At 39.3% G+C, this 71098-nt stretch overlaps 5 protein-coding genes, 1 long non-coding RNA gene and 1 pseudogene across 10 annotated transcripts; 4 read left to right on the top strand and 3 right to left on the bottom strand.

Annotated features, from left to right (window-relative positions):
* Positions 1–649, top strand: part of LOC131303463 (WEB family protein At5g55860-like) — a 6714-nt pseudogene extending 6065 nt beyond the window's left edge.
* Positions 650–4910: 4261 nt separating this feature from the next.
* On the top strand, positions 4911–7173 carry LOC131303464 (cellulose synthase A catalytic subunit 5 [UDP-forming]-like). Of its 3 annotated transcripts, XR_009192065.1 has the most exons (5): positions 4911–5073; positions 5178–5252; positions 5369–5539; positions 6662–6786; positions 6886–7173. XR_009192065.1 is itself a non-coding variant. In XM_058330340.1 (2 exons), exons 1-2 carry the CDS (start codon positions 5385–5387, stop codon positions 6735–6737), a joined length of 231 nt encoding a protein of 76 aa, XP_058186323.1. In that variant the 5' UTR covers positions 5263–5384; the 3' UTR covers positions 6738–7173. The 3 variants fall into 3 exon arrangements, 2 of the variants coding, with proteins under 2 accessions (XP_058186323.1, XP_058186322.1); XM_058330340.1 differs by lacking the exons at positions 4911–5073; positions 5178–5252 and having other exon boundaries at positions 5263–5539; positions 6662–7173; XM_058330339.1 differs by lacking the exons at positions 4911–5073; positions 5178–5252; positions 6662–6786; positions 6886–7173 and adding an exon at positions 5694–6653 and having other exon boundaries at positions 5263–5539.
* An 11690-nt stretch (positions 7174–18863) lies between these two features.
* Positions 18864–28826, top strand: LOC131303462 (uncharacterized). 2 transcript variants are annotated; one of them, XR_009192064.1, is made up of 2 exons: positions 18864–19143; positions 28556–28826. It is a non-coding gene; the product is annotated as an uncharacterized LOC131303462 (long non-coding RNA). The 2 variants fall into 2 exon arrangements; XR_009192063.1 differs by lacking the exon at positions 28556–28826 and adding an exon at positions 21592–22151 and having other exon boundaries at positions 18870–19143.
* Positions 21332–52559, bottom strand: LOC131303461 (putative inactive disease susceptibility protein LOV1). Its single transcript, XM_058330338.1, has 3 exons — positions 52422–52559; positions 23152–26018; positions 21332–21670 (listed from the first exon to the last, which is right to left on the bottom strand). The coding sequence occupies exon 2, from the start codon at positions 25933–25935 to the stop codon at positions 23182–23184; it is 2754 nt and encodes a 917-aa protein (XP_058186321.1). The 5' UTR covers positions 25936–26018; positions 52422–52559; the 3' UTR covers positions 21332–21670; positions 23152–23181.
* Positions 42237–42707, bottom strand: LOC131303100 (uncharacterized). Its single transcript, XM_058329891.1, has one exon. It carries the CDS (start codon positions 42705–42707, stop codon positions 42237–42239), a length of 471 nt encoding a protein of 156 aa, XP_058185874.1.
* LOC131303099 (uncharacterized) lies at positions 42780–44218 on the bottom strand. Its single transcript, XM_058329890.1, has 3 exons — positions 43930–44218; positions 43333–43809; positions 42780–43186 (listed from the first exon to the last, which is right to left on the bottom strand). The coding sequence occupies exons 1-3, from the start codon at positions 44216–44218 to the stop codon at positions 42780–42782; spliced, it is 1173 nt and encodes a 390-aa protein (XP_058185873.1).
* A 7723-nt stretch (positions 52560–60282) lies between the features above and the next one.
* On the top strand, positions 60283–66995 carry LOC131303452 (lectin-like). 2 transcript variants are annotated; one of them, XM_058330324.1, is made up of 4 exons: positions 60283–60408; positions 60553–60748; positions 63496–63614; positions 66528–66995. In XM_058330324.1, exons 1-4 carry the CDS (start codon positions 60401–60403, stop codon positions 66901–66903), a joined length of 699 nt encoding a protein of 232 aa, XP_058186307.1. In that variant the 5' UTR covers positions 60283–60400; the 3' UTR covers positions 66904–66995. The 2 variants fall into 2 exon arrangements, with proteins under 2 accessions (XP_058186307.1, XP_058186308.1); XM_058330325.1 differs by having other exon boundaries at positions 60296–60415.
* The last annotated feature ends 4103 nt before the right edge of the window (positions 66996–71098 follow it).

The following is a 71098-nucleotide window of genomic DNA, read 5'->3' as shown; positions in this document are numbered from 1 at the left end:
GAGATATCTAAGGAAATTACTGCTGTAAATGAGGCAATTGGGCAGGTGAAGGAAGCAACGATTTCAGTCCAGAAGGAACAAGAAAACATATTTGCTGAGAAGGATGTTTAGAAACATTTGTATAAAGCTACCCTTGAAGAATCGGCAAACAAGTTTCTTGCTTTGAAGAATGAGGTCGATCCTAGCTCCCGTAGAACCACGGTTGAGTCCCGTAAGTTGGACATGGAGAATGTTTCACTGCATTTGGAACTAAAGGAAAAGGAAGAGGAAACAGAATCCATTGTCGGAAATCTGCACGTGAAAACCAAGTTTGAGCTTGAAGCAGCCATCTTAGAAGAATCTAAAGTGAGAGGAGCTTCCAAAGAGATGATATCAACACTCCACCAGTTCTCTTCAGAAAATGAAACCGCGAGATGCGAAGCGAAATAGATGAAGAAAGGTGAAGAATTAAAGAAGGAAACAAAAGCCACAAGAATCGTGCGGGAGAAAGTAGAGGAGGTGCTAATGGTTGCACTAGAGGAAGTTGAGGAAGCAAAAGCGGCTCAGGCAAGTGCCCTTGATGATCAGATCAAAATCTTGTCTGAGAGAACTATTTGCTTCTTCATCATAGGCAACTTTCCATTGTTCTATAGTTAAAAATTTGGTGAGTTAGGCAGTTATTCCACAACTACTCCCGAATTCTTGAAGTCTTTACCCCTATTCTTTCTTCATGAAGAATACTTCTAAGTTGCTCAGGCATAGCGTCAGGGGTGAAATACTGAAGTCCTGGATCCATTGACATTGTTGCTAAAAAGTCTGCCGCCCGGTTCATTTCACGAAATATGAACACAAAGGTCACCTTACCAAGCTCTCTGGCTATCTCGTGAATGCAAGCAGGCACTTAAGAAGACCCATTCTTTTTTTGTAATACGGAGACCACATTCTTTGAATCGGATTGAACACATATCTCCCGAGGTCCCAATTTCATATCTCTCACCATTTCCATCTCAAGGGATAAGTTCGACGCATGGAGCTGTAAAGGAGAGGATTTGGACAAACTATCGAAAAAGAAGGTAGTGGCTACTGTAGCTCAGGTGGAAGTTGTGAAATAGCAGTGAACATGAGGCAAAAATGAGGTTGGAGACGACTCGGAAGCTTATTGAGGGTATAATGGCTGAGGATAAGCCAGTGGGGGGAGAGCTTCGAAGGGTCAGGTTTCCTATCCAGAAAAAGAAATCAAATAAGAGTTTTGTTGATGTCCCGTTGGATGCAAAGGACTTTGCTTTATTGAGAGCAAGAAGAAGGGTATACCATCAACACCATCAGTTTTGCCAAAATTTTGGCTTCAATAACATGGAAAATTTGTTTGGCGGGGACTATTTTTTGAAAAACTTTCACAAGGCTGAGGCGACATACCTTTGCTGTACTGCTCCACCAGAAGGGGTCTTGAGTTTATGCTGTGATGGTTCGTACCGATACGGTGACGGTGTCGGGGGCTGTGGGTTTGTACTTCGAACCCACACCGGTGATTCCATGAGAGGAGGCGCCTTCAAGGGCAAGGGGCGACATACCTTTGCTGGACTACTTCGCCAGAAGGGGTCTTAAGTTTATGCTGTGATGGTTCGTACCGATACGGTGACGATGTTAGGGGCTGTGGGTTCGTACTTCGAACCCACACTGGTGATTTCATGAGAGGAGGCGCCTTCAAGGGCAAGGGAATGCCTTGTGCAAGTTTTCAAAATTAGTCCCGCCAAACAAATTTTCCATGTTATTAAAGCGAAAATTTTGGCAAAACTGTTGGTGTTGATGGTGTACCCTTCTTCTTGCTCTCAATAAAGCAAAGTCCTCTGCATCCAACGGGACATCAACAAAACTCTTATTTGATTTCTTTTTCTGGATAGGAAACTTGACCCTCCGAAGCTCTTCCCCTACTGGCTTATCCTCAGTCATTATACCCTCAATAAGCTTCCGAGTCGTCTCCAACCTCATTTTTGCTTCATGTTCACTAGCTTTCACAACTTTCACCTGAGTTACAGTAGCCACTACCTTCTTTTTCGATAGTTTGTCCAAATCCTCTCATTTACAGCTCTATGCGTCGAACTTATCCCTTGAGATGGAAATGGTGAGAGATAAGAAATTGGGATCTCGGGAGATATGTGTTCAATCCGTTTCAAAGAATGTGGTCTCCGTTTTACAAAAAAAGAACAGGTTTTCTAAAGTGGCTGCTTGCATTCACGAGATAGCCAGAGAGCTTGGTAAGGTGACCTTTGTGTTCATATTTCTTGAAATGAACCGGGCGGCAGACTTTTTAGCAACAATGTCAATGGATCCGGGACTTCAGTATTTCACCCCTGAGCAACTTAGAAGTATTCTTCATGAAGAAAGAATAGGGGTAAAGACTCCAAGAATTCGGGAGCAGTTGTGGAATCATTGCCTAACTCACCAAATTTTTAACTATGGAACAATGGAACGTTGCCTATAATGAAGAAGCAAATAGTTGGTGGGAAAAGATGAACTTGTCATATGCAAGAGGTGAAAATAGTGCGATTAGTCTAACTCACTATCCTTGTTTCTATTTCTAGCTAGCTAAATCGCTATACAAGTCATGGTACAATACCAATCTAATAGGAAGATTTTGATTTCTTGTATGTGTTCAAGTGTATAAATTTAGTTTAAGCTTGTTTAAAACTTAGGTTTTTCAACCTCGAGGTATAACTTGGGCATTTACTATTTCCCACAACCTACTATATGTAGCTAGAGATTGTGTTGGTGAAAAAATACATATTTACTATATGTAGCTGCAGATTACATCCCGAATTGGAGGCTTACATGCATTATTTGGACTTATTTTATTACATTTGTCTCAATGTACTTGAGCTGGCATAATTAATACGTGACAAATTAGTTTAACGTGACATTGTAAACACCTATAGTAATAGTTTTTTTTAACTAGGTTGCTTCTAATGGACCTCCAGTTCACTCCCAAAGTGATCTCTTCCTTGCCTCACTTTATGAGGTACATACAAGTTTTTAGCTTTTTCACTTTATTATTCGATATTTGAGAGAGAGAAATAAGTGCTCCAAATTCTCTTTGTTCCTATTTAAATCTATTGAACGGTGAGGGGGTTTGATTTTGGTGATGCAGGAAATACCAAAAAGTTACATACATGTTCTTGTATTTCTAGGTATCTTGCTAAATTATATGGGGTTCACCAATGTTAACTACGAATAGGATGTAATTTGCATTTTATTTGGGTTTTATGACGATAGAATTAGGGTGAGATCCATAGGAGTTAGGAAGACAAGTACCATTTTAATTTTGCTATTGAAGACGTAGCAGAGCTTCTAGTGTTGGTAATGGCTGTACAAACGGGATCTAATCTTGTGTGGTTGATCTTATGGTATAATTTCAACTAGCCTTAAGTTCGAATGCTGAAATTGTGTAATTGGAAGCTAAAACTGCATTGTTGACTACTGAAACTGACCTTTAATTGTTGGGAACAATGTGTGGGGCCAGGAACAGTGTGTGTGCATGAAATGGTCTTATTTTGCAGAACGTGTGACCCTAAGTGCTTGAATATGAGTTCGTAGTTGCTGAAAATAAAAGATGGATGCTGAATTTGACTAAATTAGCTGTTTTAGTATTGAAATTTTGTTAAGGAAGGAATAGAGTTTATTTTTTTATTTTGCTAAGTGGAAGGAATATAGCAACAACATCCTGGGGATAACCCGTGTAAAGTTATTGTCCATCTTGATTTTTCCTGCTGCGGTGGTAGCTAAATTATGTGACATATGGACGAGGTTCCTCGCCCTTTTCATAATTTATTTAAGTGTTTACTTTGCTTGTTGCAGGGGATGCATACAATTTATTTGCTTCTACTTGAGTGCTACTTCTCAAGTTCGAGATTTAGCCTCCACTTGGTCGATACTGTCAAGGATGATACTGACAGTTTTGGAAGGCTCTCCATATTGCAAGCCTTTACGCAACTTGTTCTTACACTTGATAGTTCATTTTCTTCACCAGACTCTAACCGTTGACTTGTTTTAAACTCGATGTATTGTCATTAGAATGATGTATCGTGGAATTCCTTTTGTTAAAAAGGTTGCATTTCCAGCCTCAGAATTATCTGGAGAATTATCTGGATATTTTTTCAATGAATACCAACTCTGCTTTCATGAGAACAAATATTATGAATTTTCTAAGGCGCTGGTAGTTTGCACAGATACTACATGCCATGGATTGAACTCTGGTCTTGAATCACAATTTTGACCTGCCAATGCCAATATTGCACGGATGATAATTCTCGTTCAATAACTTAGCTCTATGCTGACACATGCCCTCTATTTACTGACCAGAAATATGTATGGCATATTTTTCCATTGCAAAGCTCATTCCTTGAGAAATATGTAAGAGAGAGAGAAGGTGAGAGACGAAGAGAGAGACAGAGTACCATATTCACAAGCATTCTTACGCTTTTGTAGTGTAGATGATGGTTCTATTGAATCTTGTAAAACAGATGTTTAACCTGATGGGTCTCGTTACCACCTAAGCTTTGTCATTTATTTCATCATACACATGTTTACAAATATAAACCCACATGTTTGCTGAAGTCATTAGAAAAGGGTCTCTAGCTATGTTTATGATATTTGTCTCTAATAGTGGATCTTCTAATTTCAAAGTTCAAGTGGGCAGATTCATTCATGTTAGGTACCAATATGAAGTGAAGACCTGCTTTGCTGTGTTTGTTCTGTTTATTTGCCTACTTGTCACTTGGAATGATGAGGAAGTGTTTCCTGTCTAAGGAGAGGCATCAAGAACTCTCAACAACCAACGGGATGAGCTGGGGGAAGCTTTAGGAGTTATTGATATTGAAGCAATCTTTGAAGGTAATTTAGGGATTCCCTATGCCATTCTTTTGATTCTGCTTATTATTAGAGAAATACTAGCTACGTGTTAAATGATGAAACCAAGTCTTATTAAAGCGGATGAGGAGCAACAAAATGAATCAAGGTTTTCAATCACTTTCATCAATCTACGAAGTAATCTAGAATTCCAGATGTCCGACTCCTCACCTATGACCAAGACTCCAAGAGGTGAATTGGTTTGGCGTTGGTTTAACTATGTTGTTTTTCTACAAAAGCATTATTTGTCTGTTGTGAATTCTAATGATCTAATCTAATTAAATATATTCATGAAGGATGCTAGAATTTCCTTGGATAAGCATGCGCTGATCATTCCTCAATTTACGGGTCGTGGAACGCAGGTCCATCTGGTGCAGTTTTCTGATTCTATGTCTTGTCAGTTTTTCTGCTCCGATTGCGGGTAGTTATGAATGAAAATGATCTTATGATTAGTATGGTTGTATGTATTTGTTGATGTTAATTTTAGAATACCACCCCGGCCGATGGATCCTAAGAAAGACTTGGCAGTATGTGGGTGCAGTACAGTTGCATGGAAAGACCGAATGGAGGAGTGGAAGAAAAGGCAGAATGAGAGACGTCAGGTGGTTAAGCATGAAGGACATGGTGGAGATGATTCTGATGGTCTTGATTTACCCAAGTAGGTGTATTTTACTTGTAATTCTTTCTTGAAAGTGATTGAAATTAAATATTGAGTTCCATTTTTATTTTACTATTAAGTACCTTTTGTTTTCCTCTTCTTTAGAACAAATTTTGTTCTTTGCTTGATTACTTGTATATATTTATATTGGTAGTTATTGTTTAGGACCCGGGCGGACTAAACTATGTTGGTTAGGGGTGTTTTGGCTAAGAGGAATAAGCCGGCAAGCAAAGCAACAGCAGAAGAAGAACTTGAACAACCAGGCAACAAAACGGAATAGTCATCTGGAACCATGCCAATCGGATGGCCAAGATTTTGGGTCCTGCAACCAGCAACCTAATTGCAATAGCTCTAAGAAACTTGCACAAACTTAGCTATAGCTGCAAGTATTTTGAATTTGTACATTAAAATGGATGGCAAATCTCTGGACTCACAGATTTCCTATCCAATAATTATAACCATGGTTGCCTTGCTATCTAAAACAGGTCTGCTTTTGGACAGTCTAATAGATCTGTGCCAATGCAACGGATCAGTTCATCTCAAAATTTGTAATCACGTCTTCCACCATAAAACTACTTAAAAACAACCCCAAACCCATTCCAATAACGAGCAACGAGCATGAGATTCATGCAGTGCATGATACCATTCAATCCCTTGCATTGTTACACAACTGACAAGTACTTTGCAGATCAATCCCCCAGCTTACCATTCTGTCTATACTCTATAGTACTCGGGCTTTGCAGCATAGCTAGCCAGGATAAAGGCCCATCTAGAAATGTACACCTTTGCCTCCCCACACCACCTTATTCCAGCTCTAATTAGGGTAATTGTGCCTCATGGCATTCCATGCAGACTTGACAGTGAACGTACCAGGTACCACTAGCATGTGGCAGCCACTGAAGTGAATCCTCCTTATTTTATCTGGCAGTAAGTCAGGAGGAGAATGGTCTACTATATTCCTGGTGACCCTGTTCACAGGTCTTGCCAACTTCCATTGGCCATTGCAATTAAATGATTGAATCAACTTTAGCAATGGATAGATCTCCCCATATTGTATACCACTCTCTCTAATTGTCCCCATCCAAAGGGAAGTGATTGTATGGTAGTACTTATTGACTGCAGGTATATTCCACTCTCTCCCATTCTTGAAGGCTATATCATTCTAAAAGAGATTCTGGACTACTGTGACGATAAGTAGGACGCCAATACAGAGGAATCCAACAAGGCACAGATGTGGAGATTTGCAAGTTAAGTATTTCTGTATTTCTATTTAGGTTTTTGGCTTCTGATTGATAATTTTTTCCCTGTTCAAAATTTTCGACTTTTGGAAAATTAATTTTAATTAGGGAAAAAGTTGGAGAAACAAATTTAGCAGCGAACTCGTAGATCAAGATCAATGGCCAGTTCCTCCTGTATGTGCAGATAATAGTAGCCCAAATCCAAGACAATCGAAATGAAAATTAAGGAAGCATGTGCTCCTTGAGGTTGCCTTTTGTTGTTACAGACATCCCTCCATGTAGTTCGTACTTATATCGAGACTAAATGACATGTTTATGGTGACTTTGACATGCCAAGAGGTAGTTCATGTCTTCGTGATGTTTGAAATATGAATAATGTATTCTTAAAAACATTCAAGGGTGTCTGATCTGTACACAAGTATGACATGTGAGAATTTTAGGGGATGTCTTGTTATGTTTGAAATATATATGAGAAGCAGTTTGTATCTTTGATTGTTGTGTGATTTTTGCCTAAAGCAGATCGAACAAACTTTGTGCCCAAACTTACTCTGGCTTGAGAGAAATCATAGGGTTTTAGGCAATAAGGCCATCCACAATGGTATAATCAAAAAAGGATAACCAAAAGTTGACACATCAGCTTTTGATTATTCACTTAAGAGGTTGTTAAGCTTAACAATGTTAAGCTTCACTATGGTCACTTCTAGTCCATAATCAAAATATGAGGTTTACTACAATTTCATTTTCTCTCCTCCCTGTTTCCCGTCATTCACTTCCCTCCATTTACGTTTTTTATGAGTTAAAATATATCAATTCCCTTTCTTAATTTTGAAAAAAAAATCGGCGACTTCCTTGCCTCCTATTATGATTTTTTCCTTTTTTTTTTTTCGGGGGTGGGTAGTAGAAACAGGAAAGAATAGTGAAACACCTTAATCCGGCGACGATGGATTGAATTATAGATGATCGAGAGATATGAGTTTCACTTTTGGAGGAAAAGAAAGAGAAATAGTTTGTTGGTGAAGTGAAAAAGATATAGAGTAGGAAAAAAGCTTGGCTACATAAAATTTTTATTCTTCAATTTTATTTTTTTAACCAAAAAAAAAAAAGAGTGGGCGAATAAGGGAAGAAGAAAATACTAGTTGAAACACGTGTGTATATAAATTTTGGAACTAGTTAACTTATGTGGCGTAGGATCCACAAATTTTGTTTATTGAAAAAGGTTGTTAGTTTTGGTTATCCAAAGCCCAAAATTTGATTATTTCTAAGGATGTTGCTAAGTTTGATTATACCATTGTGAGTAATCTTTTGCACCAACATTGTTAACTTTAAAAACAATTGACATTTGATTATACCACTGTGGATGGTCTAAGGTTATGCCTAACGAGCAGGCAGTTGGGAGTTGGGAAAATTGTTGATGATATCTCGGAAACCCCCCATTAACAAATTGATTATATACTACAGATTTTTAGTTGCTTTACAAAATAGCTGGGAAGGGTACTTGTGAAGTTAGATTAGAAGGTTGTGCATACCCATTTCCACCAATGGCTATATAACCACCGGATTAACCAAATTTTTGTCACCATGCCATAAGGACTGATACACTAGCTTATCGAGTTCCAATCCATGTTTCATCACTTCAAAATTAACAACGTAAATCAATCTCTCAAGCTAGCATGTTGATCGCTAAGCGTTAACATCATACATGGATCAAAAAATAACCAAGCATTTCAACTACAAGCCAGAATTATTAGTTCTACAAGAGAAAGCATAAGAAAAGTAGGGAAAAGATGGAGGGAGGGTTGGAAACAAGAAATCCAGACTTGGTAGAAACAACTAAGGGCGTGTTTGGTTGGATGGAGTGAACTTCGGAATGGAATATCTATTCCTGTGTTTGGTTCACAAATAAACGAAGGAATGACTATTCTACTATTCCAAGGAGAATAACTATTCCCCCAAATGAGAGAATAGGGATTCCATTCAAAAAAGAGAGGAATTGTTATTCCATTCCTATTCTTATTTTGTCGTTTTGTCGGGAAAAGGACTCTGCCTCATCTCTCTCTCTTGCTTCTCACTCCTCCAACAAAAAAGACGATCTCAGCTTTCCTCTCTCGTCTGATAGATCGATCTTCGGTGAGTATTCTTCTCTCTCTCTCTCTCTCTCTCTCTCTCTCTCTCTCTCTCTCAAGTTGCTATTTGATTTTCTAGAGTTTGGTAGTTGACTTGATCCATAGTTTGATAACGGATCTGAACTTCTTTGAATCAAACGATTTGTATCTTGTGTTTAGCGATTCAACCAACTGATTCGTATCTTGTGTTTCATCTGCATATATGGCTCCGTGAATATGATTTTCTAGGGTTTAGGATTTGATGATTGCTCCATAGTTTGATAGAAAGGTAAATTGGATATTTTGTGTTGTTGATTCCTTGTAAATTTTGTGTTTCAGCTTGGATTTCTTTGGTGGTATTCTAATAGCCAGTTTGGGAAGGATAGCATAGTGTATGAAAAGCATGCCTGGTTGCAGGATTGGTTTGGTAGGGATGGGATTCTTCCAATCCCAGGACAAAATTTGGCTCAAAATTAATTCCAACCCCCATTTTAGAATGGGCATTGGGGTATGTGCGTATAATTGAAATGATGATATTCTCATTTGCCATGTAGCCGCCCCGCCCCCCCTCCATTATGTTTGTGCTAGATTTGTGCATACAAGCAGCTAAACCAGTACGATGTGTATGGTTTATTTCAGAACTATTGTACTATGTGTGATGCCGAACAATTCGTATCGTTGGCCAGTTGCTAGTAGTCAGCATTGATTGATAGGTTTTAACCTGTTTTCATGCACAACGGTCAATAGATTTTTTTCCTCATCTGTCATTAATTGATTATGTTGCTTTATATTTTGATAGGTTTTAAGCTGTTTTCATGCACTGATTGATATAGGTTTTAACTGCATGAGTGCATGTTGTAGGCTGGTTGCATGTATTAGGCTCTGAATCCTGTGTGCTTGAACCCGTAAATGAAAGATTGTGGTTCAGTTTCTGTACTTGTAGACAGGTATTGGTTTAGATCACCATTTGCTAACTGTGAAATTGATTTTAGTCTTGTACCTATCTGAGGAAGGCTTTCATAGACTATTGATATTGCAGACCGCAAGAGAGAAATGAGGTGAAATCCCAAAGATAACAAAGTGCCTTATAATCTAGTTCTTGAACTGGACAGATTTGGTAACACATTTACACATTCCTACTTTCTAAATTGATGCCCTTTCTGCAGGAGCAGTTCTGTTCTTTATGCCATTGGTTTCTAAATTGATGCCCTTTCTGCAGTGGCAGATTGCATTTGTGTTTTACAAGAACAATAGTAGGCTTGCCGTGCTTTTAATTTGCTGTTTGTTAGTTGCAACTTCATCCGGTTGCTAGTTCTGGTTCCATGCATTCAGATTTTAGCTAGTAGGTTTGTATTGGACTCGCCAATTCGACTAGGAGCTGTAATACAGGAGTTGGGGTCATCCTATACGTTAGTTATGTTCGTGTGCAGCATCACAAATGTTGTAGGTGTGCCTCTTGACATTATGTTTGCTGTTTCTTAGTTGCAATTTTATTCGTATGCTAGTTTCACAAGTTTGTCCCTTACATTCATATTCTTAGGAAGTAAAAAACCAGTAGTTCAACCCATCCCTACTAGATTTTTACGTAGCACTGAAGAGTTTCTATCTTATTTCATGTTGATTCAGAGCCATCAGGATGCAGCTAATTGGAGGAATAGGAGTTTTCCACACTTTGACATGCTGAAAATTGAAGAAGCAACTAATAAGTTCAGTCAAGCTCTTGGTGTCGATCTTGATATTGCTCAAAAGAGGGACCAAATAAATGACGGGCTTCTGAAGCTTTCAAAGATATCTGTGCTTCAACGCCATAAAGCCTTGCTTGCTATAGCTCATGATCAGGCGATGACTGCTTGTTTCTTTACCTTGAAAGATGAGGAGAAAGAAGTTTTTGTGAAGACTTTGCTTATGGGAGATTTGGAGTGAACTACTTGGTGTATTTATTTTAATTTGATTTTTTTTTTCTAGAAGATACATTGGATTTTAAAATTGAAGTGTTGGGAATTCTCATATTTTAGCACCTTCTAGTAGATTTGAATTAGTAACACCTTCTATGTGATATTTTATTGTTGGGAGATGTGCATAATTTAGCTTAATATGGGTATTTATCAATTTTCATTCCATTGAGATCTGATTCTAGCATACCAAACATCCAGCCCCAATTCCTATCCATAACCAAACATGAGAATGGGAATCCTCATTCCAGTTCCAATTCTATTTCATTCTTAATTTCATTCCAATTTGCATTCTATTCAATCCAACCAAACGCATCCTAAGAGTTAAAAACATTGGAATGACTATACATATAGCATCAAACTGGGTTGAAAATCCAAAATTTTAATCTGGCCCTAGATTAGATTGGTCCAGAACGGAATACAACTACCTGAAAAAGGCATTATTTTGCTAAGAATAAGCTAGTATTAGTTGTTTACCTCCCTCATATAAGCCTAGCTGGCTAGCATCAAATAACTAGCAGTACAGCAAACCAACTTACCCAACCATTGGACCTAACCAAAGAGCTTCCTCACTTTCTTTTCTCGTCGCTCATCCGGAGTAAGCTTCCGTGCAATGTTCCTGTCTATGTGGGCTTGTTCGTGCTCGACAGCTGCACTCCTGATTTCCATTTCGAGCCTTGTGGGTTCTTGAGTCGCCTCAGAGCCAAAAACCTTCATAAGATTGCTCATTTTGACTTTTGGTTTTGGGGGTTCTACCAGGCCTTGGCTAATCATTCCTGCCTCTGCTTTGGCCTAAGCTGACGCCACTGCTTACGGAGTTTCTTCTTCTCCTTCTTGGTTAGATAGATAGTCATGATCTTCTCAGTCTTCGGTTTGTCTTCGGCTATGATACCCTCAGTGATGTCACAATAAGCACTGGCATGCTGAAGAGGCTGATCGGACACTACCTTCAATTTTTTTGCATCTCTTTTAGCCATGTACTCGGTAACGTCCTCGTCCGTTATATTCCTTTTCTTCGTATAAGGCCTACTCTTCTTCATCCTTAACACCTCGTTTGGATGAGGCGACTTCGGGAGAAGGGAAAGGAGATCGAGAGAGAGCAGAATCCCTCTGGCGTTCGGATGGTCTACCAGGCGAGAGAGGGTGAGAAACGGAGGGAGGGAGACGAGAACCCCAACCCCCGTTTTGGTTTCTCGCCAATTTGGTGCGATTCTGTGAGAAAAGAGAGCGTGTGCGGGCTACCGGAAGTGCTGTGCAGTCGCTGCACGGAGATGAGAGACAGAGAGAGTTAGGTCACCGGAGATAGGGGAGAGTATTTAGTCGCAGGAGACGAGACATCTTCGTCGGAGCTTCGCCGGAGACCGTTCCAGTCGCCAGAAATCTGCCCATGAGAATCTAATTTCTAAGGTGTGTTTGGTTGGGGTGGTCACATACAGGTGGAGCCCCGTTTCAGTGGGTCCCACCTGTATGTGGGGGGGGGGGGGGGGGGGGGGGTGTGGCTAAGGTGTGCCGAATTCGACGTGTCTCTAGCATTTTTGATATAATATATAGGATATAGGATGTTGATGAAGTGAAAAACCGTCATAGAGAGATTTCCGTGTCCTATAAGGAATCCCAATTCCAACAGATCAAAGGATTTCCGCTTCCTAATTGGTTTCTTTTCTCAGTTGTTTTGAACAAGTTAATAAGACACCCTTGTTTTATTTCTTGACAGTTTTTTTTATAAATAAATACACTATAATATATATTTCTCCTTATTCATTGCTACAAAAATTTGTTTATTGTTAACCATGACTCTCACCTATACTTATAGATAACTGGCAAAAACATCATACACAACAATTAATTCTTAACTTAAAAGTCTACTAACTATTATACATGCACGCTCTGAAGGCATTCTCAATATCTCATGAATGTTAAGAAGTGACGCTTTCACGCAGGGACGGATCCAGGAAATCTCAAGGGTGGGGGCACCAATTTCTACTAACTATAAACAAAAATTTATCCTACTTGGTTTCTTTTCTCAGTTGTTTTGAATTTGCGTTTCTTATAAGGAATCCCAATTCCAACAGATCAAAGGATTTCCGTTTCTTAATTGGTTTCTTTTCTCAGTTGTTTTGAATTTCAGAACGCTCTCAATAATCAATGATGTGGTAATCTAAAATAGATAATTTCTTTGAGTTTAAATTCTCTCCGTATGCTCCGTTAAGGGACTGTCCGGACATCCATTGGCCTCTTCACGCATTTTTTTAGAAAATCAAAACCATGCTTCTTGTAGGACCTGTAATATAATGTATGTATACAAAAAATCAGTTTGTTTAGACATCGATAAGTATGTCAAAAGTTGAGTATTAGACGAAAAAATGGATAGCCTGGATCTGTCAACTGTTTTTAAGTTACACTGTTCATGGCTGTCAATTTTTTGTTCTTCTAAAACTCAACTTGTGACATATGTGTCGATATCCGGACAAGCTAATTTTTTTGTATATATACATTATTTTGCGGGCCGTGCAAGATACACGGTTTAAATTTTTAAAAAAAAACACGCGAGGGGGCCCATAGGTGCTGTCCCGACAGCCCCCTTTACCGGATCATCCGGAAGAATTTAAACTCCTCAGAAATTGGGAAGAAATTCTTTCTGGAGGGGGGGGTTGGTTTTGGCTCGTTTTTTTGACAATCCGAACCGTGCATCTTGCAGGACCCGCAAAATAGTTAATCTATGCAAAAAATTAGCTTGTTCAAACATCGATAGGTATGTCAAAAATTGAGTTTTAGACGAAAAATGGACAGCCACGAACAATTTAACTTAAAAAACAGTTGACAGATCAAGGTCATCCATTTTTTCGTCTAAAATTCAACTTTTGACATACCTATCGATGTCCGGAAAAATTGATTTTTTGCGAAGATACATTTTTTGTGAGTCCTACAAGATGCACAGATCGCATTTAAAAAAAATATGCGAAGAGGGCCCATAGGGGAGCTGTCTGGACAGCCCCCTTTACTGGCTGGTCCGGACAAAATTTAAACTCATTTCTAAAATATTTCTTAAACTAGAGCAACTTTAATTCCTACCCATTTTCCTACTCAAACTCAAAAGTTGAATACAAAACTTAAAATTTCATCTCAAATAATGCCATACCAATTTTCTTTGCGGACCAGTGTTTTGTGCACTGTTCTTTAAGCCTTTGTAAGTCGGTCTTCGCCTGTCGTCGGCGCCTTCTATCCCTCGAGGATAGCCCTTTTGGAGACAACACATTGTACTCCTTTTTTTTTTTTTTTATCATTATCAATGCATTTCTAACACTTCCACACAAAAAAAAATTCTTACCCATTTTGAGTTCTACTACTTTTCTCACCCAAATTTGGACTCAAATCTATATCCTTTTTTTCAACACCTTTTTTAACTCTTCAATATTTACTAATGTACCATTTTGGTCCAAATTTTGGAGGAAAAGACTAAACCACTAGATTTGAGTGAAAAACTAGTGGCAAAGCTACGTACTACGCACGATTAGCATGCTCATTGATTTTCATACGATATTTTGTTAGTTGTGTTTGTTTATTGGCTAAAAATGAAACATATTTGAATATTGATTGAGGTATGATAGATATTAATGCCCTTACTAAATTAGGAAATTTGTGGCGAAATAGGCGAACAGATTTCTGAATTTCAGGTCCCTTTTATGCCGCGTTTGAAAAAATGGGTATAGTATTGGAGATGACAAATCCAAATAGAGCTTTTGACAAAAAATTTCATTCAAATTTGAGTTGATGTATGAATAAGAGCATCCCAATGGCCTAACCAAAATACAAGAATAAGCAAAATTAGCAATGTTTGCCCAAAAAATGTCCGACAATGGAATAACCAAAGTTATCAACCTCTTAACCAATAACTAAATTTTGGCCTTTGGATAATCAAAATTAACAACCTTTTGTTAATAATCAAATCTAGTAGACCCCACTCATGTGCCTTCTCTCTCTTTCCATCAACACATTCTCTCTCTATTTTTCAAATAATAACTTCAAGATTCAAAAGTTTTTCACTTTCCCTCCAAAATTTGGATTATTAATTTTTTAAATTTTAATAAAACATATTCATTATGGATCTCATTTTAAAGGTATTGTGAAGATCTTTTAAATGATACTAATTTTTTGGAAAATAAATGTACATATTTAAAGTTACATTCATTGTAAGAATAAAAATAAAGTGAATAGTACTCTATATGTTTGATTAGGCCAAAAGTGAACCATTGTGAGACTACATTGCTAAGTTTGATTAGCTACTAAATGGATAACCAAAAGATGATTTGACAAGTTTTGGTTACCCAATTTTGATTAGATCATTGGGGGATGCTCTAAGGGATGGTAAATATTTTGCCTCATCTTTCCATGTTTTTCCCCTCCAAGTACCATCTTAAGAATTACCCTAAATTTCTGTATATGAAAACCTATTCCTATTCCATATGGTTCCGTTTAGTTGCCAGGAAAGTACATGAAAGAATGGGAAAATCAACTTTCCCATAAATTTTGTAGTGTTCAGTTGGCAGAAAAGTAGTGGGAAACTCGTTTTTAAGTTTTCTTGCAAGATTTACTTTCTTGCAAAATTGATCTGGCTAAAAGTATAGGATTTTGCGTCATGGGAAAAGTTCTCTATTGTGGGGCCAAAATAATTGGCGGGTAAGAATAAAAGTGAATGACGCAAATACCAAAAAATACGAATTAGGTTCTTAGAAAAACACTTTGAGATTTACGTAAGCAACAACAATTTCGACTACTACCGTGCTTTCTGAGATAATTTAGAAAAAAATTGGTAGTTTATTTTTTTTGGAAGTATTTATTTATCTTGTCATTGGTCTTCAATTTTGTTTTGTATTAACTAATTTTCAGTGAGTTTTTGCATCGGCAACTAATCAAGCACGATTGTTTAATATTTATTTATTTAGTTTTTTTTGGATAAACCAGCTTGAAATAGAAAAAAAAAGGCTAAGCGAATATACAGCCTACAAGGGACACGGTTGTTTAGTGTTTATTTATTTATTTAGTTATCATCTACTTATTTTTTAAACTTCATATGTACGGTTGATTATCAAAGAATGTCAATTTAAATGGGAGATTTGCATGACCATTCAGAATATGGCAAATTGAATATGGAATTGCAAGTTGATTTTTTTATTTCATGCTAAGGCTTTGCATTAGATAAAATACATTTTCCGTATGCGTTAATTTTTGAAATATAATAGCCTATTATTTAGCTCTCAAAGTTACTTTTATTTAAAATTAGCCATGAGAATAAAAATAAAGAAGTTTCTCATAAGTGTCTTTTCCCGGCAAATGAACCACTAAACTTTAGTTTTCCTGCAAAAAAAATTGTCAAATGAACACTCACAGGAAAATAGATTTCTTTACCCTTTATTTCACTTTACTTAACTTTTCCTGAGAATAACTATCCGGTACAACATTCCTGACAACTGAACGGAGCATATAGGATTTCTATTTATGAAAGTACTAGCGAAAGCTCGTGCCTGAAGGCACGGCGCGAACAATCAGCACAAGTAAACAATAACTGAATTGCGAACAATCAGCCACTGCAAATAAATGCTGAACTAGCTCGTGTGCCACATATCATCCCCAAATAAATGCTGAACTCGCGTGCAATATTTCGATCTCAAATAAACACTGAACTCGTGTGCAATAGATCAACTCCTGTCATAAATTTAACTGTGCGAAAAATAATAAATCAGCATATCTATTGACATGGTTAATTTAATAGACAAATAAAGAATAAATAATTTTTCAATCCCCAATTTTTCATGTAGCTTGAAGCCTTTTCCACCTCTTGTGAAGACCTGTTTTTTGTTACAAAACTGTAGTATCTATTAAAACGGTTTTGCTATTGTCAGCCCATTGGGCTGACAATAAGTACACTAGAAAACAAAGAAAACACGTAATTTTGTGTACTTTTTGCACCTTTTAATATACATTCACATACTTATTATTGTCAGCCCATTAAGTTGATTTTAAAATTTTCCCTATTAAAATAGAACATGAAAACTTGGTTACCGTTTTCCTCAAATCCTTGTCCACCTGTTGAGTAACTAATCTGTGTTATTGGGAAATCATATGAAAAAAAAAATTTAATTACAAAATTAATAGAACATCTTACTTGGCAAAAAATAGTCGCGTTATCCATGTCGACAAGTCGTTGCATAAGAGCTGCATTTGCAAATGCTACAAATTAATAAACCAAGCCAATCAGATTATATTGCAACTCTTGATCAGTACATGGTAACTAAGAAAAATTTCAAAATGACACTTGAACTTTTGCTCCAATGTCACAAAAACACCTAAATTTCATTTTATATCAATTAAATACCTAGACTTTCAAAATCCCCAAATTAAGACACCTGGCGTTAGCCTCCATCCATTTCCTTCACAAATCTGTTGATGTAGCACATTTTCAGGTGTTAAATGGGCCCACTAGACATGTTATGAAGTAAACTCATTGCAGACAATCCCCTCTTCTCTCTCTCTCTCTTTTGGTAAACCCCTATTCTCTCTTTTTTGGTAAACCCTTATTCTCTCTCTCTCTCTCTCTCTCTCTCTTTCTCTCTCTCTCTCTCTCTCTCTCTCTCTCCACGCCTCCTGCCCTCTTTCAGCCACCCCTCTCTGATCCTCCCTCCTCCCCTCCACTTCTACTCCTCCTCTGAGGCTCCTGTAGCAGCGGTTAACTCCATTGCCTCTCTCACTCTCTCTTTCTCTGTACATCACCACCAAATGCCAGTCACTGTACAACAGCGCACCATGTGCGTCGTCTACCACGAGCCTTCGGCATACTACCTGACCGAAGGATCCATCGGGAACTTCTCTGATTGCACCGTGTACCCGTCGATTTACACTGCTGCCTTCGCCAACCGGTTTGACCCTGCTAGTCACGGTACGGCTCAGTGTTTCTTCAGTTTCAATTTGTCCAATTCCTCCAGTTCTAGTAATAACCAGAGAAAAATTTTGATTTGGATAGTTGTGATACTTTTTGTGGTTTTTCTGTTCCTGGGTTTTGGTGGATTTTGTTTTTTGTGGAACAAATTGGGAAAAAAGAAGAGGAAAATAATTTGTGGAAGAGAAACAAGTTTGGCTGTTGAAATGGAATTGATTAACCAGAGTGAGGGAGGCGTGTAGAAAAATGAGTTCTGGTGAAAGAGGGACGGGGGCGTGGAGAGAGAGAAAAAAGGGGATTTTGATCGTGTGCTTTGCAATGATTGAGTGTTGTGTGCCAATGGGGCAATTAACGGGAGAAAAATGCCACGTCATCACGTTTGTTGACAAATTGGACGGAAAATAAAGGCAGGTGTCTTAATTTGGGGATTTTGGAAGTCTATGTATTTAATTGATATAAAGTGAAGTTTAGGTGTTTTTGTGACATTGGAACGAAAGTTCAGGTGCCATTTTGAAATTTTCCGAGGTATCTAATATGAAAGGATAAGTTCTGAAAAACTATAAAAAAAACTTAATACTACACTAACGTTAAAAAAAAAACTTAATAAGTTCCATAAACGAATTCCTATCGCAAGATTGTATAATATGGAAAAAAATATGCAAGATTGACTAATATGAAAGAATAAGTTCTGGTAAAAAAAAATAAAAATTAACTTGTGTCTGACATGTGTTAATTAATCGAGATTAATCAAAAAAATAGTGGCAATAGTTTTCAAAATTGAGAAATCAAAAAAATTCTGCCATATTTTTTTTTGCGAAAACCACTGCATGAATATAATTGAATAATAGTATTGTACTAAAAAACTATTGCATTAATATACTTCTTTCTATTGAACAAAGTTTGAGACATTACAAAAGTCATGGAAAAGAAAGAAAAATTAAAAAAATTTCCTTCTATTGTATGATTGAAAGAGAAAGAGAAAATAAAATAAAAATTTCATGAATAGTACAAAATTTTCCTCACATTTTTTCTCTCATTTTCCACCCATTTTCTTTTATTATTTTTCTTTCTTTCCTTTTCCTTAGTTGCAAACAGAACCTAAAACATTTTTTTAAAGTTGGATTCTGAGCCCTCTCTCGATCATTTTTAAGTTTGACATGTCTCTCTCTCTCTCTCCCGATCGTCCACGCCGCCAGCCCCGGCGAGGACACCAAGCCGCTCCTCGGCTCGGCTCCCGCTGCGCGACGTCGTCAACTACGGGGGAGGTGGGCCCACGCCTCCTCAAAGCCATCAAATCCGTTGTCCGTCGCTCTGATTCTGAGCTCCGCCTCGCCGCCCAAACCCTTTTGAACCGATCATGAAGCGAGACCACTCCCAGGTATTAGCATGCTAGCTAGTCCCGTTCCATGTCGTTCTCTTTTTCCATTACAGGTTTACATTAACATTCATGGTAAAATTAACGAAACAATATGACTCAATCAAAGGTTCTCTTTTCCGTGCATAATATTTGTTTAGATGGTCTATTTTAATTACTAGTATTTTCTCATCACCGCCTTGATTTTTTCACAAAGCTGGCTTTGAAAGGTTTGATCTTTAATTGGGGAATGGAGAATATAGGCTCTGTTTGGATGAATTGATATCGGAATGAAGGGTTTTGAGGTTGTGTTCTCTTCTGATGATCTTAATTCGTAAGTGTTGAAGCTTGGATTTCCTTGTCGGTTATTTTGTTTTAGGAGATTATTAATGCTCGGCTTTTAGATTCTTGGATATGTGCCGAAAACAGCTTAAAAGAGCTGGAAAAAAATTTAACTTTTGGGAAGCTCCATTTGAAAAGGGGAGAAAAGGAAGGAAATCAGGTTGGGGTTGGGTAGGACTTGACCCACATTAGACCCGATCCATTTCAACCCGCTTATTATTGAATCGTATTCAACCCGCCACGTTTAACCCAAAACCCATTTCAACCCGCCCCATCCAACCTATTTGACACCTCTACTACAAGTCGAGTAAATCTCAACTAGGTTTACTTGGAACTATGCCTCACAACCATTTGTTTACCCCATCTCAAAAACTTAATGCATTTGCAACAAAAATAAATAAATTTTACTGATCAATTGTCAAAGTGTCCAAGTAACCATTGGACTGTTGGCATATTTTGTTGAATCGGAAAAAGGTTCTCAGTGTTCTTTTATACACGACTTGCAATAAGCACCAAAAGTAAAAAATTAAAAAGATGGAAGAAAAACTGCAATCGGGCATGAGCTAGGCTTTTTTTGGGCTAAATTCTTCGGGCTGAGGGCCGGGCTAATTAGGTAGCCCAACGGACTGGTCATCGGGTAGGGTTGAGCTTTGAAACCTCTAGCCCAAGTCCTATCTATAGGGATAGGGTGGGGCCTAGGGCCGGGCCAACATCAGCCTAGGGCTAAGTGTCAACGGGCAGGCTTCAGGTTGAGCTCTGCGTCGGAACCTTGTGGGTCAGGACTAAAACATCCCAAGGTTGGTGCATCTCGTTGGGCGTGGAGATGCATTTGCAATTTCTTTCTTCGGAGCAATTTCTTTTCCTGTCCACCCGCCCCACCGTAACCTTTGCTTCCGGTACTTCGGAAGAATCAACTGACTTCTTCCTTCTTCATTGATCTTGGGGAAAAGAAACAATCGACCCGTTGGAAAGCTAGACATTAAGTAAGTGGCTTGATGAGGATAACTAAGTTGACATGCCGGAGTTGGCTTCTGGCACAACAGTGTGGTGGCTTACTGCACTGCAGGCAGCCATGTTCGTGGCGGTGGACCAATGCCTCACGTCACTTTTCTCGATAATCCATTTTCCAAGCAACATGTTTTTTTTTTGCTAAGCCACGCAACATTTTTGGACGACTGAATGGAGCCTAATTGAATCGAATTAGCTGTGAGTCTGGATCATGCCTGTTCAACTGTGGTTGTTAGATTAGATTCTACAATGCACCATCCGACAACGGAATGGAGCCTAATTGAATCAAATCAACTACGAGTTTAGATTGTACCCATTCATCTGTGGTCCTTAGATTAGATCCTACATTGCAAATCACCATCCTGGACTATCCGAGCATGTGATCAACGACTGCGATCGTATGTATCCTAACAGGCGCGTACCTTAGAAGCACCACATAGGCACCTCGTGATGTGCTCAGAGCACCGCACAGCTAGCAATAAGAATGCTGACAAAGTGCTCGCTGTGAGCAGTGCACTCAAAACTATTCACATCTAAGCAATGCGAGACTAAGCCTCAACTCTCTAAAAAGAAGCTTTCTAAGGAACAAGGAAGGTTTTGAAAATCACCCAAAACAAAACCCATTTATGTTGGATATTTCCCAACATTCAATTTGAAAGAGAGTACATAGCACAGAGGTCCTAAGGTATACGTCGCTGCTGTTAAAAAACAAGGAAAAGAAAAGAAATAAGTAGACACATGGAACTATGGTGTTTTGTGACCAAATCAACCCAACTATACCTTTACTTCCAAGCTGATATACTTCTGGAAATAAGCAATTGACTCTAATGATCATCCAATTAAATGGGTAAACTTACAAGTTACAATGGTCAAATTTCTAATAAAAGTACTCGCTTATGATAAAAGTACTGTTCAAGTTTTTATTCAAAGTACATACCAAATGCAAAGAAAAAGAAGTTGTACATACAGAACCATCAGACACTAGTTCACAAATAGGGAAGTACATCATTTTTCAATCCTGCGACACGTTACCGTGCAGCTCAAACTTATTCAACCATAACTAGAAACAAGCTGAAAATTAAGTTACATTCTTATATACTAAGTATACGCTATAAACAACAGGCCGCGACACAGCAAGCTTGAAAATTCTGGGGCAAATATTTCTCTTTGTACCAGATTCGGGCCTCCATGACCATCATTCCTGCATCAGCAAAGTTAATACACTTAGAAATTAGAATACCTTTTGTGTATTTGAAAGTCTTTAAGATTCCATGACAAGGATGACAGCAATATCTCATTTTTTCTTCTTCTGGATTTTAGTTTCCTAAAACTAATTCCTCTCGAACATGTTTGATATTACTGTTCTTATATTTTTACCCACTTGCAAGGGCATCCTATACAGTATACATCAGCTGGATATACATGTATCCATGTAATTCTACGTTACACTTGTTCTAAATCTAACAAGTGCCTGCATCAGATAACTGATACACGGATATGCATATGGTATCCGTGTCCAACAGGCAACATGTTTGCTTTGAGATTCACCTAGAACGCAGATTCCATAATTTGAATGTAACATGAACTATGTATAGCTAGAGGTCCTATAAATTGCCCCAAGACATCTTCTAAATGCCCACTTATTCCAGAGAATAAACGAAATATACAAAAAAAAAAAAAAACAGGAATATTTGTCTTTGTGGTACGGAGGACTGGAGGAGTACAAAATAAAAATTGAAAGAGACCTTTGGAGTGCATCTACTCTAAGTGACTCTTTGATTTGGCACGTCACCATGTACATATTTAACAAAGTAAACAATTGCTTACTCCCGTGAGATTACTGATGCGGTGAGTATAGAGGAGGAATACCATTTAAAGCATCGAGTGGCATAATCGTAAATAAGTGGCGGCGCGACGGTCGAATTAGGAGTCAGGCCTATCTAGGTTCGAACCAAAACGGCCCAATGGTCAGGACACATGGCCTTTGGCCATGTGCCGTGTGTTTTTTAGTCGTTTTCGGCCGTTTAGGGTTCCGAAAGGCCAAATTTGCCGTTTTAGGAAATAATCTTTTTGCTTATAACTTTTGGTAGGAAAGTCCAATAAAGTCCGTTCTTGTTGTAGAAGTCTTGTTTTTTCTTATATTTTCAAAATATGTAATAATTTCGGAACTTTCCGAAATTGGTATTTTTTCCTTTTCCTAGTAGGGTTAGGGTTTGCTTCATATTTTAAGGAGTTGTAAGCCTTGGGGCTGGACAGTTTTTTTATTATTATTGATTGACAAAGTGTCTAGAGAGAGTTTCTCTATATCTATCCTGTTTGTGATTGTCCTTGTTGCACGTTTGTTCTTCGATTCATAGTTACGCCCTGCATCAATTACTCTAAGAGAGGGATTAAATTTGCCAAGAAGCGTGTGGCCCAATGGCATGAGGAGTGCATTTAGGTACTAGGAGATGAGGACTTCAACTATTCTTAAAGGTGCTAATTTAACAATTCTAACAATATTGACTTTCGCCGATAAAAAAAAGAGGGGATTAAATTTGCTCGTTTATATGGGTAAAACCAGCGACTCTTTCTAGTACCGTAGTACATGACAATAGAAATGAGGAAAAAGAAAAGACCAGTGACTGTTATTCCACCTCCGATGCAAAGAACAAATAGAAACATAAGAGAACTACTACTTACAAACAACTGAGGAGGAAACCGCTCGTTCATTCAACTTCTCATTGAGGAGGAAGCCAATCGTTCATTCACTTTCTCATCAACTCGCCACTCATTCGTGACTAACTTTTCTTTGATGGAGTTTTTCCCAACAGCTTTTGCAAAATCCTTTGGCATGTTTGTCAAAACCAATTCCTTTAGGGCATGCAAATGCTCTGATCCTTCAAACTTTTTCAGTTTTTCACAACCTCTAATTTCCATTTCTTCAAGTTTGGGCAAGCCACCTTCCTTCACCCCCCACTCCTCTAGATTTTCTAGCTTCCACAACTTCAAGACACGCAATTCCGGAAATGTCTCCCGACAATATTCCATTTTCTTGCCCGAATAAGAGCGAGCCAAAAGGCTAAGGATGTTCAGCTGCGGCAATTGTCCTAGCTGCTGCATATCAGCTTCTTCGAGTTGCGACATTGACAATGTAAGGGTTTTGAGGTTTTGCGGAAGGTTAGCACTGTCGTCTTTTATCACTCCAAACAAATATAAGCTTAAAAGAGATGAATGGTCCTTGAATTCATTGTCTAAGTCGATCTTTAAAGCTTGGCCGAATGAATCTCTTGAGCTCAACTTCAAGTTTTGAAGGTTACCAAATCCAGATATGCATTTGACTGTCTCCTTCACCGATCGTGAATGGCACGTCAGCCGCAGTTTCCTAAGGCTTGTCAACCTGGTCAACCCGTATTGATTGGGGTCGTTGGAACCGACTTGTAGCCCGACCAAGGTCTGAAGATGGGCCGAAGGCTCTTTTGATGGCTTTTCAATTGGCACCTCATTCATATAGAGATGTCGAAGTTTCTTTGCCTTCCAAATTGAACTCGGCAAAGTGGTAATGTTTGTATACTTCAAATCTAAAGTCTCCAAACATGGTAGATCCCCAATGGACGCTGGACATGAATATAGGCAGGTCCATCGCAAGCCTATGTACGTTAGGTTTTGCAACTCACCCAGTTTGTCAGGCAGCACAGGTCTGTAGATACTCTCTAGATCAATCACCTTCAACAATGCAACATTCCTCCCATACATTATTCGTTTAAGTAACGCCTCGACTTCTTTGTTGGATGTGTTACGCTTTTGAATTTCAAACATAAGGTATGAACAAAGGTGGTTGGTATGAGATTCTGAAGTAGACTTGAAGCCGCCATAATATTGATCTGCTAATCTGTGGATAAAGAAATTATTAATGGGTGAATCTGGATATGTACAATCTGTCTTGCAATGGTGAACGTGAAGAAATCCTACGTCCTCCGCTTTTGACAAAAAGACGTCGTGAAGAAAACACGGCAAACGACATGTTTTTGGGCTTCCGTCTGGGTTCCTCCTTGATATCTCAATCATGTTTCTGCACACTAGTTCTTTCAAATAAATCTGGGCCACATCTTCAGGGACCTCACTCCTTGCCTCGGTTGAAGTTTGAACGAACCCCTCGGCAAGCCACAAGTGCAACAACCTTCGTATTGGGATCTCATACATTTTCGGAAAGAGAGCCAAATAGAGGAAACAAGGCCTCAATACAAATGGTAGTTTACGGTAGCTTAAAGATAAAATACTTGAGAGAGGTACTGGATGATCATCTTCACCATGGAGATGGGGCAAATGATCAATTACACTTGACCACTGACTCACTCCCATGGTTGACAGCACTCCTCCCAACAGTACAATCGCAGGAGGCAAACCGCGACATATCCTCAAGATTTTTTCCTTGAGATTATGATCAGAAAGGTCGTCTTCTTGTGGCCCCTTTGCAGGATCACTTTCTTCGGGTGTTCCTACCTTTACTTTGTTCCAGAACAATACCCAACTGTCCTTCTCATTTAAACTCTCCAGACGCACTGGACGACTCCATGGGTCTGCTTGCGATGCCACATCGGCGTTGTGTGTAGTGATCATGACCCTACTTCCGTTCGCTGAGTCTGCAAAGGGACGGACAAGCTTGTGCCATAAATCAACCCCAGGTACGTTATCCAAGACCATCAGAAACTTGACCTCCATGAAATATTGGAACAGCATGTCAGATAGTTGGTCTTCGTTCATGAGCTCGACGTCCTTCACTACGCCTATGGGAAGTTGTGCAATTATGATAAGCAATAGATCCGTATATGTGAAGTCTTCCGGATCATGGACCCACACACGGCATGGGAAATGCTGCCGAACGTCTAGTCTGTTGTAAACCTTCTTAGCCAGAGCAGTCTTCCCAAGTGATTCTTTGCTGACTAGTGAAAGGACTCTGAGGTTTTGCTCTTCATTGTCGATAAGTCGACCCGCCAATTGATTTTCGGTGTCTCCACGTCCAACAAGTAGATCCGGCGTTTCATCATAATGGTGCCGGACAAAGTTGCTGTGCCTTTTATCAAGTCCCAAATCTTGAGGAATCGAATCGACTGTTGTGTCCACTTTTCTAAATTCAATGGATACAGCTCTGATTTTCTTTTCGATTTCCTTCAGTTTGCAGCTCAACTGCACTTGGCTCCATGGTGCGTACACCATTAAGGGCATTTTGGTGTGCCTCCTGCGTGTTGTCTTTAGGAGGAAACTCTCAATGATAGATTCTGCAGAGTTAAGAATGGGAAGAAGGTGATCCATCAAAGTTTTGGTATCAGCATTGTCTTGTTCAAGGAAGGTCGAAATCTGTTGTAGCTCATTTGCGATTTTATCCATCTTATTTCTCAGTGGTGCAAACAAAAATCTGTCATCTGCAAGCAGTTGCAGCTTCTGTAATTTCTCTATAAATATGAAAATGGGCACGTCATATGCCATGGTTTCTCCTGATCTCTTAGTCCAGCAATTTATCACAAACCAACAATTACCAACTCCGGTCCAATCTCTTATTCCTTCATCTCCTGCAATATATGCTGTCAGGATTCTTTAGGTACAAAAAAACTAACATTTATGTTATCAAAGTTAGAAACTAAGTAAAACCATCTTCAGATTCTAAATTTTGAAACTACATAAAACCATTTTTGGTGTCCCCAATCATATACATCTTCTAATTTCCTTGCAAGGTTAGTCAAGAATAAATTCTAGGCAAACAATTCTGCAGCACGACTTCTTTTAAAGGGCATAGATGAAATGAAACTTTGCTATGATTCTCTTTTGAGTTCAACGAACGGATACCCAAGAAGAGAGAACTTGCACAGATACCCAAGAATAAATTTCAGCAAGCAAATTTATGAGAATAACTTGCACGACTAGCTAAAATGAATTTCAGTGGCTATATGAATGTCATTTGTCGTTTCTTTGAGTACTTTTTTCTATTAGGAGGGAAGGAGGGGAATAGAGAAAGGAGAAGGTGCAATTTCCAGCGGCAAGATTCAAATCCTACGCATCACGGTTGGTAATAGAATGCCCAAGTGCGAGGTGTAGGATTTGTTGACTTAGCAAAAAAGAAAAAAGAATGCTTCACCTAGGCAAACCCTTAGTTATGTAGCACCAAGAACACAGGAAATAACACGAGCAAGCTGACATGCAAATTTTACTAAAATAGAGGGCATGACACACTGGGGGACATGTTTGCCCTAGCGTGACATGCAAATTTTACTAAAACAAACATGTCCCCAGCGTGTCGTGCCCTCTATTTTAGTAAAATTTGCATGTCAGCTTGTTCGTGTTATTTCATGTGTTCTTGGTGCTACATAACTAAGGGTTTGCCTAGGTGAGGCATTCTTTTTTCTTTTTTGCTAAGTCAACAAATCCTACACCTCACGCTTGGGCTTCTATTACCAACCGTGATGCGTAGGATTTGAGTCTTGCCGTTGGAAATTGCACCTTCTCCTCTCTCTCTCTCTCTCTCTCTCTCTCTCTCTAAATATATATATATATATATATATATATATATATATATTGATGTTTCAATAAGACTAATGACAAGAACACCCAAAATAAAGAATCATTCAAAGATGACATAAGTTTAATTTTCTTATCACATACATACATTACAAATTCACATCATCATTCCACTCTTCACATTTAACACATATATTTTCTACAATTGTAAAAATATTCTTGCTGAAATAAGAGAATGGAGAGAGTTGAAGATAGAAAAGAGGAGAGAGAGATGGACCTACGATTTATATATAGAGTATCATAATGATTATAGTTCTGCTGAATTTAAAACTTCTGCTTCTTATAACGACATTTTTGTCCTTAAGTATCCGAAAAGTGTCCTAAGCGTGTCCCAATATGCTGGGAGAGTGTCCAACCGAAAATAACAACCAAAATATTTTTGGACACTCTGGAGTAGAGTGTCAGACAGGTGTATGGAATGCCTCCGAGCATGTTGGGAGAATTTCCAACTTAAATTAAGGCAAAAACTATGTCCAATTTGAAATACAGTGTCGGACATGTGTCCGGAGAGTTTCCTACACGGCAACACCAGTCCGTTACCTTCGACAAAGTATCATTGTTAGACCTTAAGTGTTACAGCCTAGTTTTTATTTATTTAATTAATTATAGTTCCATTTATTATTTGGGTGTTATGGTTGGGTCTCAATTAATTAATTATTTTGCGCGTACTATGGGTATTGTCGACACAATTGTAATCTTTAGAGTATGAGATCGATTTTGGATAAAATAGTGGTACTGGATGGTAATTCATTAAATTTTGTGTTAGGTTGGATTGGATTATAAGTAAATTTTTTTTTTCTATTTATCTGTCTGAATTCTAATTAACTAGATAGCTAAAGTTTAGGGTGCAACGTTATTAGTGGGTAGTTATAGGGTGCAACGTTATTAGTGGGTAGTTATAAGAGTTTGTACTTGGATATTCATAAGGTAAATAAGGTTTTTATTTTGGGGGGGGGCGGGGCGGGGGCGGGTTTGAGGTGTGGCCGTTGAAATCTTATTTTCGATCTTGTTCTTGGCTTTGTTACGGTACATAATATTGTTCTTATTGTTTCCATTACTTTGAATCACTGCCGTTTGGAGGAGAGAAGCAGTTTGTTGGGTTGCATATGCTTTTTTGTGATATTAGATTTAATTGGGTTTGATGTTGATGGAGTGAGTTGGTGGAGAGAGAGTGTGTGTCGTGTGTGCGGCAATGGGTTAATATTAATAATTCATGGTGACAGTAGACTTGGATAGTTTTGGATTGTGTTTTGGTGATACATTTAATTGATGCTTCACTTATTATATTAGTAATCTAGGGTGTGAGGATTGAAGTGGAATTTGTTATGGGAAAATTGGAGGAAAACAATAGTGGCGTCACTGGCGTGGTATTGCAGTGTAGTGTAGTGTGATATGGGTTTAGGGTTACTACTGATGAGTTATAGTAATTTATGATTAGGTTAGGTTGGGTAGTTTATGGGTAAATTGAATTCCTACTTATTTAATCGGCGTGATATTCATAGTTATTTATTTTGTATGTTCTATTTTTGTACAGGTTAAGTCTCTTTTTGCGTGTTCGAATTGTATTATCTTTGGAGACTCAGGTGAGTACTTAAGCATGTTACATACTTTCGAACTTCCTTGTGTCCTTTAAATTAATTCTCGTAGAAATTTTATGATTGGAATTGGAAATACATAATTGTTTATATTTGTTTATAATAAATTGGCATGTGCCATTGTTGAAACCATTTATTGCTCGAATAATCTTTTGGTGAGAACTTTGTGGATATTGTTGGGAATATATTTTGGAAGTCCAAGAAAATTAATTCTCTGTGTGCGGGTGACCCTGGCCATTAGGAAAAGACCCGGATTAGGCCGGTGATCCTAATGCTCAATGGTTGTTATTGATCGGATCGTTCTTTAGTAAAAGTTTCACGGGCTATCTACTCGTCGTGACTCTAAGATTCGATATTAGATCCAATTTGGAGATATTTATTCACTGGCACTTGGTACTTGGTATTGGTTGTAATTCCTCATTGTTGGATATCATGTGGTAATCACCATTGAGGTCGTTATTGGTTGAATTGTTTGTTGGATTGATTTATTACTTTGTTATACACCGCATATGCCAAATTATATTGACATGGTACATTATTTTGATACCTGTTTTAGAACTTTATCTAATATACATGTCATTCATTGAGTTTGTCAGTTGACGGATTTTTATTCAATTTCTTTTTTAAGCAAGTTGGAGAGTTGGGCAAGGACTCTGATGGCATCTCGAAGATTTTTTTTGTTTGACCTTCTTAGGGTGTTTCATCCTAGTTTAATGTTTTATTCATCGCTTTCACATTTTGAAATAATTTGTCAGATATTTGGATCCTTTTTATTATTGTTGATTCATTGATATTGTTGGGTTCATGGAATGTTTGTGCCCCATGCTTTTGACTAGATCTCTGCCACTAGTTCTAGATCTGGAAAAGAGGCCATGGAGGATAACACCTCCATTCTTTTGGATGAAGTTGTTGCAGTGTATAGACACTCTAATATGGCTTAGCAAGTATTTAAGCCCCACCTTGGGCAATTCACGATGATGAACAGGTTTTCATGACATATTTGACTAAGAGTACGAAGTCTTGCTTGAATGGTTATGAACTTAAGTTTTTGGAATATCTTTCAAAATCTCCTTCCTAATCATTTTCACACCCTTGTGATCACTTTCTGAACTGAGTGACGATCGCCACTCGTAGTGTCCACTTTCTTCTTGTCCAGGACTACAAACCGCCTTTACCATTTCTATCTACCATCACTCTTTCTGGCGAGCGCACATTCAGTTTAATATCTAAATCTAGGATGTTACTGAGAACGTTTGAATGAACATGTTGTCAAGCTGCTTGTGTTTCCTGTTATAACAAGACTAGGAGAGAAAGGAGACTTTATTCAAGCATAATTTATTTAAAAGAATTTGCTTAAAGACGTTGAAACAAAATATTATTGAGAAAAACAATAACTAAAATTTTACTGATCATACTTCTTGAGGTGCTCTATGTTCCTATGGTTGGGGAGTTCTCTTCTTGTGAGTGTTGCGAGCCTGTAGGCCGCTGCTTTTATATCGCGTAAAACTTTATATGACCTTTCCCAATTACGGCCTAACTTGCCCCCTTCTTGCTTGTTGGGTCAACCTTTTTGAGGACTAAGACCCCTCCTTGGAAGCTTGTTGGTTTGACCAAGGCGTTGTGGTACCTTGCCATTCTTTGTTGACAAACTATAGTTCTAATTGCTGCCACTTCTCTTCTTTCTTTTAGGTGGTCCAATTCCCCTCGCAGATCTTCTTCATTATCATGATTGTCAAAATTGGCTGTTCAATAGTTGGGTAGTTCAACCTCAATTGGGATTACTGCTTCTGCTCCAAAGGCTAAGATGAATAGAGTTTCCCATGTGGCGGACCTGGGGTTGTTCTGTATGCTCACATTACATTAGGAAGCTCTTCAAGCCAATTTCCTTTGGCTGCTTGGAGGCGCATTTTGAGACCTTTACATTAGGAAGATCTTCGAGCCAATTTCCTTTGGTTGTTTAGAGGCGCTTTTTGAGACCTTTCTTTATAGTTCGATTGGTGACCTCTCCTTGCCCATTGGCCTTGGGATAAGCTTTAGATGCATAGTGCACATGTATCCCTTCAGAATCACAATTGTCTCTGAACTCATTGCAATCAAATTGTGAGCCTATATCCATAATGATTACGCAGGGTAATCCGAATCGGCACACAAAGTTATCTGGAACGAAGTTAATGATGGCTTTTGCATTTGTGATGGCCAGTGGCTGGGCCTCTACCCACTTTGTGAAGTAGCCAGTTGCGACCATGGCATGCTTTACTTGTCCCTTTCAGCAAGAAGTGGGCCAATCAAGTCGAGTCCCTATTGAACGAAGGGCCATGGTTTCCTCATTGGGGTCATTGTTGCAGGTGAGGTATGCGAGATGTTGGGAGAACTTTTGGCTCTTGTTGCATTTTTGCACCATGGCTTGTGTCACGGGGTTGTTTTTCGCCTAGAAATCTGCTCGTGATGGCACCAAGTTTGCCAACAACTTGGTCTCAGTCAACTAGTGTTTACTCACACACCCGATATGTTTGAACGTCTAGGAACACACTCAAGAGTTACAGGAACCGTCCCAACCTTTATTAAGCACCAACTTACAAAGGAATACACTCAAGAACCTAGATAGAACATCCCTCTGCCTTAGGCTACGAAAATGCTTGCCTAAATAGGCTTACAATCATAAAAACGTGGCCACTAAGTACATGAGATCATGGGGCCAACCCATGATCTTGCAGTTGACACCCCTAATTGCCCTAGGGCTGTGCTGGCACTGCCAGAATCTGCCAGCACATTGAAACATGAAACTGCCTGGAGATAACTGCCGATAACTGCCTGTTTCTGCCTTGGACACCTTTCCCATGCTGCCAGCAACATATTCAGCCCGTTTCTGCCTTGGACACCTGTCCCATGCTCCCAGCAACATGTGCAGAATGCTGTTAACTGTCAATAACCGTTTTGTCTGAGCCAACTCAAGTCTGCCTCCGTTTTGCCCGAGCCAACTCAAGGCTGCCTGGCCAATTTCGTGATCCACCACAGCTCCCAATACTTAGCCGTTTTTCTCGATTGCCTTGTCCCACAAGCTTGCTTCCCGTTTAGCATCCCTGCCTCGATATCATCGGGCCGTCACGTGCATCACGACTGCCACTTGCCTTAGGGACCAGTGCCAACACCAACTGACACCGTCGGATCACCTTGTAAAGACATGCCTGCCTCATGCCTTTGTTTCCACCGGTTGGCTAGGGTGCAAGGTGTCACAGCTAGCCAAGCTTAGCAAGCCTTGGAAATCAAGGTGCTAACAGCTTGTTCATCCTTTCTCATTGTGACACCCCGCTTTCCGGTGGCCAGCGGTACAACATGATAGTAGGCTCCGTCCGAACGAGAGGGGGCAAGTTATGGTTTATAAGAAAAGATCCGTCCTACTTGTACAAGGCCTTTTAAAGTTGTAGGGCGGGCCAAAACGCATAAGAACTTTACAGTTAAGCGTTCTCATTCTGGAGTAGTTCAGGGATGGGTGACCTACTGGGAAGTCTATGGGCTTTGGGCGTCCAAAACAGACAATATTGTACAAAGATGGAGCGGGTCGTTACACTCATAGTTGGCCAGTAGTTACCATAGCGTAGCAGTATGAATGCTAGCATTTTTCCATCTTGGTGATCCCCACCTACACCCTCGTGAACTTCCCAGAGGCCCTGTTTAGTTGCACAGAAAGAATGGAAAAACCAACTTTCCTGTAATTTTCTATGTGGTCGGTCACTAGGAAAGTTATAGGACCCGTAGCTTTAACTTTTCCACTGGAAAACACTTTCCTGCAAAATAGGTCTTGCCAAAAGGAAGGAATTTTTATTTTTTTGCAAAATTTCTTGTCAACAGAACACATATAGGAAAATAAATTTCATTTTCCTTTAATTCACCTCACTTCACTTTTCCTAGGAATCAATTTTCCACACAACTTTCTCGACAACTGAACGGAGCCTTATGGTATAAACTAATTCTGCTTTGACCAGGCACCTCAAATAGGGAAGTGTGAATCCCCTTCTATAGAGGGTGTCCTCTCTCTTCAAGTATCTTGATGCGCGTATTTGTAGCTTTCTAGCCTGGTCCTTGTCTGTTGGGAGCGTCCCATCCCAGATGTAACGAACTATGGGTTCTACCCTAGAGTTCGTGTAATCCAAGCGTGAATGAAAGCAGTTGGTCGTTGAATGCTGGGTTCTTCTTAGTATCCAATTAGGGTATTTCAGGGAATTATGTCCTCTCTGGCTGTTTCTAGTCTGGCTAGCTGGTAAGCTTCAGTGTTTTCTTCCTTTGGGACTTGGAGAATGGCGGAAGTCTTGAATTTGCTCGGAGACTTTGAACTTTACTCAAGTAATCTTTCATCTTTTCTTCTTTAGCTTCATACTCCCCAAGGACCTGTCCAACTACAAGTTGAGAGTCACTGATTATATTCAAGTGTTCAGCTCTCATGTTGTGCTACTTGCCAATTAGGGCCTCGTATTCTGCCTCATTATTGGTAGCTTTAAACTTGAAGCGTAGGGGGTATGTATGTTTGTACGTCTTCCTCTGGCAAGACAAGAACTATTCGTGCTCCTACTCCACTGGCATTCTTCATTGTGGACCCATCCACATGTAATATCCATGGCTCAGGTGTTTTATCTGGGGATAAAGCAGGCTCTGGATTTGTGTATTCTGCCACAAAGTTTGTTAGGATTTGTCCTTTCATTGCTGATCTGGATTGATATTGAATGCCAAATTCTCCCAACTTTACTGACCATTTTTATGACACGCCCAGAGGTGTCTGGATTGTGGAGTGCTCTGAGCAATGGTTGGTTGGTTAGTATTTTAAAGGGGTGTGCTTGAAAGTAAGGCATGAGCCTTCTTACTACTATGACGACCGTAAAGGCAACCTTTTTTTATTCGGGGAAATTTGATTTCTGGGCCTCTTAGAGCCCTACTTGTGCAATACATTTGGTGTTGTGTTTTGTCTTCTTCTCAAATTAGCACGGAGCTAATTGAGTAAGCAGACACTGCCAAGTACACATACAGATCTTCTCCTACAGTTGTTCTGCTTAGAAGAGGAGAGGTGAGGTAGGACTTGAGCTGACTAAAAGCCTCTTCCTTGACGGCTATCCAGAGTAATGCTTTCTTTAAGACCTTGAAGAAGACTTGGCATTTGTCTGTTGCTCGTGATATGAAGCGACTGACGGCCGCCACACGTCTTGTCAACTTTTGGACTTCTTTGGTAGTTCGTGGGGATTGCATGTCCAAAATGGTCTTGATCTTCTCGGGATTGGCTTCTATTCTCCTTTGTGATACCATAAGCACGAAAGGTCTTCAATATGCCCTGTTTTCTTCATGCTCTTAACAAGCATGTTGTCGACATATACTTCAACATTTCTTCCTATTTGATCTTAAAAAAATTTGATTGACCATCATTTAATAGTTTGCTCCCGCGTTCTTTAAGCCAAAAGGCATTGCCTTCTCCTGCCCTAGCTCCCACTTCATTCAATTAATTGTTCAGGCATTTAACATATGATTTGTTTTGGTCCAACATACGAGATTTTGTGGTCTAACCTATGAGTTTTGTGGTCGAAAAAAATATGCGTAGAACTTAAAAGTCGGCACGAGAAAATGAATTTTCATAGTCCAACATATGTTTTGTGGTGTTGGTTGTGATTTTTGTTGATCAATATACAAATTTTGTGGTCCAAGATACAAATTTTGTAGTGTTTGATTATGAGATTTTGTGGTGAGATATAATTTTTTTAAGATCGATTGGAAGGGGTGTCTGGGCCAAGTTACATGCACCTCAACCAATCCCCTTCTTGGTTTGGTCAAAGACAGACTATCCATGCCGGGACTATGAGATTGACAAGCAAATACTTTCTTACAGTTTGACCCCAAAATCAAAAGCAACCAACTAGATTAACCCTTGAGGATATAAACTTTGTGATTCGAGATACAAAAGTGCATATACCTTACACTCCTTTATTGAGTGTGTCCTATAACCGCACCCTAATTACTTACTTTTAGTCATGTCTCGACTTTTTAATATGTATTCTTAACTATGCCACTACGCATAAAACCATAGACATCGAACTTTTTTTATTGCTAAGCAGAAAGGGTTTAGAGGTGGCGACTGGGCATAACAACCCTCCCTTGGATGTGATCATAGGGATTCTAGACCTGCGGCGAGCTTTAGAAGGGACCAAAGAACCATAGCAACTACCGTCCACCAAAGGCTAGTGGACCTAGGGGCGGAGGTATGTTTGGGCCCCCTAGGGGCCCAGTCCCTGGCCCCGGCTCCTTGAACGTCCAAGTTTTAAAATTTTTATTTTATATATACCTGAATTTGAATATTATTGATAATTTTTCATATATAACTACTTATAATCCTAATAATTTTTGTTCGACTTGATAAAAATCTGTTATTTTGTATTCTCATTTATCAATTTCTTTTATATATAAAAAATAAGCACGTGACAGTTGAAATAGCCTAAAGAAAAAAATGAAATGATTAATATACTATAACTGCATCAGGCTTGATAACCATAACGGACCTGATAAGGTCAGCACCGCTGGAATCAAGGACCTGAGGTGTAAAGATTAGCCTAGTCTAGAAAATAGACCTGTAGATATCTTATTCTAGACTGTCCAGATTAGTTTACTTACAGTCTTTCATTCCCCAATGATGAATAAGGTCAAGAACATTCCGAGATCGTTGGAGTGTTTGAGCCTTGAACGTTCTAAATTTCATTCGAACCCTTTCGAGCTCCATTTCAAACCCTTCAAGCCAGAACCAAATGGCCTCAGCAAAACCCTACTGGCTTACGCTGGTATTGTGCTAGTGTGCGCTGGTAAACTGCTACGTGTCAGTTATCGACCGTTGACCCAGTTTCCACTAGCGCACGCAGGTACAAGACGGCCGTACGCCGGTTAAAGCCAGTCAAATCACCTTTATTCAACCACTTGCACGAGACTTTTGAGCCACTCCCAGTATGCTGAATAATCCTCCGATGATTGCAAACGTGCAGGGCTGCTCCCTCCTCTCTCCTACAACTTCTATCAACTTGTCCCATGCATTTAATGCATGGGAGACTCTCTTTCAAGGCTAACCAGCCCTTAACCCAGCTGGTTACACTCCCCCTTCAGCCATTCCTTGCCTATAAATACCCCTTTGCATTTATATGCAAGGGGTTACACTCATAAAGAGCTCTCAAGTCTTTCTCTCTCATTTTTCTTAGTTCTTTGCTTCCTTTTTCTTTCATCCATTGAAAGAGTAAGTAATGACCTCTCTTTCACATACCACAACACCATTACACTCATCATCCATCTCTCATACCTCAAGTTCAAAGCTCCAGCATTCCATCAACCTCAAAATCAAAGGTATACCACCTTTTGTAGCCTTTCCGTTCTGACCTCTGAGGGGGGTCGGCAGGGTTATGGCAAGGATTCAAGGATCGAGCGTGGCTGTCACTGGCGCACGCAAGTCATCTTAAGCCGCAGTACATGCAATACTGGCGTGGGGATCATTGATCAGCTGTGTTCTTCTTTTCTTTGTATTTTATCACCTTTAAGCATGCTAAAACAACCGGTTTACAGCTTTCTGTATTTTAGAACTGCGTAGTTTGTCTTCAATATTTACTTTTATCTACTTTGGAATGCCTCTGGGATCCTTTTGGTCATGTTCTAGAGCCCAGAAGATGCAAAGCCAAGCACGGGACAGAAGGTGTCACTGGCGTGCGGCCTTCTTTGACTGGCGTACGACAGTGAGATCAAGCCCAGTGGCTGGCCCTTGTATGGCAGTTAGGCCTTGGCCTCTATTTACTTTCCCACACTATTTATGCGGTGTTCTGTTTATTTTATGTCTCTAAGTCTATTTCTACTGTCTATAACTGCTTAATATCTGCCTTATAAACTGTATGGTTTGTCCTGAGTGTGCACTGGTCCTTTCCAAAGTCCAGAGGGTTGAAAACAAGAGTTGTGAGTTTAGGCATACGTGCACGCCAGTTCTATTGTGGTGTACGCTGGTCATTTCTGCATGCAGTGGATCGGCCAATGCATGCAGGTTTCTCCCTACGTACGACACTCCGGACCAATGTGTTTTATTCTGTTTAAGGCGCTCACAGGTGTTTGTTCTCAATCTATATTGACTGTTTCAATAAGTCATTCATCACATTTTGTCACATAATGCAACTTGTTACAATTTTAATCCCCCTTAATTGTTCCCCCGCCCTAATTGGCTAAAAATGATTAATGAGAGAAAAATGCAAATGTTTTAAAAAATGCCTGAGTAGAGACTGATCTCCGAATTGAGCAAGAGGGGTGCCATAAAACCCTTCCTTTCTCGTAACCTGGCTCTCGAACCTCAGATATCGAAGGTGATGACGGTCCAGTCTACAAAGCCTTTTTCAAATGTAGCAAGCGTTTCAAGTTCGGTTCCTTGGGTGTATTCCGCAAAACCTGAGTGGCGACTCTGAATTGAAGCGTTCTCCGTGCTTTTCAAAAAGGGCGCACCCAAATCCCAGGGGCGTGTGCCTACAAGGCCCCATGTTATGGAGGTTCAGCCTAGGAAAACAGACAGACCACTCAAGGCTAGCTCAATAGGAGCAATTGCCATGTAGACCAGAACACCAGCTCCGATTCTGGCCAACAGCTGGCTAGATAACGAATATCCCAAAAGCTCCGGGGAACATTCGATACTTCTGGGATATCCCCTATCTCGATAACTCTAAAGTCCTAAGAGGAAGAGGACGCCGTCAGTGGGATAACTATGTGTTTTGGCTCCGAAGTAACTCAAGGACTAAGCGGGCGTGCCAGGACTTGTCGCGTCCAACGTAAAGGACTGAGTGCCCCTTTTCTGACTTCGAATCTGTGCGGGCGATAGTGCTACAACCTAAGGGCTGGATTGCAGTGAAGGTCCGTGATTTTGCCTCTACAAGCGAGGACTTAATAATTTCCTAACCGTGTAGGAAAAGAAGTAACAACATAAGAATAACTTTATTATATCGTAATAATAAAGTAGGGGATACGAGAGAGATATGAATAACTTTGTTATGTCGTAATAACAAAATTGGGGTACAAGAGAGATAGAAATGAGGGGGAAATGAGATAGTTGCTTTGCTGGGAAGGCTTTGGTTTTAAGCGTTGAGCTTGATTGGTGTGTAACCCTTTTTTCTTCTTTGCTTCTAGTATTTATAAGCCACAGCATTGCATGCAAAAGGGTTTGCTGGCCTTCTTCTCGTGATGACACGTGTCCCATGTAACTCCTCCATTTCATGGGATCATGGGTATTTGAGAGGAGTTGTAAGTATATTGCCCATGTGTTTTTTCCATCGTGAGAGATTACTGGGAGTGAAAAAGTAATTACCCACAAATTCCTCCTGATCATGGGCGGTTGAACACTTAGTGGGTCATCTCCATTTCTTGTTTTCGTGGAACTGAAAGAACATGGGCTATTTGACTAGGTCAAATAGCCATGTGGCAGAATTCCTCTTCTAACAGCCTCCTATTTTTACTCATGCAATCCCAACATGGGCCTCCACTTTTTAAGGCCAAACTTTAATACTTGTTGGGCTCCCATTTAAATAACGCAACCCGAAGCCCAAAACTTTAGAAATTCAATTGGAACAGAATAAAATTAATTGGGCCTAATCAAAACTGTCTTGGCCCATTAATTTTAGTCCAATACATCTCTACTTTTTGGCCCAATTTAATTAAAAGATAATCAAATGGCCCTCTAATGCTTGCCTTGGACTGGGTGCCAAAAACGGGTGTAAACAATGCCCCCTAGGCCTTGACCTTGTTCAAGATCTAGGCCTGTCGATTAGGACGGAGTGTAGTTTTTGGCAAACCAAACGGGTCCTTATCAATGGATTTGAAAAAATAAATAGATAATTAGGGTTAGATTAGCCTAAAACCCTTCTCAAATTCTCAAATTCCTGAATTTTGAAAAGATGATCAGGCTTTAATTAAGCCTAACAACTTTTTAAATCTCCAAATGTCTTCTAATCGGGTTGTGACTCCTCACATTTAAATTGAAACAAATCCCAATAACTTTGGGATAGAAACCCTACTGAAGAGTTCTATCGACTGAGATCATTACCACCTCTTTGGGCCTAGGGGACACGTGTCATCTGCCCAGGCCTTGCATTGGTTTGCATGCAGACTTTTGAAGCCGCCAAGACCTCTTCGGGTCAATCAAGAGTCTTATCTCTTCAATTGCCATTTTAATTTTCGAACCCCAAGTGAGATATGTGCAACGATACCCCTTGAATCTTCTATCTTCATCATCAAACTCCATTCTTGCTTCCTCATCCTCTCCATATCTCTATTCATCCGAATTTAACAGAGCTCAAAGACCCTGATTCATTATCGTTCCTTGGATCTTGTTTCCAAACCCTTGAAGCAATGGCAACCCATAAAGCCCATACGCCTCCTCCAAACCTTAATAGCTTAGCTATACAGATCCGAAAGATCTTGGCAGAGGAACGCATAACAGTCACCAACGACGTTATGGTGATTGCTAACGCTGATCGGGTTGGGCTTGGACTTGCTTTCCAGTTAGGGTTCCCTTTTCAACTTGCCCCAATGTACCCACTGGCAGAGGAGGTCCTTCCCTTCGAGTCTCTAAACCTTGATTGGAGTCGATTTACTACAGACATTCCCAACCGGCTTTGGCATAGGCCTGATGCAAAATACGTGGAATGGCTCGATCAGATGTTGGAAGCCAAAGGGGATTTGTGGAGGCAAATAGGGATCTGAGACGCTATCTTGCTTAGTCGGTCTCTAATCGATATGGACAATAACTTATTCCTTGCTGCATCTCAATTCTGGTCGGTGGCAACGAACTCCTTTCACTTCAAGGTAGGCCTTATGAGTCCTACTCTTCACGATATTGCTTTCTTGACAGGCCTCCGTCCCCACGGGATTGAGGCCAATTACTTTCTATCTCAGAAAACCCCTACTTCGAGTACAAAAAGCCTCTGTCTTTCTTTCCCTTCATAAATCACTATGCCAAAAAAGGTCCTGTAGAAGACCGTGAACACGTAGCTTTTCTCCTTTACTGGCTGAACAAGTTTATTTTCTGTGTTTTTGCAAATAGAGTTACCAAAGACTTCATAGACTTGGCCTGTGCCCTTGCTTCAGGGCAAAAATTATCACTAGGCCCTTTAGTCTTGGCTCACCTTTATCGTGGGATGAAAGAATTTATAAGCAGCAAGTTCATATTTGCCCCTGGTCCACTATGGATCATTACTTTATGGCTCTGGTCCTACTTCCCTAAGTTCGCTCCGCCTATGGCCAAAAATCCAGACCATACCTGCTATGGCCTTCATTATATTGATGCCCGTGGTCCAAAATATGCGTTTGGTACTTACTTCAAGTTTTTCTACCACGAACTCACGGGAATGGGAAAGAACTGGATGCCATTTACTAGGGATACAGTACCCTGGTGGTTGAAGCAAGGGGCATCAGATCCGGGTGATGATTATGATGATCATATGGAGATTTGGACCAGCTTTTTGATCTCACGAGATCTCATGTATGGGATGGCCTTTACTCCCACAAACTACAAATGTGGAGTTGAGTACTACAATGTAGCTCTATTCGCCAGGCAGTTTGGCCTTTGTCAGCTTACCCCAGTGCCTCCATATTAGTCCTTGAATGAGGACTTTACTGACAGGCCTGTGATCCAACCAAGAGACCTAGAACGAGTTAGGAACCTTCTCCCTGAGATGAGGAAGAACTTTGCCTTTCATACTTATGTTGAGCGTACTAATAAGGGCGCTAAATTTGATAGCTGGTGGGGAGCCTATACCAGAATGCACTTCTTCAATTCATATTTGGAGGTTTTGACCACGCTTCTACCCAATCCTGCTGGAGTACCCGAACCTGGCATTCATATGCCTCTACAACAAATCAGTCCTTCACCAACCTTGAGTACAAAAAGAACAGGTAATTCAGAGCCTCCTTATTGGCTTATTCCTTTTTTAAGCCTCTGAAGTTTGGACTAAACTTCCTCTATACTGGCAGGTCTGGGAGATGCTCCTAAAGACGTTCCTGCGGCCCCCTCAGCCCCTCACAGATCAAAGAGGTTGAAATCAACTGCCAAAAGGCAATGGCCAAAGGTTTGAACGCTTTAGTCCTTTGTTTCATCCTCCAAAATAAGGTAATTATGCCTTCATCTTTTTTGTAGGCCTTTGAGAAGGTAGTTGCTGGTAGGACCAGAAGCAGTGCCAAGACTAGCTCTCCTGAAACTGATCCTTTGGAAAATGTTTGTGCCTTTTATGGTTCTACCCCCCCCATGCTTTATTTGAATGTTTTACTAATCTTCCTTCTTACAGGCTGACTCTAAGGCCAAAGAAGAGTAAGCTGAATCTGTTCCATCCAAGAAGAAAAGGCTGAGAAAAATAACCTCCACGCCAGCTGATTCTGAAAATACCGTGTCTGCTACGGAACATTATCCTATTGTAAGGATGTATTGTGACAGGAGTTTCTAAGCGTTTTTGGTTCCCTATTATCATCAACTTTCTCTTGTTTTCAATCCTCAGGAACTCGACGACTATTTTGAAGAAGAGGCGGAAGCAGCAGATGAAGAACTAAACGTGCCTGAACAGGAACCCAAGCATGAAGCTTCCTCGAGGACTCCAGAGAAACCTAGGTCTCCGATCATTCAGTCCACACCGCTAGCCGATTCTATCGTCGAGCTTGAGTCTGTCAATGTGCTAGAAGAAGAGGAGGAGGAGGACCTGGTTGTTCAAATCTGCCCAAGACTTGTTGAAGGCAGCCACTTCTTGCACCTCAGGTAGCGGTCTTGGCTCAACTTCTTAGTCTGAGTTCACCCCAGAAGAGGTCTCCGAGGCAAAAACAGCCCTTAGAATGGCTCTCCTTCAAAATTTCAAGGCAGCCATTCATCCCGCCAGAGCCTCAAACATCAAAAAAGCCATAGATGTGCTGGTGAAGGCTAAGGCCTTGGAAATAGAGGAGACCTCCCTCCAGTATTTTCAAAAGGAATTCCCCAACATGATCAAATCCCATGACTCTTCTACACATGAGCTCAGCAAGATAAACGCTAAGTTGGCCGAACTGGACGTGGTTGATATGGAGCTAACTAGGTTCAGCAGTGAATGGAACCAACTGAAAGAAGACGTCAAGACCAATGAGGCTAACATCACTGCAACTTCCAATGAAATTCAGGACCTTAAGACTAAACTGGCAGAAAAGCTGAAGGTTGATTGAACGAACTTTAGATTGAATCCAAGAAGCTGGCCAAGTATTATGATGAACTGAAGGCTGGATCAAAAAGTCAAAAGATGAAGTTGAATCTCCTAGTCGAAGAAGTTCCAAGTCTTCGTGGGCAGCGGGAACACTTGAAGTCCAGCTTGCTAGCTTTGAGACCTCTTGGGAGAAGCTCAAGAACAGCCTCGAGGGCCTCCTATAGGTCTTGTCCTCTAAAACTTACTCCTTCCTTCGATTTGGGCCTGTAATAACTTTAACTTTGTTCCTTTTGTGCCTGGCCTGGAACTTTCCCTTAACTGGCCTAGGGTACTGGTTTGATTTGATGATATGTGGTCTGAACTTAAGGCCTTTATGAATTTTGCATGACAGGTACTATGGCCTCAGTTCAGGCCTTGTTGGCAGACCTTTCTATGGTTTATTAACAATATTTTCCCCAAAATCTTTCATTTCCCACATAGTAGGATAATAATGCTTTAGATACTTTCCATTTGTTAAATGCTTAAACAGACCACCACTTAAGTCCATAAGAAGATAAATGTTACCTCTAAGGACTTGAGCAATCTGATAAGGTCCTTCCCAGGTCGGGGACCACTTGCCATATCTTGAATTCTTTTCCTCTAAAGGAAATACAGCCTTCCAAACCAAGTCACCTTCAGAAAAGCTCTTCTTTCTCACACGTTTGTCATAAGATCTAGCAACTCTTCTTTTTTGAACCAACATGTGGTCAAGGGTTGCGAGCTTAACTTCATCCAAGTCTTCAAGTTCCACCAACATAGCCTGAGTATAATCTGCAGGAGTGAGACCATGTTGATATGCTATCCTTGCTGATTTCACCGCCACTTCCATTGGTAGGACTGGATCATGTCCATATACCAACATATAAGGGGTTATATTGGTAGCTTCCTTCTTTGAAGTTCTGTAGACCCACAAGGCCTCAGAGAGTAACTCGTGCTAAGCCCTTGGATTATTTTCTACCATTTTCTCTATAATATTGACCAAAGTCCTATTGGTGGACTCGGCTTGGCCATTCCCTTGTGCATAATAAGGAGTAGAGTTGGACATGATAATGCTTTGCTGATCAGCAAAGTTGACTACTTGTTGTCCCATAAATATTGTACCCCTATCTGCAACCAAGTGTTCAGGTAGTCCAAACCTATGGATGGTTCTTTCCTTGATCATCTTGATTACTTCTTGTTGATCCACAGACTTTAATGGCACTGCTTCTGCCGACTTAGTAAAATAGTCCGTGGCTACCAAGCTGTAAGTATGATTTTCCGAAGAGGGCGGATGAATTTTTCCAATTACGTTAAGGGCCCAACCTCTAAATGACCAAGGTTTGACCACATCATGATAATCAACTGCAGAAAAAACTGGATTGGGCCATGAGCTTGACAAGGTTGACATCCTTTTGAAAAATGAATACAATCATCTAAGATGGTTGGCCAATAGTATCCATACCTTCTGATTAGCCATCTCATCTTTATCCCTGATTGATGAGCTCCACAAATTCTTTCATGGACTTCACTCATGACCTTCATGGCCTCGGGGTGCCATAAACACTTTAAAAGTAAGTCGTCCTCAAAGCTTTTCTTGTATAATTCATTACCCACAAGGACATAAGCCCTTCTCCTTACCTTCCTAGAGGCTCTATGATAGGGCCTCTTGAGGAAAGAAATAATAGGTGTACGCCAATCGTTCTCGGGTTCGTCGTCTGACTCTTCTCCTGTGAAATCAGAAATAAATACCTCCAGTCCTAGACCTCTTCTCCTTACAGAAGGTAACAATCTCTTTTGGATTGTGATAATCTTGTGAATAGTTTCTGGAGCTAACCTCAGGCCTGTGAAGGCCTGAGCCAAGCTGTTGGCTTCAGTGTTCATACTCTTTGAGACGTGTTTGACCGTGACATTATCAAAATCTTGGATTAATTGCATGGCTGCCATATAATAAGGGGCTAAGTCCTCACTATAGCATTTGAATATCCCTGCCAAGTGATTGATAACAAGGTTTGAATCCCTAATAACTTGCACTTCTCTGGCCTCTAGATCCCTAAGAATTTCAAGGCCTATAATAACCGCTTCATATTCGGCTTGATTGTTTGTACATGGGAAATCAAATTGAAAAGACAATTCGGTCCTCAGGCCTTGGGGAGAGATGATAATTACTCCACAGCCTGAGACTTCTTGAGTCCTTGATCCATCAAAAAGCAGCGTCCAAGGAGTGAGTGATATTTCAAGAGCGTTCAGTCCTTGTTCAGGTTCATCATCGATATCCATGCATGGATGATCAGCGAGAAAATCCGCTAAGGCTTGACCCTTCACGGCTTTTTGAGGGATATATTGAAAACTGAATTCCATTAAAGCTAAAGACCACTTGCCAATTCGGCCTCTCATAATTGGCCGAGAAAGCAATTACTTGACTAGGTCTATTTTACTCATAATGTAAACCAAAATATAGGAAGCATATAGTGCCTCAACTTTATTGCTGAAATGTACAAGGCAAGACAGATCTTTTCAATAGGGGTGTATCTCCTTTCACAAGGAGTCAACAACCTACTTAAATAATAAACCGCCTGTTCCTTTCTTTGAGCATTGTCTTGAGCTAAAAGGCCTCCAATAGAGCCCTTAACTGCTGAGATGTAGAGCTTTAACGGCTTGTTCTTGATGGGAGGCATAAGGATTGGAGCTTGGGCTAAATAGCTTTTGATTTCTTCAAAGGCCTTCTGATGGTTTGCCTCCCATACAAAGATGTTTTGGTCCTTCAGCTTCAAGAATAGAGAGAAGACCTGAACCCTTCTTGCTAGGTTTGAGATAAAAATTCTCAAGAAGTTGAAAGAACCCAAAAGCTTCTGTAGCTCTTTCTTGGTGGTAGGAGGCTTTGCTTCCATGATTGCTTTAGCCTTGTTCTTGTCAACCTCAATCCCCTTGTTGTGAACCAAAAATCCAAGGAATTTGCATGCGGACACTCCGAAGGCACACTTTAAGGGGTTTACTTTCAAATCAAACTGTTGCATCCTCAAAAATGACTTTCTCAAGTGTTCCAAGTGTTCATCATAAGACTGAGACTTGCCCACAATATCATCGATATAGATTTCCATAAAACGGCCAATGAAATCATGAAATATGGCGTTCATTGCACGTTGAAACTAAGCACCTGCATTTTTCAGGCCGAAGGGCATTACGACCCACTCAAAGGTTTCTAGGGCTCCAGGACACCTAAAAGCAGTTTTAACGGTATCGGCCTCGTCGATGAAGATTTGATTGTAACCAGAATGTCCATCCATGAAGGACAAGACCTTGTGACCAGAAGCTCCATCCACTAACTGATCTACCACTGGCATTGGGTACTCGTCCTTAAGAGATGCCAAATTCAAATTTCTGAAGTCCACACATACTCTGACCTTGCCGTTCTTCTTAAGGACTGACACGATATTAGAGAGCCAAGTAACATACCTGGCTGTGCGTATGAACCCATCGTTGAAGAGTCGTTCAATCTCATCTTTGACTTGCAAATAGATCTCATTGGACATCCTCCTTGGCAGTTGCTTGAAAGGTCTGAATTCTGGTTGAATAGGCAGCTTGTGTTCCACTAGATCTCTGGACATACCTGGAAGTTCCTCGTAAGTCCAGACGAAACAGGACTTGAACTCCCTTAAGAGCTAGATGAACCTTTTCTTGACATCTTTTGGGAGAAGTTGGCTAATATATACAGGTTTGGGATTCTTCGCATCTCCCAAGTTAACTTCTTCTAAAGGATCTTACACGTCAGCTTTTAGATCATCCAACTTGGCTGGGGCTGCTTCAAGGTCTTCCAATCTGATCTCGTCCAGATCTTCAACCAGGTTTTCATCCTCATTGATTACTTCGGCCACACAAGCCGAATGATCTTCTTCTGATTGTTGAACATCCATCAGCCTCCTTTCAAGTAAGTAGGCTTCAAACTTCGACAGCGTGGCGTGAAGGGCCACACTCTTTTCTTCTTCTGAAGGGTTTACTAACATTGAGAAGAGCGTTTGAATGAAGTTGTAATTGGCCTACTTGACTTCGTGATCATTGGACCGATTAACTCTTGGAAAAGTGCCTTTACTTCTTCCGCTGACTTGTTGCCGTGTATATGAGCTATCTTGTGGCGGCCATACTTGTCAAGGCCTGCCACTTTCATTGGACCCACCCCCTCATCATATAAATGGGCCTCAGCATGATTCGTAGAGGCCTTGAAAGGTCTGCGGTCAGCCCATATCACCTCCACGTCATTTTGATTCCAGAAAATAAGGCATTGGTGAAGGGTTGAGGGAACTGCCAGGCAAGAGTGAATCCAATCTCTTCCCAACAGAACGTTGAAAGAAGAATGTGAATTAACAACAAAGAAAGGTGTTGTTAAGGTCTTGGACCTTATTGTTAGGTTCATGATCAGAATACCTTGACATGCTGTCTCCTTCCCAGTGAAATCAGTCAAGGTTGAAATGCAGGAGACTATGCTTGATCAGTCTTCCCAAGCTTCTGCATCATAAACCTAGGAATGAGATTGGCTGCTGACCCATTATCCACTAGGAGGCGATTGATCGGCATTCCATCAAGACAACCCGTGATGTACAAGGGCTTAATGTGTTTGTTCATCTTAAGATTTAGTCTTTCCAAGATCACACTAGCTGCCCGATCGTTAGTCTTCCCTTCAGTCTCATCCTCTAGCACAATCACTAAAGGCCCATTCAATCCTACAGAGAAGGACTCGTTTAGGATTTCAGCAGTCTGCCCCATCTCCACAAATCTCCTTCCATGGCTTTTGGAGTGTTGTCCTTGGCTTCCAAATCTGCTGGTAGGATCACAACCATGTTGCATTGCATTTTAGAACCCTGTCCAGGCTTGAACTCCTTGGCCTGTGGATTCAAATTCGACTTGCCCCCCGAGTCTGACTTTCTAGGTTCAAGGGCTGTCCTCTGGAGCAAAGAGACTTGTCTTGGTGGAGGCTAAATTCTAGCCTCCTTAAGAGTTCTTTCCAAGGGAGGTTGTTTCTTGGAAACAGTTGCCTGCTTTGGAGGCGGTTTGGTAATGGCCTCCTCGTACATCTTCTTGAACAGGACTTGCTTCTGTGGTAAAGTCCTTAGAGGAGACACAATGATAGCCTCTTCCATAGTCCTTTCCAAAGGTTTGTATACTTTTTTAGCCTTAGGTTTTTCGATCATAGACTCTTCCACTGGGATCTCCATCTTCGTTTTCCCCTTGGGATCATCTTCATTCATGAGGTCGTCTTCATTCATGGGGTCGTCAAGTAGGTCTGTCTCTTCTTCAGCGCTTCTGGCTATTTGTCTGAATCGTTGGCGGCGTCTCTTCTGAGATCTGAACAAAGGTGGAGGTTCAGAAGGAAACTTTGGATGTTCAACCCTATGCCACTCATCTGGAGGAGTGACCGGAGGTCTTACAACCCTTGGGTTGCCCTTAGAAGGAGCAGAAATCCTCAAATTGCCCAGCTCTTCTTCAACTTCAACCAACCCTGGCTGAATTCGGTTGAACACAGATTCACGTACAACCCTTCTTCCTTTAGACCTGTGTGACTCCTCAGCTCTTGGTTCAGTCCCTCTCACGATAATGCTCTTGAGGGCTGGTTTGCTAGGCCTGCTAGTACTGGCATGATGACCGCACTCCGTGCATATTATGGAACAAGTTGGCCTTTCTGGTTTCTTCACCCCTGTAGATCTGGACCACCACGAATTCTGCTTTTCAAACTTTCTGACCCGTTCAGTCCTGAAATCCCTCTCGTCATAATAAGGATCCCAGTACTTGCCCGGGTTGGACTTGTAAACTGCTCTAGAAGGTGCTCCAAAACTTATCTTCTGCCTAGGAACAGTCCTAGGCATTCCTCTCATGTCTACAGAGACCATATTTGTACTCAGCCCTGAAGGAAAAGGATTGCCGTCGACCCCCATGAGCTGCTTATCTTTTTTAGGAAACTTGAACTCCTCCCGGTCAATTTTGTCCTGCATATCATTTCTAAATACTATGCAATTATTAGTTGTATGACTCCAAGAATTGTGGTACTTACAATACTCTTTGCCCTTTAGTTCTTCCGGAATTAGAATCTTGTGACCAAAGGGTAGTTTGAGCAGCTTGTCGGCCAGGAGTTGATCAAAGATAGCTTCAGCCCTACCCACGTCAAAAGTATAGGCCCTGGTTGGCCTATTAAAGGTGTTTTGGATTGGCTGCTTTGTGGGCTTCATCTTGACAAAGGCCTTGCAAACGTATGGCTTTTTATTGATGATTTCAGCCACTGCCACGTCTAGGTTTGCCTCTGCTTCCACTGCAGCAACCTCGTAATTAGGGTCACGGTAATACGTTCCCTTGGATGCTGTCTTCCTGTCCCGCTCTTCCGCCAAGAACTTTTCATAATGAGAAGCCTTAGAGGATAACTCAAACAAATCTCTGAATTCCGTCCCATAGAATTCTTCTTCATTTCAAAGCCCAAGCCGTTTAATGCTATACGCACGTATTCGGCTTCTAGAAGGACTATCTTGCACTTGAATCGAGCAGTTTTGAAACATAAGAGGTAGGACTCCACGGATTCTAGATGGGTTTGAGGATAGCATGACAGGTCTGTCAGCGTCACTTTTGGTTCTACCCTGTAGAACTGCTGGTGGAATATCTCCTCCAACTGTGCCTAGGTCTGCACAGAGTTAGGTGGCAAGTTGATGTACCAAGTGAAGGCTGTCCCAGTAAGAGAATTGGGAAAGAGCCTCAACTTTAGAGCATAAATGGTTTCAACCTCTCCGCATTGAACTTGAAACCTAGCAATGTGCTCTACTGTTGACTGTGCGCTTTCACCATTGAAGGTCTGAAATTCTGGAATCCTATAGCCTTCCGGGAAAGGTGTATTGTCCACCTCCTCGGTATGAGGCTTCCTATACATTGGCCTTCCCAAAGGTCTGAAACCATGCCCCAACTGCTCCTGGAGCAAGTTCAGGACTTGATCCCTTCCCATAGCTAGGTCTGGCACAGGAGGCGACTGCGGGTATGCCTCTTGTGCTTGTTGGTTCTGGGCTAAACTTGCCCCCCGAGTATCAGAGCTTTGAGGAGTATGGGCAACTCCTTTGTCCTTTCCAGAGCCCTGGCCTCCTTGCGAAGGCCTTTTGTCCGTCTTATCAGGTTTGTTCAGATCTTCAACCAAAACAAACCTTTGATCGTTGTTTGCTGGAGGCGTCTGAGCTCCTCCAATCACAACTCCCTTCTCTTTCTGCCCCCCGAGTGCAGGGCTACTAAATGATGTAGCGTGATAGAATGTTTGAGGGGGGGAGGTACCCCCAATAAGCCAGCTTGGTCTTGATCGTTGCCATAAACACCAAACTATGGAAAGCCCTGCTGCTGAGGAGCGAGCGGTAGCCTCTCTGTAAGCGTAGCAACCATTTTGTTGACTGCTATGGTCAGAGGTTCCAAGGATTGAGAGAACGATTGTGAAATTGAGTATGTTATGTCGCGGGAGATCTCACGTCCTGCCAAAAACATATAATTTTTGACGCTGTCTATAGCGTCGCTAAGATCTTGAACGCTGATCTGAGGACCAGCTTCCTCGAGTAACGGCACGTCGACTGCCACTCCCTCAAGACTCTGTGGTGGATCCAGGATGGGTGGATCCGATTGTTGCTGTTGTTGCTTCCTTGCCATTATAAAACCCTTAGACGATTAGGGTCCCACCGGGCGTGCCAAAAACTATTTCGGCTCTGATGTAACTCAAGGACTGAGCAGGCGTGCCAGGACTTGTCGCGTCCAACGTAAAGGACTGAGTGCCCCTTTTCTGACTTCGAATCTGTGAGGGCGATAGTGCTGCAACCTAAGGGCTAGATTGCAGTGAAGGTCCGTGGTTTTGCCTCTACGAGCGAGGATTTATAATTTCCTAACCGTGTAGGAAAAGAAGTAATAACGTAAGAATAACTTTATTATATCGTAATAATAAAGTTAGGGATACAAGAGAGATATGAATAACTTTGTTATGTCGTAATAACAAAATTAGGGTACAAGAGAGATAGAAATGAGGGGGAAATGAGATAGTTGCTTCGCTGGGAAGGCTTTGGTTTTAAGCGTTGAGCTTGATTGGTGTGTGAACCCTTTTTTCTTCTTTGCTTCTAGTATTTATAAGCCACGGCATTGCTTGCAAAAGGGTTTGCTGACCTTCTTCTCGTGATGACACGTGTTCCATGTAACTCCTCCACTTCATGGGATCATGGGTAGTTGAGAGGAGTTGTAAGTATATTGCCCATGTGTTTTTTCCATCATGGGAGATTACTGGGAGTGAAAAAGTAATTACCCACAAATTCCTCCTGATCATGGGCGGTTGAACACTTCTCCATTTCTTATTTTCGTGGAACTGAAAGACATGAGTTATTTGACTAGGTCAAATAGCCATGTGGCAGAATTCCTCTTCTAACAGCCTCCTATTTTTACTCATGCAATCCCAACATGGGCCTCCACTTTTTAAGGCCAAACTTTAATACTTGTTGGGCTCCCATTTAAATAACGCAACCTGAAGCCCAAAACTTTAGAAATTCAATTGGAACAAAATAAAATTAACCGGGCCTAATCAAAACCGTCTTGGCCCATTAATTTTAGTCCAATACATCTCTACTTTTTGGCCCAATTTAATTAAAAGATAATCAAATGGCCCTCCAATGCTTGCCTTGGACTGGGTGCCAAAAACGGGTGTAAACACTATGGAACTCACAGAGCGCGTTATTCGAGACAACTTAGGACTCCTAGATGAACAAGGACTTTACGTAACCCTAATTCAGCACTTAGAGTTCGCAAATAACAGTCCAACAAGGACTCAACCTCCTATTGAGATACCTATAAATACAAGGGTAAAACACTTGCGCAAGGTACGAAACCAATACTCCAAAAACCCTACTTCCATAATCATTCTTTGAATACTCAACTGACTTAAGCATCGGAGGGTGGTTGGCAAGCCACCACACCGGTGACTTTAGCCCTTTAACTATTTTGCAGGATTAGGTTTGGGCTGCCATCAAAGCCCATTCATCAAGGCTAGAACCATTTGAATGTATAAATGTAATGTATTGGAAAACAAAAATTTTACGATATAATAAATATATGTTCTGATAAAAAATATATTTCTACTAACCCGGCTTCCTGTTTTCAAAATTTTGGCTCTGCCACTGAGTGGATCACAGCAGGGCTTTGCAGGAGGACAAAGTTGTTGTTAGCACAACTCAAATCCGTGACCTCCTGATCACCCAAACCTTATGGGAGTGAGCCAGGAGCCACTAGGCTACCACCCCTGGAGGTCGACAACTAACTTAAGAGTATCAAAAACAAGCTGGTCCAAGGATTTGAATTGCCGAAACGAATCTTGTCAAGACTGGAGCCAAAGATAAGAATAGTTTTTTCTAGCTACAGCGGTAACAGCGCAAAGTGACTACGGCATGAAGAATTAACAGCAATGGCAAAACGGCAGAATCGCAGTTGCAGAATCGTGATTGCACTACTCGCTATTTACAACGAACAGCACAACCGAAATGGTACGCAATCTATACTGTCGAACATTAACAAGAAGTTTGATTAATGCAAGTTTTTCATTGAATTTTGGGCGTAATAATAAAAAAAGTGAGTACAGTATGCTAAGAACTTGAGAAGTTAGAACTTGACTACGGGACGGATTGTGTACAGATGATCCGAGCTGTTTAATAATTTTTAAAAAAACGAGTGGGTCGGTGAAAAATCAGCTCAATTCAATATGTGTAGGTGCTCGATCCAATCTTCTCTTTTTTGAAAAATCGAAAAAAATAAAAAGATTGGATCGAACACCAACACATATCGGATTGAGTTGATTTTTTACTGGGCACACTAGTTTTTTTATTATTATTGAACTCAGCCCGGCGTGCAGTGGCCAAGTGTGCGGTGGGCGTATCATTTTTGTAGTGAATAGCTCGGATGGGCCCAAAATGGACCCCACATACCCCTGGGTGGACTGGAGGGTGGTGCTCCCATGCTGCGCATCGTACTATGCATGGCAAATCGCCGCCACTCCGATCTCACTTCGATAATCGAAATTGTTCACTTCGTAGAGCTCGTCGAATAGAACAAGTGTATCAAATATCCGCACGATCGGATATTATTAAGTGCCTCATCCGAATATTATTATCTTTGAAATTATTAAGTGTATCAAAAAACAATGGATTTTATCTAGTGCTTCGGATCCATTCGTTTCAAGATAATAATGTTCGGATGAGGCACTTAATGATATTCGATCGAACTGATTTTTGGTACACTTATTCTACTCGACGAGCTGTGCGAAGTGAACGTTTCTGATTATCGAAGTAAGACCGGAGCGGCGGCGATTTGTTGTGCACAGCACACTGCGTAGCACGCACTGCCCTCCAGTCCCCTGTGGGCACATAAATGTGTACACTAGGATTTCTAAAAGACAAAGATTAAGTTTCTGGACAATGCCTTCAATTTAATTGGCGATTGATAAGGTAAATTGCATTTAGATGGAACTGTTTCAAATGTAACTGAATTAATGCTTCCCCAAACCCACCCAAACAATCCCAGCCTCATTTTTGGAGAGAGAAAGAGGGAGGAGGGAGAGACATACCAGTTAGAGAGAGAAAGTGCCCGAAAGAGACGGAGCAGAGGAAGTTTTGGCACTGCGCAAGAGATAGAGGGAAACGAAAGGAATTTGGTGTTTATTGAACGAAAATACTTTACAGTGCAGAATAGTGTTGGCTGTTGATAGCAATATTAGACATGCATGTCTAGATAATCACCCAGATTATTCAATGCTCTTGGAGCACCGTCACCTTCCACTCCACGAGTCTTTTTCACCATATATTTGTATGAGAGCCGCTCACTTTGTAGTCGATCCCGCACAAATATGTGATGGAGAAAGCACTTGGAGCATTATGTGGCGTAGCTCCAAAAGGAAATACTCTCCCTCGTTCCTTTTTAAGTGTCTCAATTCATAAATCCAATTTTTTTTATGGAGACAATCATTACACTCAAAGTTATAATTATACCCTACTTACCTTCTATATAGATTAGTCATTACACTTTTACTCACTAACTTTTTAAAATAGAATCAACTTTTAGGGGTAAAATAAAAAATGAACAAACTTTTACCTACCAACTTTACGAGACGAATACTTATTAAGAGATGATAAAAAATAGAATACTAGACTCTTAAAAGGGACAGAGGGAGTAATATTTTTTCCTAATTAAATATCTAGGTTGTGGTGACATCACAAGGGTGAGGTGTGGCACGACAAGAAAAAGTGTATTCAGTGATAAAAAAGTGGCGACAAAATTAAACAAGCCTATATTTGGTTACGCAAAAATAAATTTGTCACTATTTTGAGAATTTTCGTGACAAAATTATTTCGTCACCAATTTTACCTATTTAACGGCGAAAAAATATTTTCGTCACCAAAGGTGCCCATTTGGCTGAAGGGGTAAAAAAGGAGACAAAATTTTTTTTCGTCGCCAAAGATAACCATTTGGAGATGAAAAATAGTTTTCTCTCATTTTTTATGCTTTTGGTGATGAAAAATTTATTTCGTTTCCAAATGGGTACCTTTGGTGACTAAATTTATTAAGGTTGTGTTTTGTCGCCAAATGTATTTCGGGCATAACTCTTTGCCCAGAACTCTGATTGAGCTAATTCAAATTTGTTTGAACAATAACACAAAGGGCTACAATTTGCATGTTTATCAAAATTGTTAATTTTAATGTTTAAAGGTTCAAAATGACGTTTGAAATATGTTTTAATGTTAAATGTATATGTCATATATTAGATATTTCAAATTTATATTAAAAATGTATGGTGCAGTTGGTTGAAGATTGCGCACGAAACTCAAGAGATCTGGGTTCGAAACCAAGGAGGCACAAGAAAGTGGGATTGTTTTCCATATGAAAAGGAATATAACTATACTATAATTGGTGAAAATTTTCTTGTAGTGTGGCTTGCCTCACCCACAAGGTGTCCCACAATCCAAGCGGGGAAAGGTAGGGATGGCTATTTCGGCTGATGACCCTACCCACTCGGATCCTGCCCTGAATAGATATGAAATTCGGGGATGTGGGGGATTTTTCTAGAGATTGGGTAGAGGATTCGATGATGATTTTTAAAGTTTCTGTGTAGAGAGTTGATTAAGATGCACATAGTGTATTGTAATATTCGTTGTTATTAATGTATTTCTTACTCTTCTATCAGAAAGAATTGATTTGAGGCCTCGATTTCATCCAAGAATATATCTGGAGGTGGCCCCATACATAGTGACCAATAAAAGAACTTTGTTCAACAAGATAATTTGGAGTGGGGTCATATATGTTGCCAAGAATTCTAGGAATATCGATGGAAGGGGATCCAAAAATTTTGTCTTACATTGGTGATCAAAGATCTTCATTTTATAGAAAAGATTTTCTTAACAGATTTTATTAAAGAATTAGCTCAATGAGATATGGATAAATGCTTGAACTATTCACCAAATTTTGGTTCAAAATATTGCAATACAGAATTTTACGGTAGAAAAATGGATGAATTATTCAAGAACTTACCAATATCTGAATGAACCGATTTTTTAACACGGCACTTCGAACATTATTATTTGCAAAATAAACTACTAAAACCATCTATGTGGAATCATGGATTGGTCCCCAAAACAAGAATTCTTTACACTTTTCTGTAACCATAGTCGGGCTTCACGTGGGCACACAATTGAGAATTGGATACTTGCTTACTTGGTCCAACTTGACAAACTTTTGGTAAAGAATGATGCCATGTTTCATTTGAGAATTGGATGCTTGCTTACTCGGTCCAACTCGACAAACTTTTGGTAAAGAATGATGCCATGTTTCATTGAGAATTGGATACTTGCCTACTTGGTCCAACTTGACAAACTTTTGGTAAAGAATGATGCTATGTTTCATTGAGCAGAATCCCATGTCTACAATCCCAAGGTAAAAAGAAAATTTGACATGTCAATTATTGATTGGAGAAAGCCTCAAATTCTAGGTGTTGGATATGGATTCCGGATCCCTGTAGCGCTGAAGAGTCGCTGTATTGTGCAGCCCCTTCCAAAACGGTGTAGTTTTGGGGTAGAAAATAAGACACTTGAGTATCACCAAGACAAAGTCGTTTTGGTCCTCTATTCCTAAACCATGTAGAAAGTTCGCTGGCATACTCTGTGTGCAGTGGTGGTTCTGCTCGACCTTCTCGGATCTTCCCTCCGCCGGCCTCCACGGTATCTGCACCAAGACGTAGGGCGATTGGCCACGTACCTCCCTTTGACGAGCAACTCAATACACAGGAGAGGAGACGAAGAGTACTTTAGTGAGGTGTGGGAACATACCTTTCTTAGGGTTCATCCTATCCTATTTAGAGGCAAAATGTTCTTGCTCTCTAAGGTAAGCGTGCGTGACACATGTCCATGATGTCAAGCATAACTCCCGTAGCTCAATGACGCTTTGCCCACCCGAGTCCCAGGTCTGGAACGTTTCTTGGGAACTCCATTCGGACCCCTGGCTCGGGTCGGACCGACCCATGGGGTAACACCTGAGCTACCTAGACCGACGGACTGTTTGGCACGGCCCATCTCCGCTCAGGCCATCTTTGTCCCATGGCTTGCATCCTGACTTAGGCCCAGATGGAGCGTATGGGCTTGACCCACAATGATTGGCCCAAATCACCTGTGTGATGTTTAACCCACTTGCATCGTGGATCAACCCGCTACCGCAGTAGAGTTCGGCCCTCCATACTCTGTTACCAGCACCATGTCTCCCCGCGCACCGGCACCATCGCAGACAAGGAAACCCACCATCACCACTTCACACGCCTCCACCATACCCACCAAAAGCCCGATGCCACCGTAGCGAACCATTAGATCCTAAACTACTTTGGTTAGTACGTAGCATCCAATACCCTTTAAAGCACACCCAAATCTGACCAAAACTAATGCCATCACCAAATGAAACACTATATACCCTGTCTAAAATCAAAACAAACCCAGCACATATCCCTTGCCGCAAAACCCTACGTACTTTCAAATTTGGGCCTTTTTGGAAATTTAGGCTATGTTTGAAACTTATGGAAAAGAAAAGAGAGGAAAGTTAAAAAAAATTTCCTTCCATTGTTTGGTTGGGAGAGAAAGAAAGAAAAAAATAAAAATTTTAAGTTTAGTGAATTGTAATTTTTCCCTTCTACTGTCCTCTCATTTTCCTCCCTTTTTCTTTTCCTTTCCTTTATTTTTTCTTTTTCATATGTTTCAAACAGAGCCTTTAGGTTTTGTTATTAGTTTTTGCATAACTTTTTTAATTTTATTTTGTGAATTCGATTTTTGAGATTAGGGATGGTGGAGGCACTCTCAATTCTTTGATTCGGTTAGGGTCCGCTGGAGCTACGTATTAATTTGGTTTCTTAGTCGGTTTTCATTTGTGTTGCTATTGGATCTATCATTTGTAAATTGGTTTTGAAAATTTTCATAGCTACTTGAAGCTGGTATAGATAGATCATAGAAGATTAACTTGGGTTTCAAATTTGAGTTGATCGAAGCATTTGTATTTGTTATATGGGACTACAAATTTGGTGTTTCAAGTTTTTGGGGTTGGAGTTTGAATGTGGTTGAGAATTGTAACGACTCTGATTTTCAATAAATAAAAATTTCATTTAAATATTGGAATTTCTTTTAATTACTCGGTATTATTTTTAAAATTCCTTTTTAAATTTCTATAATCCGTTATAATTAGATTTTAGTCCTTTAAAATTATCTTTCATGACTAGAAGTCCTACATGGCAAGTATAATTCGTATTTAACCAATTAGTTGGAGGAACCGAACTACCAATTCCCATCTTTGAGCCTTATGAACACCTCCCAACCCTAATTGAACAATTAGAGGTGATCATTATACCCCATGACTAGTCATTCAAAGCCATATCTATTACCATTATCTCTTTAACCATTGGTTAATAAATGCTAGGAAATTTTTTATCCCTTTGACAATAGACATTAGAAATTGCCAATGAATGTATTGACTTGACAAGACAAGTCATACCAAAGGAAGTCATCATTTAGCTTCCAAAGAAGCAACCTTAGCCATGCCATGCGTGCAAACCTAGAGTTATAGCCTTAAGCCTAATTATTCTAGGGTTACTTTCCTAGATACATATATATACTTATATATATGTATATATGTACCTCATAAGCTATGTTAAGCATACCTATATGAGCCTATACATGCATAGATACACTTTCTAGGAAACTATTATCCAATGGACAATGTTCTTGTCATTGGAAGCCTTACCATAATCATTTCTCTTCTCCTAGCCTTAGTAAGTCTACTTGGTACCTAAGTGTATAATGCATATAGATATATATACACCTAGTACGAGAGAGAGAGAGAGAGAGAGAGAGAGAGAGAGAGAGAGAGAGAGAGAGAGAGGGAGGCCGAGAGTGAGAGGGAGAGGTGGAGTGTGTGCATGTGTTTTGGATACTCCCACAAGCTATCCTTTTACCCTTAAGCCTATTTGACAACCCATTTTAGACTTCTTCAAGCATAACCTAGCCAATTATTATGTTCATTCTTGCAAGACAAGCTTTCCTAGGACAAGACAAGCCATTAAACCCTTCATGATAACCTAGGTTATGGCTTAAAGTAGAAATGACAAGTGAGGGAAGTCTAGAGTTTTGATTAAAGACTTGAAATGACACGTCAATGGAGCAAAATCCATGGGATAAAGAGAGGGAGAGGGACCCGGCCATGGGAGGGAGATAGGGAGCCAAAGTTTGCTATAAATAAGACCCCTCCTCATGCCATTCAACTCACACCTTCATCCTTTCAACTTCTCTCTCTAGAAATCCATACATTCTTACTTTGTTCTTGCTTAGTTCTTGAGTTATTTTTGAGTTCTTCCTAAGTTCTTCAAGAAACTCATCCTAAACTATTCTTTCGATCCATAAAGTTAGTAGTTTTAGTCAAGAATTAATTTCGAGAGAAACCTTTCTCTTTCGAAGTTACCGGAAGCTCACCATAGGAAGTTACTCCGTCCGACATACTTACTTTTTCCGTAGCCATACCTACCGCCAAGAAGAACGGTAGAATATCTCTACTTATTTTCTCCAAGTATATATAAAGTTGTATATTACTTATACGTTTGAAATGCATGATAGTTTGGGACGGCCTTGAAGGCGCTTTGTTTGATTTTACATATTGTATTTGTGCGCTCTCGTTGTGGTTTTGTTTTTTGGTTTGGTTTGACAATTTGGTTTTGGCTATTGGGACTCGAGATTTAAAGTTGTCATGACTTTGCGTTTCAAGTTAGCTCGATACTTTAGAAATTTGGTCCTTTGATTTTGCATGGGTTTGTTCCGATGTTTGAAGATTTGGATTGAGTTTTGGTTCATCTGTAGTTGGTTGCTTGTTCCGTTTTGTTCATCAAGGGCTTGGTTGTTTCCTTGGAATTTTGATGGTTCGAGCATGAAGAGAATGGTTTTGGGTAGTTCGTTATGTGTTTGTTTGGCTTTGTGTGGAATATGGATATCTCGTCGAGCTGGAAATTTGTGGTGATTAGTTGGCCCAGTATAGTCACCTCTGTCTGAATTGAGGTGACGGTCGTCAGGATGGTCGTGGACAACGTCATTTTGAAGCTCTTTGTTTATTTTTGTCCGGACGGTAGTTAAGCCCGTCCAGATTCGGGACAACTCAGGATTTTGCACTTTTAGGGCTTTTATGGAGTCAGAAATCTACTTAGGCAAGGATTTATTTAGAAAATATTCTCTTACTACAAATACTTTGTATCGGGATTCATTATTTGCATGTGAGAGAAAATGTAATAGTCTCGTAAAATTTACTTGTTAGGCAAATTTTCTCTTATATTATAAATACTTGTACTGAGATTTGTTATTTACGTGTTAAAGAAAACATAAGTCTCAATTAGGATTTGTGAGGGAAAATTTGTATTTTTGGATTTGGTGAGATTTTAGTGGGGTTAGAACAGATACATATATACTCTTCTTTGTTTTGGGCATTCGTTTGTACAACTTACAAAGCACATTTTGTTACTTTTTATCAGGTTCTTGGTGAGAATGGATTGTACATTTTCTCCACCACTATTGTAATTCAATCTTTTTGAACTTTGCAATCTGGAGTTCCATATGACACATTCCTACGTGATATTGATCATTTTGCAGGTGTGATTTAAAAACTAAGTTTTATTGGGTAATTGTGAAGTAAAAAGATACCGTATATGCAAGTTGATGAGTCAGTTTTTGGCGCGGTCAATCTCGATAATCTACAAACGAGAACTTTGACATTGGTGTCGTGCCAGCCAACATCCTTTTGATGCCTAAATTGAAATATTTGTGGAGAAAACTATATAGAGATCAAGCAAATTATGTTGCAAGAGTCGTGCGCCTATCCCTATCCCCATTGCATGGGGAGTCAATATATTTAGACGTTTCAGAAGTAGAGCCCTAGTATGAGTGGATCCTTGGATCGTGAGATACGATGTTGACAAGGGTGGCATCGATTATCTCCAACCGCCTTAATTAGCTTTCTTAGATCCCTTAGGATTAGAAGTTAAATCCCGTACAGAACACATTCAGGGATTGCCCAAGTGGTAAGGACGAATGATTGACTTTGGGAGTACTCCCTTGATTAGAGGTTCGATTTCCCACTGGATGAGTACTCTGATAGTAAGTGGGGGGCTGTGATTGGTGTGGTCGCGCTAGTTCCCCCGAGTTTTGGATTACGCAATCGGGTCCAATTGTGGTTCGGCTGTAGGACTGTTCGTCGGTTATCAAAAATAAAAATATAAAAATCCCGTGAGAATTGGACTGTTTGTACTTCGCAGCTCCCGGCCCAAAGAGATGGGGTTGGTGTAGGAGAGCCCTGACATGAATAAACACCCGTTTAGGGTAGTTATTATCCTAATAAAGGCGATGATTTCCGCATTCTCGGCCATAGATGGTCCGAGCAGCCATTCAATACCGAGCAAACCTTATCCGAGCTTTGTAAGCTCCTTGTTAGTGGTTGGTTTATTCAAGGGTGGAAGTATTAAGGAAGAGACCTGGGCTGTATCCCAGTGAAGTGGAAAAAAAAAACTTACATGTAAAAATTTAGTCCAATAAATTTTAGCCCACCTCATTTATAGGTGAACTTGTTAAAAATATCTACTCAGATGCAGTAATAAATAATTTCTATTTTGTAAAACAACGCAGGACACAGCTAGCTTCTGTAGGGTACAACTTCCGTAGGGTAAAACTCTTTTTGATTCCTATATATTAGTTTATTAAGTATTTGGTTAGATTAAATTTTCTGCCCTTTTTTTTTTTCTTCCTTTTAACATGCCCTTAGGTTTATTCCTATAAAAAATAGGTGCTTTCAGTTATCCACAATATTCCGAAAGTAACACGACCCAATAACTTGGGAGTGTCTATATAACAAGTTTTTTCTTTCCCCTCCCAACTCCAAAGCTGGCTTGTACTTTGCTCCCGTATTCTCACACATGCACACCCGAGACATACAGCATTAGAAACAAACCAATAGATTGATCTCCATCTGCTCGCCGGCGACTGTAATCCGATGGGACTGTATGTGGTTGTGGCTGGGGGCTCTTTATGTGCGGCTGATATATTTGTTTATGAAAAATATCAACTCGTGCATATGATTTGAACAAATATTTTTTTATTTTTTTCTCTTGATCATTAGCACTCATCCTAATTTTGCTTGTTTAGGAACGAAGATGAAGAGACAACGGGGAAAGACTCGAAGGGGAAAGAAATAGCAGCTGGAAACAGAAGACGAATCACAAGGCCCCCACTCAATTTCTTAGCGATTCTCTACGAACACCGCATAGCCGTTGACACTTCTCGTCCTGACCAGCTCTGTAAACGGCTTTATGGTGGTGTTTACTTGAAGCCCAACCAACTGGTATGTTCTTAACTTTGAAGTATTGGGAGACTTTTACGCTCCGTTTGGTTTGGTATAAAATGTTTTCCAATAAAATATATTTTTCTCAATTTCTGGTGTTTGGCTAGGCAAAAGAAAGTAAAATAATGTTTTCTCTCATATGGGCACAAATGATTTCACTTGGAATCACCCGTAAGTACTTGTTTTAAGGGCCCAAAACGTGGTCTCTTTACTGGACGGCGGAGCCTTTAATTCCTGTAAGAGCCCTAATGGGTGATTATTTCTCCATTATGGCAACCCCAAATTTCTCTCTCTCTCTCTCTCTCTCTCTGCGCGTGTTTACATATTGAGTGTGTGTGTGTATATATATATGTATGTATGTATGTATATGTATACTACTGTATACTACTCCATAAGAGTATTGCAGTTACTAAGTTTTCTCAAATTGTGTTTCATGGAAATTTTTTGTCATGAAAAATATTCTTCAATTGCTAACTAAACACACAAAAAATAAAAACAAAAAGATTATTTTTTGCAAAATTATTTTACATCGAAACAAACGGAGCCTGGAGCCTTAAGTCGGTTAATTCTATGGTAAAAAGGGGTTTTCTCTCTCATCTTGTAACAGATCTTGAAATAAACTGAATGGCGCGCGTGCGCTCTCTCTCTCTTAGAAATTCAGAAGAGAATCTAAACCTAATTAGAGATAATTGTAATTAGAGGGAAGAGATAGCACTAGGCAATAGCTCTTACTTTTTGAAATAATTAGAAAAACACAAACATGCATGAAATCTTTGATCAAGAATCGATCAGCATGATCGAGTTGAATGACCATTATAATTATATCATTGTAAGCTATATTTATCTAACAACAATTGGCTTTTTGACTTTTTTGATCCCCAAAGTATTTCCGCCGTGCCATTTTGGTCTCCAATATTTCAATTGCTAACATTGCACCCCCAAAGTATCAATTTGGTGTTGAAATGGTCCCTGCAACTCACGCCTTTCCTTTCCTCCGTCAAAACCAAGGGCAAGCTTGGTATTTCACCTCTCCCATCATGCCAAAGCCCCCCTCTCTCTCAAAACGGTGTCGTTTAGTTGGAAACATAAATTTTTCTCTTCCATGATTCTCTTAAGGTTCTCATTGAAAGCCTTCAAGTCAAAAAAATAATTATGACTCTTTAGGATAAAATGATAAAAAAATTAAGATCTTCGCACAGGTTTAAATAGATTGAAAATTTGAACACTTAATTTTTTTACCATATTTTTTAATATATAAATAGCCTAAAAAATCAAGTGTTTCAATTGTCAACCCGTTTGAACTGGTGTGAGGATCTTAATTTTCTGATCATTTTATCCTAAATGGTCATAATTAATTTTTTGCCTCTAAAAGAACCATAAAAGAGAAAATTTTGTTATTTCACCTCTCCCATGACACACGTGAATATCACGTGCGTTGTACCATCCCTTTATCAGTCGCCATATACGTACATACACGCAAACTATGAAGCCATTACTCTCAGAAAAATCCCACACACGTATGTATATCACGTATACATATGCGTATATGTATTTTTAGGTTGTTTATATATTACTCTTTCTGTCCCTTTTTATATTCCTTTTTAAAAAGTTGATGAGTAAAAGTGTAATGATGATGTCTCTATAGAGGTTAAGTATGAAAAATAATATTTTGGAGGTACAATTATGTTGACCCCTAAAACTGCGTGAAAGTTAAAAGTCAAATATGGACACTTCAAAAGGAACGGAGAGAGTAAAAAGTATGGTTATCCCTTTTTTAGTCACGATATACATACGTATACGCATACTGTGAAGCCATTACTCTGAGAAAAATCCCACATACATATGTATATCACGTATACGTATTTTTAGGCTGTTTATATATATTTAAAAATATGTTTATATATTTTTAGGCTGTTTATATATCAAAAAATTAATTATGACCTTTTAGAATAAAATGATCAAAAAATTAAGATTTTCGCATTAGTTCAAACGGGTTGAAAATTGAAACACTCGATTTTTTTAGGCTGTTTATATATTAAAAAATATGATTAAAAAATTAAGTGTTCAAATTTTCAATCTGTTTAAATCTGTGCGAAGATCTTAATTTTTTAATCATTTTATCCTAAAGAGTCATAATTATTTTTTTGACTTTACCTAAGAAGAGGATTGCCCCATCCACCATCCATTCCGTTGGTCGTCTCAGCTATTATGGTTGCTATTGCATGTTTTCTTCATCTTTACAGTTTTTGACACTCTCGTCAACCATCATTGAGTAAAAATTGCAGAAGTTTTGCTATTCCCATATCTGATTTTTCGAGAGAACTTGTGCATGAAGCTACTCTTTGTTCGTTTTAGGTGAAAGTACGTACACGAAAATCCCCTCAACTGTCTTTTTTCACGGGGACCCCTAAAGTTAAAAACCATCCATACAGACCCCCTCAACTATATGAAATGAAAAATTGGCCAACTTTGTTAACGGAATGAGGCAAAATGACGATTCTACCCCTACAAGTCTCCCACACTAACCCCCCTCATTTATAAAAATTGTCTACACTGACCCATTCATCTTAACGGCTTTTTGACAGAAGTGTATTTATTGGTTAACAGTTATAGTTGAGGGGATTTGTATGAGCGATTTTAAATGTTAGGGGGTTTCTGTGAAAAAAATGACAGTTGAGGGCGTCTCTGTGTACTTTTAACTTCTTTTTAATCATTGATTGTGTTCATATTTTATTTCGTTGTTGCAGAAGTACTATGTTGATAAGAAGACAAACAAGAATTGCTTCGTGTTATATGCCAGAGAACTCATCATCGTCCATGGTGGAAATCCTCAATATTGGGAATGGGAGAATGATAAGGGAACAAGGTAAGAAAATCATATAGTCTAGCAACTTCATCTTGCCATTAATTAGTGTTGCAAGCCCTTTTTAACACTTAACCACTCAGATCAATAACACCAGAAGCAATACGGCAGGCCAAATCACGAGCGATTCCTTAATGCTAGGGTTGATGAGAAGATGAATACCCTTGAGGTTGTAGAAATGCATGGGAGAGTGAATCGGTGAGGACGACCAAAGGCGGCTGCACATACAGGGTTCATGGTCAACTGAACACTTGAACAATTTTTTTTGCTTAGAATACATGTAAAATTTATGAGCTATCTTTTCTTTAAACACCCAACATAAATATCAATGAACACCCAATTCTAAAAGTCTTAAACATTGATCCTAAAAGAATTGAACACCTAATCCAAAATTAATTGAACACTCAATCACAACCCAATTATAGCCCATAAATTCAGGTAATTCATATTTGAACACCTAACACATTACTTCAAATATATAAAGCTTATAATCATAGTAAAAATATTGTGAAAAGAAGAATCTATCAGCGCAAGTATTATACTATGTGTTCTCTCTCCATCTTTATTGTTGATGATCTAAATATGTTAATTTTGCATTCATGACAATAACAACTTCTTTTTTTTGTCTAGTTAGCTTATAACATTACGGACAAAGCTTTTAAAAAAATTCAATTACATTGCAAATCCCGTTAACTTGAATAATATTCCTTCGAATTTAAGACTACGATAGAAAATCTCATCATATCATTCTAAAGAACAACATATTTTCGAGAAGGTCAACCCAACGTACTTGCTACAATTTCTTTTAAAAGAATTTTAATAAATTAATACGCTAGTTAAACGTTGGCACAAAATATGAAAACTCATTTAGGACAACTGTAAAATTTTACCCTATCCATTCCCAACTCTTCTATTCTCGAAATACTGTCTACTATGAAATAAAACTTTCAAAAAATAATAATAATTTTTTTAAAAAATAGTACATCTTTTCAAGTTCTCATTTCAGCTCGTAGTTAATTTTTTTCTTGAATAGAGGTAATTTTTTTTACCGTACTATCTATGCAACTATATGAGATTTTGCACATATATTATTGATTAATATATCAACTAGTAGAGTTAAGCTGTTAAGATAAATTTTGAACAACCTATTATAAATTTCTTGAACCGCCACTGTAGAACGGTATTTTAATGCAGCTCTGGATATCTCTCTTCAGTAAAAGAACCACTCTCTTCAGTAAAAGAACCACTCGGCCTTGTAAGGTGACAACGTACGCTTAGTGAATCTAGTGAGTAAGTGAGTGTATTGGTTTCTTGGGACCTTTAAAAAGGTACTTGAGAAGAGTACAAGATGCGTAGGTGTATTGGTTTCTTGGGACCATAACCCTTTTTGGCTGTCCTCCTTCAAGAATACTTAAGTGGCTCACTATTAAGTTAAGTCCACCGCACAAGTGGGACCTACTTTAAGCCCACAAAAATACGAATAAATATTTATAAATTTTAAAATAATTTTTTATAAAGTCCTGTAAAAATTCATTTTCAATGGATATCCGTAGGTATGTTTTCTGAATCGTAGGGGCGAAAATACGAATTCAGAAAACATTCCTAACGATATCCGTTGGAACTGATTTTTTATAAAGTCTCGTAAAAATTATTTTAAAATTTATGGATATTTTTTTCGTATTTTTGTGAGGCTCGGAGTAAGTCTCATGTGGCGCGCAATAGACTTGTGAGGTGGAACAATGCGGTGACCGTGGTAGTGTTGTGAGTGGTTATGGGCATGCTTATCGTCGTTTATTGATCACTTTGTTTCTCCTATGACATCACAAACTCTAAGGCTCTGCTCAGTTATCGAGAATGTTATGTGAGAAATTAGTTCTCAGGAAAAGTGAAATGAGGTGAAATAAAAAAATAATGAAATTTATTTTCCTATGTGTTCTCTTGACAAAAAGTCTTGCAGGAAAATAAGAATTTATTCCTTTTGGCAAGACACATTTCGCAGGTAAGTGTTTTTCAGTGGAAAAGCTGAAGCTATGAGTTTTGCAATTTTCCTGTTAACTGAACACACAGAAAGTTAGAGGAAATTTGATTTTTCCGTCATTTTCCATTATTTCCGTGCAATTGAATGGGGCCTATAGCTATTAGGCGTGATGTCCTATTAATAATCGCCTTACGCAGCCCTTTAAGTGAGGTGGTTCCTTTATAAATAAAGGTCCACGTGACATATCACTACCGAACACAAGGTGAATACTATAGCCAAAAGTAAATAATTTTTTTCAGCAAAAAATATAGCCCTTTTGGCATTGTACATTCCTCCTGTGAAAAGTAGTAACCCAATAAAAGTGTTGATAGATTTAAAGTGATTATTTTTAACACTCGGCATCGTGAAAAGTAAAAATTGTATTCGACAAAAAAGAAATAAGGATATAGTTCCTTTCTAAGAAAGATATATATACCTATTGAAGAAGCGTATTCAGACCTAAGCAATGATTCCAATACACAACAGTTAAATCACGATCTCTAAGCTAGTCGCTATCATCATGCCTACATAGATGATAAAAGCATGCCTATATAGATAATAAAAGCTTGCCTATATAGATAATAAAAGCTTGCCTATATATAGGTTACTAAACAAGCTAGGTTACTAAACAAGCACTTTTAGCTTGAGAAATGTATGAAACTAGACACAATAATCTCTTTTAGAAAATTAATCAATGAACACACCTAATCACATGCCCACAAACAAAATGCAACACGCAGCAACAATATAAGAACTTAAACTCAAGAGCTTGCCAACTGATTACTAATTTGTCCGATCACATACCAATAGATTAACATTAATCCCATGGGTCACCAAATCTACTTTCGCTCTTTCAAACAATAATAGTTTGATGTTTTTCTCAATAAATTGTTTTGTAGTGGGGAAGACATTGAAGTGGCTAAGCTATCGGCTGTATGTTGGATAGACATCAAAGGCTATATCCGAACAATTAATCTCTCTCCAGGAACTTTGTATGAAATCGTATTTGAAGTGAAGAAATTTGTTGGCTGGGCGAACTCAAACTTCAGTTTCGATCTTGTCATCAAACCCCAGCACTCGAAAGCTTTGACGCGCACTGAAAGTTTTGAAAGAAAGCTTTTGGATGATTGGTTTGAGTTGCGGGTAGGTGAGTTTTGGATGTCACCAGAGTATGTTGGAAACATGGAATTCGGTTTGGAGCAGCATGATGGGAGCTGGAAGAGTGGGCTTGTCGTGAAATGTGCTATCATTCGACCTAAAGAAGTAACCACATGAAATCTCGGGTGCTATTGAGATTTATGCTTGGTAGATGTTAAGTTGTGTTTGGGTTGTTTATTGTAAAGTTTATGTGATTGAGTTGGGAAAAACTACTCGAAACACCACGAATATTTTTCCCTCCTTGTGCAAATAGAGAATAAGCTAAATATTGCAAACCACAATAACAAGAAGCAAATCTAGGAGCCAAAAGTAAATAGTAACAAGCAAACCATGAGACACCGGAATTTACACATGATTCTCCCTAAATTAGAGTTACGTCCACGGGAGCGTAATCGCTACCAAATCTTCCACTATTATGATAATGGGGTTACAAGAGTTCTTCCCTAGTAAGCTACTAGAGGCATACAAACATTATCCAAAGGTAGATTTCAACAAAATCAACAAAGAGTACAAGTTTAGGTCTCACCAAGTGGATTTTCCAAACTCCTAAATTCCGAGAGAAACTCTGCAATCGGCTCCGGTCAACATGTAGAGCTCGTCGAACTATGGAACATACTGAAAACCCATCAAAATCGAAGTAGCAATAGTGGTCCGACCTTGGCTTGAACTAAGGAGCAAAATGCTCACTTTTGTTCGTGGTTTCTGGAAGCTCTTTGTATCTCTCGAAAAAGTGACACAGCAATAGCCACTTCAGAGACTAAACACTACAAGAAAATGCACTTTTAGCGACTAAATTTCCCTACGCAAGGCATTAGTCGTTGGCAAAAGCATGCTTTTAGCTACGAAAAATCAAAAGCGTCGGCAAACTTATCGAAAATATTAATTACTTTTCGCAACGTAGATACTGTCGTAGGCAAAACAATTGGATTTGGATTGGCTGCCCTTCAGATAGAATGAGGGAAATATTTGCCAACACTATCGTACTTTTGGCGACGCAATACGCGTAGCTATAAGTAAAACCTTATGGTAACAAACATTTTATGTTGGGAAAAGGTAGTTTATTGGCACACATTTTCCAACCTAGGTTAATTGTGGTTAATGTGTTTTTTTTCCTAAATTAACTATTAATAGAAGCCTTTGTTTCTAAATTTAGTGTTTCTAAATTTTTCTCTCTCCCACCTCTAAAAATTTCTCTTTTCCAAGTGAGCTATTGGAGTAGGGAAAACACTAGAACAATCTACCTTCCCACCGAGCACTACAAGAAAAATGAAAATTAGTGACGAAAAAGTGGCGACGAAATTTAATTTTGTCACTAAATGAGTATATTTGGCGACGAAAAAATAAATTCGTCACTATTTTGATAACTTTCGTGACGAAATAATTTCGTCACCAATTATGTCTGTTTAGCGACGAAAAAAATATTTTCGTCACTAAAGGTACCCATTTGGCGATAAAATATATTTTTCGTCACCGAAAACTTAAAAAAGGTGACAAAATTATTTTTTTGTCGCCAAAGATAATCATTTGGTGACAAAAAATATATTTCGTCGCCAAATGTGAGCAATTTAGTAACGAAATAATTTTTTCGTCACCAAATGTTTAACTTTGGTGACGAAAAATAATTTCGTCACCATTTTAACACTTTCAGCGACAAAATATATTTCATTGTCAAATGGGTACCTTTCGTGACGAAATTTTTGAATTGCGCTTTGTCACTAAATGTATTTCGGACATAACTCTTTCCTAAAATCTCCGATTGAGATAATTCAAATTGGGTTTGAACAATAACTCAATTGCCTACAACTTTCATGTTTATCAAAATTGCTAATTTTAATGTTTAAAGGTCCAAAATTACATTCGAAATATATTTTCATGTTAAACATATGTGTTATATATTAGATATTTCAAATATTTACTGAAAAATGTGTGTAGTGCAATTGGTTGGAGCTTGCGCGAAAAACTCAAGGGACTCGGGTTCGAAACCCAGCAGAAGCAAGAAAGATGGATTTCTTTTTCCCATATGAAAACATCTTTCGCAACGAAAAATTTCGTCACCGATTTCGTATATTAGTGACAAAAAATTTCGTCACCAATGTGATCCATCGGTGACGAATTTTTTCGTCGTCAAAAAGCACAATAAGTGAGGAAAAAAATTTCGTCACCAATTATTCATTTTTTGGTGATGAAATATTTCGTCATCAAAAGGCACTATAGGTGACGAAAAATAGATTTCGTCACCAGGTAGGAATCCTCGACAACCTTTAGTCGACAAATTTTTTTTCGTCACCTATATTATTTGTGACAAAAAACATGCAATTTGTGACGATTTTCATTCGTCACCCAATTGAATTTTTCTTGTAGTGGAGGGAAAGATTTATCTTTTTTTTTTGTGTGGATATTTTACCAAAGTTAATTCAATATTGAAACAAATTGGGGCTAGCCTAGTTGGCTAGGACTCTTTTATTTGACCAGGAGGTTAGGAGTTTGAGTCTTTTCATTGTGTGGGTATTCTTTTTTAGTATTTGCTGGGGTTATTTCTCCCCTTAGAGCATCCACATTGTAATAAGCAAATTGGTATGGATAAGCAAACTTAACAACAATGCTAAAAATGCACCTCACATTGTAATAAGCAAAGTAACAAATCTTTTAGCAAATAATCAAATTCCATCCATTCCATAACCAAATTTAACAACTTTTACCAATAACCAAAACTCAATAACCAAACCCAATAACCAAACTCAAAACTAAAAAACTAAAAAACACCCCACATTAGAATCGTATAATTTGGTGTGGTCGGGTGCGTGATTAAAACTCGTTTGCAATTGAACATAGGTGCATTGCGTATTGTGGGGGTTTTTTTTTATAGAGATGCTAAAATAACCAATGTGGAGGTAAAGTTTGTTAAGTTTGATTATGAACTAAATGGATAATCAAATGCTGACGTGGCACATTTTGGTTATTGATTTTGATTATTCCCATTGCGGATGCTCTTAGGGCTTGTGTTGAGTTGGGTTGTTGGACTTGGTTATCTCGTGGACTTGATGTAGTGTCCCGTGGTTTGTATTTTATATTTTATACATGATGTAATGATCTCTCCTACCGATTAGCGAAAAAAAAAAAATTCAACATCGGGAATGTGTTATTTTTCCTTTTTTTGTCTTGAAACAAATAAAACATTTATCCTAGGTACGTGACATTTTTTGTAGTTGTCCAATGAGTGGACGATATATCAATATGATTATAGTGGGCGCCCATTATTTTAAAGCAAATATTTTTACAATTGTTTGATGATACTAATTTTTCTCTCTAGGATGTCTAAAAACTTTAATGATATTGAAATACAATTGGAATTATTTAATTTTAGGGATATGCTTTTTAGGTTTTTATTAAAAAAATTTGGAACAAGTATTCATCTCGGCGAGATCAATCAGAAAAGTATAAGAACATAAATCGAAGTTGAAAAAATTCAAAGAAGGCAACATTAAACACAAAAAGACAATTGTTTCAAATTTTCTCCATCTTTAATATATATATATATATATATATATATATATATATATATATATGCGGGGCGGTTCCGGGGACACTTAAAAAACCCCTTAAAATCCCCCCAAGTTCCCGATCGAATTTTGATGATCTGAGCCGCTCAATGTAATCAGAATGTGATTTTAAGGGTGCCCCGCCAAAAATTAGCAAAAAAAAAATGACTAGGAAGGGCTTCATCCGAATAGTTTTTTATTGAACTTTATTGGGCGGTTCAATAAAAAACTGCTCATATATTTTACTTTTGGTTGTGAATTTTTATTTTTAGACTTCTCTAATCGAGATGAATAATTAATACTATAGAATAAATCTAATACCAATCTAACAAAAATTTTGAAAAAAGTAATAAATATCCAAACAAAAATTTAGCTGGCCCAAAGGGCTCCAATTAAACAGGTTGAATTGTTGGATTTGGATCCATTATGGCCCCACAAAGCAAATGGAATTGGAACTGACACAGAAAAGCATAAAATTTTAGGCGGTTTAATTCCGCGCTCTAATTTATTTTTGTTTCATTCCCAGTTTTCCCATGATTTCCTCCTCTCTTGCCTCTTTGTTTATCTCTCCCACCTCGTTACTCCTCTATTCTTCCTCTTATATGTTAAGCAATATCTAATAATATTACTCCTATATATATGTTATGCATTTTTTAATAATGTTTGATTCGATTATTTAGTGGATCTCAATAAAATGGAACTATTTTAACAATCGAGGCCATTGATTCGTTGAGCTTATTGAATAAATCATTATTATAAAAATTTGGCTCGAC

Source organism: Rhododendron vialii, chromosome 10a (assembly GCF_030253575.1).
Source record: "Rhododendron vialii isolate Sample 1 chromosome 10a, ASM3025357v1".
In the NCBI taxonomy this organism is placed as follows: domain Eukaryota; kingdom Viridiplantae; phylum Streptophyta; class Magnoliopsida; order Ericales; family Ericaceae; genus Rhododendron; species Rhododendron vialii.
The sequence above is the reverse complement of the archived record's forward strand: the minus strand, read 5'-3'. Positions and strand labels throughout refer to the sequence as shown.

Coding starts and splice junctions, on each gene's coding strand:
- LOC131303464 (XM_058330339.1), top strand. CDS start 5,385: ATGGATCCTAAGAAAGACTTGGCAGTATGTGGGTGCAGTACAGTTGCA. Junction 5,540..5,693: donor GATGGTCTTGATTTACCCAA/GTAGGTGTATTT, acceptor TTATATTGGTAG/TTATTGTTTAGGACCCGGGC.
- LOC131303461 (XM_058330338.1), bottom strand. CDS start 25,935: ATGGCATATGACGTGCCCATTTTCATATTTATAGAGAAATTACAGAAG.
- LOC131303100 (XM_058329891.1), bottom strand. CDS start 42,707: ATGTTGGTATATGGACATGATCCAGTCCTACCAATGGAAGTGGCGGTG.
- LOC131303099 (XM_058329890.1), bottom strand. CDS start 44,218: ATGAGAGGCCGAATTGGCAAGTGGTCTTTAGCTTTAATGGAATTCAGT. Junction 43,810..43,929: donor TTTTCAATTTGATTTCCCAT/GTACAAACAATC, acceptor ATCACTTGGCAG/GGATATTCAAATGCTATAGT. Junction 43,187..43,332: donor TGAAGTCCATGAAAGAATTT/GTGGAGCTCATC, acceptor TTTTTTCTGCAG/TTGATTATCATGATGTGGTC.
- LOC131303452 (XM_058330324.1), top strand. Junction 60,749..63,495: donor ACTTGAAGCCCAACCAACTG/GTATGTTCTTAA, acceptor TCGTTGTTGCAG/AAGTACTATGTTGATAAGAA. Junction 63,615..66,527: donor GAGAATGATAAGGGAACAAG/GTAAGAAAATCA, acceptor ATTGTTTTGTAG/TGGGGAAGACATTGAAGTGG.